The 59,636-nt window shown below is 42.8% G+C and overlaps 4 protein-coding genes across 6 annotated transcripts; 2 read left to right on the top strand and 2 right to left on the bottom strand.

The window, feature by feature from the left end:
* The first annotated feature begins 3,211 nt into the window (after positions 1–3,211).
* On the top strand, positions 3,212–15,872 carry LOC137788644 (phosphatidate phosphatase LPIN2-like). The gene is made up of 20 exons (XM_068581602.1): positions 3,212–3,344; positions 6,454–6,654; positions 8,179–8,274; positions 8,462–8,757; positions 8,842–8,958; positions 9,109–9,235; positions 9,367–9,814; positions 10,388–10,487; positions 10,657–10,844; positions 11,158–11,251; positions 11,333–11,402; positions 11,493–11,576; positions 11,834–11,913; positions 12,420–12,573; positions 12,718–12,866; positions 13,046–13,132; positions 13,592–13,744; positions 13,881–13,995; positions 14,104–14,207; positions 14,766–15,872. Exons 2-20 carry the CDS (start codon positions 6,463–6,465, stop codon positions 14,908–14,910), a joined length of 2,799 nt encoding a protein of 932 aa, XP_068437703.1. The 5' UTR covers positions 3,212–3,344; positions 6,454–6,462; the 3' UTR covers positions 14,911–15,872.
* Positions 15,873–16,220: 348 nt separating this feature from the next.
* Positions 16,221–25,362, bottom strand: emilin2b (elastin microfibril interfacer 2b). The gene is made up of 9 exons (XM_068581603.1): positions 25,244–25,362; positions 24,953–25,078; positions 23,463–23,644; positions 21,738–23,339; positions 17,426–17,635; positions 17,284–17,337; positions 17,156–17,197; positions 16,952–17,068; positions 16,221–16,686 (listed from the first exon to the last, which is right to left on the bottom strand). The coding sequence occupies exons 1-9, from the start codon at positions 25,360–25,362 to the stop codon at positions 16,397–16,399; spliced, it is 2,742 nt and encodes a 913-aa protein (XP_068437704.1). The 3' UTR covers positions 16,221–16,396.
* A 493-nt stretch (positions 25,363–25,855) lies between these two features.
* On the bottom strand, positions 25,856–44,991 carry smchd1 (structural maintenance of chromosomes flexible hinge domain containing 1). Of its 3 annotated transcripts, none has more exons than XM_068581924.1 (49): positions 44,966–44,991; positions 44,623–44,762; positions 43,993–44,068; positions 43,438–43,596; positions 43,252–43,334; positions 42,889–43,001; positions 42,613–42,727; positions 42,120–42,239; positions 41,764–41,927; positions 41,568–41,658; positions 41,237–41,450; positions 41,013–41,136; positions 40,529–40,709; positions 40,172–40,246; positions 39,773–39,970; positions 39,571–39,684; positions 39,159–39,265; positions 38,726–38,808; positions 38,509–38,610; positions 37,997–38,074; positions 36,012–36,125; positions 35,780–35,924; positions 35,567–35,669; positions 35,218–35,290; positions 34,611–34,750; positions 34,374–34,502; positions 34,042–34,260; positions 33,792–33,934; positions 33,317–33,402; positions 33,117–33,232; positions 32,413–32,574; positions 32,177–32,305; positions 31,957–32,036; positions 31,622–31,779; positions 31,384–31,499; positions 31,241–31,302; positions 30,713–30,800; positions 30,466–30,597; positions 30,220–30,375; positions 30,006–30,132; positions 29,583–29,702; positions 29,206–29,285; positions 28,947–29,069; positions 28,571–28,752; positions 27,239–27,348; positions 26,727–26,797; positions 26,464–26,632; positions 26,214–26,372; positions 25,856–26,101 (listed from the first exon to the last, which is right to left on the bottom strand). In XM_068581924.1, the coding sequence occupies exons 2-49, from the start codon at positions 44,755–44,757 to the stop codon at positions 26,019–26,021; spliced, it is 5,907 nt and encodes a 1,968-aa protein (XP_068438025.1). In that variant the 5' UTR covers positions 44,758–44,762; positions 44,966–44,991; the 3' UTR covers positions 25,856–26,018. The 3 variants fall into 3 exon arrangements, with proteins under 3 accessions (XP_068438025.1, XP_068438024.1, XP_068438023.1); XM_068581923.1 differs by having other exon boundaries at positions 44,915–44,972; XM_068581922.1 differs by lacking the exon at positions 44,966–44,991 and adding an exon at positions 44,852–44,873.
* Positions 44,992–45,096: 105 nt separating this feature from the next.
* On the top strand, positions 45,097–52,854 carry mettl4 (methyltransferase 4, N6-adenosine). The gene is made up of 8 exons (XM_068582044.1): positions 45,097–45,498; positions 46,352–46,417; positions 46,658–47,018; positions 47,297–47,366; positions 48,020–48,194; positions 48,292–48,398; positions 48,489–48,580; positions 52,161–52,854. The coding sequence occupies exons 1-8, from the start codon at positions 45,271–45,273 to the stop codon at positions 52,412–52,414; spliced, it is 1,353 nt and encodes a 450-aa protein (XP_068438145.1). The 5' UTR covers positions 45,097–45,270; the 3' UTR covers positions 52,415–52,854.
* The last annotated feature ends 6,782 nt before the right edge of the window (positions 52,855–59,636 follow it).

Genomic DNA, 59,636 nt, shown 5'->3' with positions numbered 1-59,636 from the left:
CCACTTGTTGTCTGGTCACCAATACACAATCGAACATATCAGATTGTACGGTAAGAGAAAGGTCATAAAAAAGTCAGTTTTAAGGGGACAGTTCAGCCAGGATTGGTCTAGATTGTTTTGGTGTGAGTAGCCTCGTTTGGAGATATCAAATGGTACCAGAACTTTTTTTAAAAGGTGCAGAAAACATACATTTGAATGACCAGGTTGCTCAAGATAATCCACAGACTGTGTGTAGTTTGATGACCAGCACTACAGGTCAAGAGTATTTTGGGGTGAACTGTCCCTTTAACACGAGTACTACTGCTGAAAGTCACCGAGCAAGGCCAAGAAATAGTCCAGCGCATAACCCTCCAGTAAAACTAAGCTTTTGTACGGATTAACGGACAAGATATAACGAGTTAATTGGTGAGCTTTGGGCAGAGCAGGCGGGCTGTTTGTGCAGTCTTAGAGTCTCTAAGCTACTCGTCTCCTCGTTGTAGCCTCTTATTGAATCAACAGGAGAGCGGTATCGATCTATTCATCCAATTCTCAGCAACAAAACGTAAATGTCAAACTTACTTAAACAGTTGTATGTCTGAAAAGTGCTATTTGGGCTGTCTCTATGGTTTGGTTGGACACCAATTTAATCCGAATAGAAACCACATTTGACATCAAATCTTGTTAGAAACTGGAATTAAATTATTATTATCGTTAATATAATGCATTACATAGGATGTCCTGGTTTTAAAGTGGTTGAAGAATCTGATTTAAATAAGATAATCATACCTAAAATGAAACAATATCCATCCTTGAGATTCAGAGTCATTTAAAATATTGGATATGATTCACTGGAGGTATCGTTCTGAAATTAAATGGGTTATAAAACCTATAATATCAGGTGAATAAGGATGTGGATAGATGATAAAACAGAGTGTGTAGTGCATCTGGATACAGTCAGTGATCATTCTGGGTAAGTGGAGAACTTCAATCTGCTGGTGTGATGGTTCTTTCTGGTTCTCGTGAGGCTTTTCATACACAGGGACTCTCTCTCCTCTCAGCTGGAGATCACAGATGAAACGCCGGACTTTGGGGTGACTTCATACTCGACTGATGCCGAAGGAAACGTGGTGTTCGGCCCAAACACCCCGAAGGAAAAGATGAAAACCACAGTCACTGGAACCAAAAAGCAGAAGGGGAAGGGTGAGAGGGCTGAAATTAAATACGTGATGTCTGAAACATTGAAACATGACAATATGGCGTCTCATTTGGTCATTAATGATGAGAGGAAATGTTTAACAATGGCTGTTCTCTTGCAGAGTCTGTAACTAAGACGCTTCTGGTGGAAAAGGTTGAACTCAAAGCTTCAGATTCAGAGCAAACAGAAGATGCTAAAGAAGAAACTGCTGACCAGCCTTTGACTGCCGACCAATCAGAAGCCTCCGTTCAGCCTGGACCAGGAGCTGAAACACAGCCAGAAACAGAGTGAATAGTGGACACAAGTATTGATTATACTCACATATACTCACATATGTTACAAGTTTGATGTGGGCTTTTAAGCCTAATATGATTGATGTGTTTCCAGTTATTGATCATAGACATTTGCTCTTATCAAATATGAATGATGACAATATTCCACAATTGTGTTGTACAAAAAGTGTCTTCTTGAACAGTAATAATAACACTTTAAAGACCTCTGTTTTTTACGGTTTCCCTGGATTTGACTTAGATATTTTAGTTTTCATTATATTTTCTTTCATAAAGAATCAGTTGGCATATATTTTGGTTTAAAGGATAACGCTTTGGAGTTCATAATGCCAATTTTGGATGTACAGTGTAGGGGCTCACAGAGGTGAGGCCCTAGTTGGAGGGAAGAACAAAGCAAACATGAGAAATTCTTGGGGTGAAACAGAGCAGAATTAATTCAAATCAAGAGTAAAAGTTGTAGAAGTCCAGGAGAACAGGACAGAGCTCCACGTACAACTTTTTGATTTTCATCAGAGCATAGAAAACAGCAAACAACAGTAACAGTAATACTTGAAGCATATACTGCCAACGGACACATTTCAAGGGCAGAGCAAACAAAAGCATAAACAAAAACAATAAATAAGACCTGACGTATACGGATGCGTCATAAAGATTTGTTTTTGTGCCATAAAATCTTACGAAATTCAGCCAGATTGCTTTTACGTAACAAGGTCCCCAATCTAGGAAATCCCTGTAAACATCCAGTCATAGTCTGACTCAGCAGGTGTTTACTGGGGAACTGAAACTTTGAACTTCCCTGCAGAGCGAGTGGAATGGTACGCTTTGTTTGTTCCTTTCTTACTTGTGATTTGTCAGACAGCTGGGGGCACACTGCCCTTCTTTGGCTGAGGATTCAGATTAAACTGCCCTACTGAACTGTTCAGGAGAAAATCCATGACAGTCTCACACCCCCTGGACTGCTGCTCTGAAGCGGATTGAGACCTCTGACTTGCGAATGAAGAGCGTGAAAACTGTACTTTCTTACTGTGATCACCAAATGAAATCACAGTATTTTGCTGCACTTCATTTTCAGTTTATATCAAAATGGATGCATTGTACTGCATCCACATTTGGTCAAATAATATCACTTAAAACAGGTTATTTTATTGTGTGCACAACAATTACATTTAGTGACAATCTTAGATCTTAGGGACAACACGGTTGCAAAATGAATAAACTGTAATGTAAACAGGTTAGTGAGAAATAATAGATATTCTCATCGTAATAACATTTAATGTTTTATCACCATTGGACCTGGTGAACCAAGTCACTTCATTGATTCGTCATTTACAGGAAGAAAAGTATAGTTTGAAGAGGTTTCTATACACAACACAACCAAGATCAAAGGCCATGCAAGAACGAAACAGAAACAAAGAAACTGATTTCACACAAGTACACCAATTTAAAAAAAATGATTGACTAAATTGCAGTATTTTCCAAAAGGTTTCAGACACACAGTTTATTTTTAGATAATTAGACTTAATTTTCATTTTTATTTAACCTTTATTTAACCAGGTCGGTCCCATTGATAAGCTATTGATAATACTTATATTACTATTTCATTACATTTTTTTAAATTTTTTTTCTAGGGGGAATATATTGAAACACGTAAAAGGTTGAAAGTGCACACATCCTCGCAACCAATTATCTAATAATTCACCAACCCTCTGCGTGCGTCCTCCTGCGTTGTGAGCACGTGCGGGCTGAACGCTGCCGGGTCACGTGCTCCGCCGGCTCAGCCGCCGCCGCCGCCGCAGCAGCAGCAGCAGCAGCAGCATTAGAGACTCAGGAACCGACTGAAGGTGTGACTGCTGCCTGCGGGCGAGCCTCTTCTCCAGCAGGTAGGAGCCTCCAACCATCCGTTCTCCTCCCGATAACCTCCCGTGACACTAAGAGAGCAACAAGACGAGACAGAAAGTGTGTTAACGCGAGGACATGGCGCGTGTAACCGTCTTTAGGAGCCGTTTAACAGGCGCGCGCGTAACTCGCGTTGAGATACTTGGCACCGCGTTTGAAGTGTTTATGGATATTTGCGATAAACGCCGACTAGCAGCCCACTTTGCGCCTTCTCTCGAGGATGAAGCGGACATTTACTCCTGCGCGACAGCCGGTTGCTGTTTATACAATTCCAGTCTTTCTTATAACTGTCTTGTTTGTCAGATTAAACCCTCGAGTTGTGTCCCTAAACGCCGCATAGCTGTTACATACATTGTTATACGTGAATAATTAAAACGCGCAGGTGCTTTTGGACAGATTGACCCTCATTTTTGTATGTCAATATCGTGATTAACATGAGCTATGTAGATACTTCTTTAGAATGGGATAGTTCTCACTCCTGCACAGTTAGGTGTTATCATTTGATTGTGTTAAACAGCTGACTCTCAAATGGCAGATAAGGATTGTTTCTCCATTGTGACAAAACAGTATGAACTGAGGTTAAAGCTGTGTGACACACAACTGACTGACTAGTGATTGTGGAAGTATCCAAATAATGAAAAATAAACAGCATTGGTGCTGAAATGATCACATGAATGACAGAAAAATAACTGCAACAGCCATAAATTCCTTCTCAGCATACAGCTAGTTACGTCAAAAACCCTTTGATGTTCGGTTGAAACTAGCTGGTTGCAATATAAAAACCTGTGGTGACACAGTGTTGGTCATAACAACACCGGCTGACTCAGAATCACGTTGTGCTCCTGGACGTATCAGGACGAACGTGCCGAAGCGGGGAAAGATAGAGTTGTCCTAATCTGGTAAACAGGATTAACACCTCTTAAAGTCCCCTCGCAGTGTCATGGAGGAGATCTAGTCTTGCTGGATTTGCGTCATCAAGAACAGGACATTTTGTAATGTGGCAGAAAAATAAAGCTTCTGGAGTTTAGTCAAATTGTGCTGTACACATGAAGGTGTTTTAGTGTCTTCATGCGGCTTTAAACTATTCAGGCTTTGCAATTGGCTTCCTGTGAATGCACAGCCACCGAAAGGAAGTAAAACACCACCTCTGCTTCGAAAGGTTTCTTTCTTTTTTTGTGTTTTGACCTTTTAAAACTCAAGATACACTTCCACACTCTTTTCTGGAGTCTTCATCATTAGACTTGGCTTTGTTGAAAATGTTTACTGGTTCCAACGTCGCAGTTTTCTTCTGCGGTAGTCATTTTATAGTGAATAACTCAGCATGGGCTATAGAAAAAACACAATGGGTGTTTAAAAAATATATATTTTGTCATTTTTGAAAGATTAATCAAAAAGATAATCGTGCGATTTACCGATCATTAAAATAATTGTGTGTTGCTGCCCAACTGGGAACTAGATGTTAAAACTTTCCAGCACTCTCATCATTTTTAGGACTTCTCCATTAAAGCGCTGCTTAAATTAACTTGACAGTTCCTCTGATGACAAAGAGCCTGTTGTATGTTAAAAAGCTCCAGAACAATAAGTGGACTTAAAGTTGAGTTTATGCTTTATCCAAACAGACCTTAATGTGAACACTATTAATGATCAGATAGCAAACTTTCAGCACATTTCACTACAGACTATCGTCATATACATGCACCAAACACATTCGTTCAGGCTTGAAGTGCCGCAGCAGAGGGGCCTGCACGAGGAGCCGTGGGAGTTGAGGCGCTCACTAACTGTGTGTGTGTGTGTGCGTGTGTTGTTGTGTAAATCGCGCAGACAGTGTGTAGTCAGCTCACCAGAGAGTTCAGGTTGTGCGGCGCTGCTATCACGGCTGATGACTCTCATCGAGACTCTTCTGCTTTGTCCGCTCAATGAGCGATGCGCTTTCACTCTGCAACGCGCCGCGGGTCACTGAGGGGAAGCCACGGCAGGAACACAGAGAACAAGGTCACCAATGAGGATAATTTGTTCTTTAACATTCTCATTAATTGTTTGTACAAGCGTCAATATTTTATAACCTTTTCAGGACTACAGATGAAAAATAGCCTCTTAGCTAAGTGGCCCCTTTACAGAAATGTTCTTATTAATGTGCCCTGTCCTCTTATTAAATAAACCATTTAACAAAATCATGTCAGTCAAATATCTTGGCAACTATTGGATGGATTTTCTTTGGTTTTGCTCCACACATACATGTTCCTCTCAGGATGGCTTGGAGCCGAACACAAGCAGACTCTGAAGAAGGTCAGCAGAGTTTTAGTGACGCGCTGTCGTCACCTGATAGCGAGTTGATTATCATGAAGAGTGAAGGTACAGTACGTCCAGCATGTGGGGCAGGATGTCACGTCTCCCTTTGTTTTGTGCTTGGTCCGCTTCATTTCGTTCTAGCTGTTTTATTTCACTTATTCTCAGCAGGCAGATATTTGCAGAGTATATTTCCATCTCCCACTAAGTGCTCTGGTTTATCTGGTGCAGTGGCTGCCAGTCTGAGAGACTGAATGGATTCAAAGTTCATCCAGCTGGAATGCAGCTTTAATTTAGTCAAACCATTGTCCTAAATACTGAAACACACTGTTGCCGTCTAGTTGTTCAACTCACAAACACACACAAACTGAAAGTCCCTGTCAGGATAATCTCCAAGCTGCGAACGCGTGTCCATAAAACAGTGTTATGTCCTCGACAGTAATTACAGGTGGAGCCACTGTTCGAGCACATAATGACACTCACGTGACTGACGTTGACCTGCAGAGATGATAGTGACATGCAACTCTAAAATGACCGAGAGTGGCTGGTTATATTGACCCAAATTGGTATTTTTAGTGTCTCTTACGCAGACAGAAACACACACACACTGTCGCTGCCATCGAGGGCCGACTAAGTCTCGATCAGCTCAGGACTCTTTTGAGGAAAATGGGACAGAGCCGCTGTGTTTAGGGACCAGAAAGTAGTGTGTGTGGCGTCGCTCTGCTAGCAGTTCAGCAGCGTTAAAGGTGTTTCAGAAGGTAATACGTGCAGAGTACAGTAACCAATGGAGGGTCTTCTCACGGACAGGTGGGCACCATGAACTACGTGGGGCAGCTGGCGGGCCAGGTGCTGGTGACGGTGAAGGAGCTGTACAAGGGGATCAATCAGGCCACCCTGTCGGGCTGCATCGACGTGGTCGTGGTCCGACAGCCCGATGGGACATTCCAGTGCTCCCCCTTCCACGTCCGCTTCGGGAAACTGGGAGTGCTGCGCTCCAGGGAGAAAGTTGTGAGTGCTCCAGATATTGATTTCACTGAGTGTTTGCGTTTTGTTTTGAGGCAAACTTTTCCGTACAAATACAGCTTTCTGTTGATTGAGGAAGATTAACTGGTGGGGGAAAAGAATCAGTAAACTATGGATAAAGGATGAAGTACTTTTTCTCAGTACAATATTTAAGTACTTTTAAAGTAAGAGTATTTAAATTAAATGCTTCTTTATACATCTACTCTTCTACATCTCAGGGGTACACATTGTACTTTTTACTCCACTACTTTTCTCTGCCTACTAGTAACTTTTGGCAACTTTTTAATGTTGAGATTATAAAATACTAAATATAAACTAATACTATCTATTAAGTTTTGATAGATTACTCTGGATTAAGTCACCCGGCAGTATATAAAGTAACACTTTAACTCCAGCTTTATCTGCTGCAGAATAGTGATGCTTACATTAACACATACATAATTATTATTTAATTACATATAGGATATTTGAAATGTGCCAATCTGTACTACCTTTGGTACTTTACGTATATGTTTATTCTGACACTTGTGTAAAAGTAATAGCATTTATAAATGCTTTTACTTTTAACAGTATTTCTAGATGGTGATATTGCTGCTCTCAAGTAAAATATCTGAGGAAAAAATATATTTTCCATCACAATCTAAAAAGAAACTGCCTGACTTTACTGCAGCGCAACATATTGTTGAATATCGCTCCTTCTGCAATCAAAACTCTGGTCTCAACGCTTAAAAACTAACATGGCGATAGCTGCACAGCACATTTTATCACATTCCCGAGGCCCTCTGCTCCTCTTCATCATTTCCGTCCAATCCTCTCTCTGCTTCTCACAAGAGCACGTTGCCCTCTCGCTCTATTTATAGACACGGTTATCAGCTGATGACTAAGGTGGGACAGACAGACTGAAGCTTGATGCAGCTTCTTATTCACGACATGTAAAGAGATGCATCAAGAACAGTATCTCACAGAAGAGAGGAAGGACAGGAAGCCTGTTGTTCACAGATAAGACCTAGGAGGATGTTTGTTGTTGTTAAGAAACACTTAATCTTGACCCAAAATTAAATGTCGGCATCTTGCAGACAGAGATTTTGGTTAATCTGTGTCCTTTTTGATTAATAATTAATACATTGTGTAACCTTATTGGTAATTCAAACATTTCCGCATGTAAAAAACAGTCTGTCTACGTATCTTATTGACTATTTTTAACAACGTATTTCCACCCAGGTTTAATACATGGGTAGAAACTTGTAGTATTTACTGTAAGTAGAAAGCCATCGTACAAGCTGTTCCCTGATTAGTTTTTTTCTTCTCTGGCTTAGCTCGAATTCTTCAGGTAAATCTGTGGCACATTTTCTTTTTAATCCATAAACTGTGTTGTGCATGAATACGGTGCTTTTTCTGCTGTGAACCCAACGTCATGGAGGTCTGCAGAGGCCATCTGAGGACAATGTGATGAATTACACGACAAAGTTCAGAGTGTTTCCCCCACAATTGTGTTGTTTGACTCTTCAGATTGACATAGAGATCAACGGGGAACCTGTAGTGCTGCACATGAAGCTGGGAGACAATGGAGAGGCCTTCTTCGTCCAGGAGACTGAGAAGAACAACGTAAGTTTTGAATAGGTTTATGAAAAAAAATTAACATTCTGATAGAAACAAATGACCGTAATGACAACATAGACCACTTCCTGCTTCATAGTAACCGTCATACCTGCATCAGCAGGAACAGCTTTGCGCTAGCATGGCTGTAGACTCACAGTCCTGTTTATTGGTTGTTGTCTTTTCCTCAATACAGGAGGTTGTTCCAGCCCACCTGATGACTTCCCCCATCCCCACAGAGGAGGCTCTGTTCAGGAGCAGAGAGCCCCGTTGCGGCGACTCTGCGTCGGAGAGCGGTCAGCCTCTGAGTCCAGAAGACTCGTCCTCTGGAAACCTCCAACCCTGCTCCAACACGGCCGGCAAGAAGAAGAGGAGACGCAGAAAAAAGCACAAGTCCGAGCCGCGCAAGGAGGAGCAAACCACACCTGCGGGCGGGGAGCCGGAGCTGTGCGAGCACAGCTCGGATGAGGAGCACAGTGGGCACAACGGACGGTAACTAGACAGTTTAAAAGCTGGATTTTTGTTACGTTATCCGTCATGAATCTGTTCGTTTATTGAATTGCTTCCTGTCGTCAGGGCACCTGCGCTCCCCATGATGAAGGACAATATGGACCACAGGCAACATTCCCCCCTGACGGCCCTGGAATGGGACTGCTACCCGTTCTCTGATGGAGACTGGTCCCCTTGCACAGCGTACGCTCTCAATATTTACATTGTCCATACAAGCACAGAGGAACAATGAGACGGTCCACTGTATCAAAACAGGAAGGGCCGAGTAAAGCAAATCACCCTCACCAGGTCGTAACAGCTGACTCAGTGGAAACGTGGTGTGTTTGTTTTCAGCAGGGAGATGTCGGCGCCCGTGTCGCCCAAGAGCGACTCGGAGCTGATGGTGAAGCCGGCGGAGAGCATGCTCAGGGCCGAGTCCCACATGCAGTGGACCTGGGGGGAGTTTCCAGAATCCACCAGGGTAAGATGCAGATCTAGACGTGCAGGATCTGGGCTAAACTTTGAGACCCAGGAGATTTGTTCATGACCTCGTTTAGATATATTTAGAGGGATATTTTGCATGTGTACTTAATCTTTCTTTCTCGCGTCCAGATTAACAAAAAGGACAAATCAGAGCCAACGATGTTGACCATCACTCCCTCCGAGAACACACACTTCAGGGTCATCTTGAGCACAGAAGCCATGGAGGAAAGGGGAGGAGAGAGAACCACAGATCCGGTTTGCAGTATTATAAAGCCAGAGCCGCGGATCCTTCACGATCAGGTCGCCTGCAGCCCGCAGCCCCCCGAAGCTCCGTCGACCAATACAGACATTACCGAGCACGAGCCGGACCTTTCAGATTTAAGGCCCGGCGGCTTCAGCGCCGAGCCTCGTCCCGCTAACTTTGACCTCGGCCCAAATATCGCACACCCGACCAGGTGGAAGTCTTCGCCCCCGAGCAGGAGGGACAGCGGCAGAGCCGGAAACTCTGCTGGAGACTCGGCAGCAGTTTGTCCCGACGCCTCCCCGAAACCCAGCGACTCCCCCGTCAAGAAGAGAGGTAACGCAAAGTCCTGTGTAACGACAGGATTTTATGGATATATGAATGAAAAAGATGCTTCATGGTAATATTAAGAAAGACTGGAATTAACTGGAAGCTATGAAGCTTCACAGTATTATCTGATGGTTTGGTTTAGTTTATCTACAAAAATAATCTTCTTAGAGACTATAAATTATTAGACATAGTGAGGAGGGCTGAATCTTTCATTTTATTAAAAAGCCTTACCTGAAATTCACTCTCTCTAAGTTAAGACTCAAAACAAAAACATGTACAACCAACCTCCCTTCAACAAAAAACTAGATAACTCTCATTTCTGGGAATTCCTTATTACTTCACTCTGCGTATGCATCATGAACGTTTATTATAATTATCAGTTATTGACTTGTCCCTAAACATGGGAAAGTCTCGAGTGACGGTACATACAGTTCAGATGTAAGTGAATGTGAACAGGAAGGATGTGGTGTCTGTTCGGGCCGCTCTGAATTCACATGCAGAAGTTCAAAGAAAAGGAAGTGACAAGAAGAAGAAAAAAAAAGAAGTCAGCAATTTCTGTTGTCCTGCTTTTATGAAAAGGTGTGAGGAAGAGGAGCCAGCATCAGGGGCCTGAAGATATTTACCTGGATGACCTGCATGCACTCGAACCTGATGTTGTTGCCCGGTACTTCCCAAAAAGGTACAAATTCGGAAGTCTTATTACCTCTTTCAGGAGTGTTTGGGTGTATCTACAGTATGTGATGCAACTTTTAAGACTTCTGCTTTGTTGCCACAATTGTGTCTCAAATATTGAGGTTAAAATCCAGAACCACAGAAGTAGTGACACAACTGTCTGCGTGTGTTTCCAGTGAGTCGGACCAGGCTCCTAAACACTGGGTCGAGATGGGGGGCGTCTCTGGATCCCAGTCCCCCCAGTCCGTCGGCAGCGCGGCAGCAGACAGCGGCACCGAGTGTCTGTCCGACTCAGCCGGCGACCTCCCCGACGTCACGCTGTCTCTGTGTGGAGGCGTCGGTGAGAACTCGGAGATCCCTAAAGGTACCCAGTTATCCATTAGCAGCAATTATTTATTACACTAATAACACATGCTTTCTCTTAAAAAGAAATGTATTAAAACTTCAGTAGGCACAGTAGTTTTTAGTTAAAATCTTTTTTTTTTTCAGCGCATGACTCATCACATGACTTTTTCATGTGACAAATACACCTTTGAATCCTTCTTAATCATTCAAGGATTACATTTGATATTATTTATTACATATTGTCCTGCGTCTTAACTCCTGTATTCTGACCCTAAGTCATAAATATTACGGGCATAATTATTAATCAGGCTTTTACGTTCCATTTATTTCAGAAAAATTCATGGAGCACATCATCACCTACAATGAATTTGCAGAGAATCCAGCAATCATCGACAATCCCAATTTGGTGGTTAGAATTGCAAACAGGTGAGTTTTCTTGCGTTGTTATTCAGTGAGTAAACCCTCATCACAGATTATCAGTAATTAATTAAACCTTTTTCCCCCCAGATATTACAACTGGACTCTGGCCGCACCGTTGATACTGAGCATGCAGGCTTTTCAGAAGAACCTGCCAAAGGTATCATCCTCTGGTCCCACGTGTTCATAGTGCACTCTGTAGCTGCACATTTAATCTACTGACACGTGAATATATTTGTCTGAATGTCAGGCGACAGAGGAGTCCTGGGTGAAGGAGAAAATGCCCAAAAAGTCTGGACGCTGGTGGTTCTGGAGGAAGAGCAGCATCAAGCAGGTACTGAATGTCTTTCAGATAAAGTCTCACCTCCACCTGTGCGTCTACAGCAAGCCACAACCTCCGGTTCTGAAAGGTTAAGCCAACGTTGAAGTGCTCTATGAGAAATGGCTCTACTTCTCACTTGATGTATTACCTCAATAAACATTGTAAACGCAAGTTTGTGGTCTCAATCGCCCAAATGCGTCAGTCACCACAACATCACTGCCGGCATTGTCGTGTAAAGAATGGATCATGATGTCTCTGTCTTTCTTCAGTCATCGTCAGAGACCAAGTTGGAGAGACAGGAGTCTCTGACCAGTGACAGTCCTGTCCTTCCGCAAACCCCAGAAAAACCGTGAGTCAGCAGCAAAGCGTCCTCACAACACGACAGACACACACACACACAGCAACACAAGTAGTGTTGGCTAAACATGCCCCACACAGGCTGACGTAGCCGGTTGGTCATTTTGTGACTAATACGCTCGGTGTTATGAACTCAGGAGCAATACTTTAAATATAGTTTGAACTAGCCAGCTGGGAGATTGTAGCTTGTGTTAAAGATTGTTCGGGAATCAGGATGCATCCAGTGTTTGTGGGAAATAAGAAGTAAACAATACAAAATGTCATATTTACTATTGAACAAAGCAGTTGCAGGCAGAGGAGGAGGTCTACTGCCCTCTAGTGACATTTCTTTTGTTGATCCTGGATTACACACATCTATAAATATGTCTTTGTAGTCAGAGAATAGTTGTTTTATTGTGCTTATTTTTACATGTTTGCCTGAAACTATGCATGCCAGTTTTTTTTCAGTTCTTGTCTCAATATTGTCTGCTGGTCCCACTTCTGTTTTCTGTCCTGCAGGCAGAAAGCAGCAGAGTTGTCCAGCGACGATGAGACTAAAGAGCTGAACTCTGTGGCACCAGCTCCGACACCTACTGAGCACGTGCAGCCAGAAAGCCCGGCGCCGGCTTTTCACTCCTACAAGAAGTCCCTCCGCCTGTCGTCTGACCAGATAGTAAGAAGAGTGATCACTGATAGCGTGGCTAAAATTAGTCAATCGCCGAAACCGTCTCATCAGTCTGCTGTTTTTTCACTGTACAGAAAGCATTGCTGTTTAAGAGGAACACATTTAAAGTCATTACTTTTCTGTCTCTCGCAGGCCAGCCTGAAGCTAAGAGAGGGGCCCAATGACGTCACCTTCAGCATAACCACTCAGTACCAGGGGACTTGTCGCTGCGAGGGCACCATCTACCTGTGGAACTGGGACGACAAGGTCATCATCTCCGACATCGACGGCACCATCACCAAGTACGAGGGGCTCAATGTTCATTCTCAGGCAGCAATAAATAACGCCGTCCTGCTCTCAGGCTGCTCACCGAGACTTTAAATCCTCCATCCCATTCACAACATGTGGAGTAGAGGTTTTACTTAGTGTTTATATTTAGTATATTTAGTATTTACTACCCTGAATCATTCTCTTTCCACAGATCAGATGTGTTCGGTCAGATTCTCCCTCAGCTCGGGAAAGACTGGACTCATCGAGGCATCGCGAAGCTTTACCACTCTGTGCACGAGTAAGATACAGATTTATTACTATTGTCAGCATTAATACATGTAATACCACTTAAGGTAACTAAACAACATGTAATGTACTCCTACACAATTTTGTTATTAACAGTTTAATTGTCAATTGTGTAATAAATGGACATATTGCAGCGGTCATTTCAAAAGACTTTTTCCATGAAAACATAATATGCCGATATTTATTCTGTAATAATTAACCAAAATGACTGTCTTCATCCATTTTGGTTGGTTTTACCATAATGCATGTGTTAAATTCAGATTCAACTTTATTGTCATTGCACATATTACAAGTACTGTGACAACGAAATGTAGTAGTGTTGAGTATTATAACATTTTCATCAAAAGATTTCAACTCCCACCATTGCAATTGGACATAATGTGTTGTTATTAAATGGCTCCAGTTAAGTAAAAGATTCAACCCATCAATACATATATTCTGACTGCGACAGGAATGGCTACAAGTTCCTGTACTGTTCGGCGCGAGCGATCGGCATGGCCGACATGACCCGAGGATATCTGCACTGGGTGAACGACAGAGGGACTCTCCTGCCTCGCGGGCCCCTCATGCTCTCTCCCAGCAGCCTCTTCTCTGCCTTCCACAGGTACAAATGCAGATACGTGCAAGCTTCGGCTTATTTTGATGAGACACAATAAGGTTGAAATGTTTGAACTTAATTTAAAGTAGCAGGTCAAAAGGTTAAAAAGTCCGTCATCCTCTCTTTGTCATTCTCCTGTCAGAGAGGTCATAGAGAAAAAGCCGGAGAAGTTCAAGATCGAATGCCTCACAGACATCAAGAACCTGTTTTCCCCCAACGCACATCCCTTCTACGCAGCCTTTGGGAACAGAGAAAACGTATGTGAAACATCTTCGTTGGGGTTTAGATGTTAAGTCCTTCCTCTTCATCAAAACAACAGTTAGAGGCCTTTACTCTGACACTGATCCTTTTTGGCGGTGTTTCAGGACGTGTTTGCATACAAGCAAGTGGGCGTTCCAGTGTGCCGGATATTCACGGTGAACCCCAAAGGGGAGTTGATCCTCGAGCAAGCCAAAGGCAATAAAACATCGTGAGTGTTGAAGCATCACTGGAGTCTTAGATTTAGGGTTTCTGGCTATGAGGGTAGATTTGTGTCTTTTTTACCCGAGCAAAATTCTTGTCTGTAAGTAAATTATCTCCAAATCTTTGTTCTCAATTCCAAAAATTGCTCTAGAAAGAATTATAATAATTTGCTCTAAAATTTAAAAAAAAAACTCTCCAAAAAAAAAATTTGCTCTCAAAAAAAACTTCTCTCCAAAAACAAATTGCTTAAAAAAAAAAAAAAAAAGAAATTTGCTCTCCAAAAAAAATATATGCTTTAAAAAAAAAAAATCAAAAAAAAAAAAACTTTGACAAAAAAAATTCCTCTGAAAAAAACAAAAGCAACCTGCGCTCTCAAAAAACGTAATTTTTTTGAGCCTTTTTTTTTTTAAAATTTTTTTTTAAGAGTGATTTTTTGAATTGAGAGCAAACATTTGGAGATAATTTACTTCCAAACAAGAAATTTGCTCGGGTAAAAAATACACAAATCTACCTTCACATATATCCGTCAGCTGTTTCTCTGAGACAAGCGTTTGGTCCTCCACAGCTACAGCCGGCTGAGCGAGCTGGTGGAGCACGTGTTTCCGCTGCGAGGCTCGCAGCACAACGCCACCTTCAGCTGCCCAGAGTTCAGCTCCTTCTGTTACTGGAGGCAGACGATCGGAGAGGCGTGTTTGGAGGAGCTGCTTTAAATTTCAATTGAATAACAGTGATTTACTTCAAATCAACGTAACTCTGGAAACATTCCACTTCAGAGAAACTTTAGGACATGAATGTATTCCATCTTTTGTTCCATGATCTTTTTATTTTGGGACTATTCCCACCACGCGATTGTATCCTTTGTGTACGAGCTACACGGTTGAGGTGTTTTTGAAGGCGCCGTCAGCTTTTGGCTCACGCGAAAGCCAAAGAATGACGTATCAGTTTGGTTTCCTCACTTTTGCATCGTTTTTTTTGTTACAGTGCTTTTGAAAATACATTCCCTAAAAGCACACTTTTAGGCAGCGGTGCTAAAACCAGCCACTGGCTCAATATGAAACAAAAATACTGACGAAAACTATACTGAGCTGTCAGAAAAGGAACAAAGTGATATGTATTACAGCTATGTTTTCATCCATTTAAGGCCTTATTCACTCTTTAATAGTCTTATTTGATGTCTTACATCTTTGCTCCAAAGCTTAATGATTTTGCACTTTTAAATAAAAAACATGTGAAATCATCTGGCTCATAGATAATAATTGCAGTTTAAAGAAAAAAGCACTTTGTGTACGGTAAATACTGCTGCTACTTGGTATTAAGTATTTTTCCAAAATCAGGATTTAGCTAGACTGACTGTAAATAAATATATTTTATTAATTCATCTTTGCTGATGTTTGATGAAGACTTTTCTTGATTTTGCCATTGTGAAAACTACAGTATATTTATGTTTTATCTCTTTTTGTTTTGATCCTTTTCGCGCTCAATAACAGCTGTAAGTCAAGTCGAACGCCTTCTTTCTGTGAAAGTGATGAACTTTGAGGAGAACTCAGTATTTCCACGCTTTCTATTTGCTAGACAGTGAGAGTGAGCTCAGGAAAAGTCATTTAGATTTGAAAGTATGAACTCTGTACACATCATATTTACTATGTATTGTATTAATAAACTGTTGAATCAACTGTTGGATGACGTTTTCATAAAAGCAGAAGCTCCATTGAAAGAACATTTAAAGAGTGTTTTACACATCGACTAATATAGTTCCAATAAGATATCTGCAATAACGAAAACTGGTGTAAACTGTAGAATAAAAACATAAACAATGTAACTGATTTTATAAGCAAGTTTACAAATTGGATTAACCGGAATTAAAATTGTAGCATTAAACAATGAATTAACATCAGCAACTACCAGGCGGTGTTTTTAATTATCGAGGAAGAAACTGATGAACAGTGGACGACAATTAAATGTACAAGCAAATGTGTATTTGTAAAATCTAGGTCATAAACAAAAATATATATATAAAACAGTTGCAACAAAAGCACACTATATATATTAGCACTAATGATAGAAATAATCTCATAACTTGGAGTTTTGTTTCCAGCTGGTTGTCTTTCCCTCCCGATAATGACATAAATCACCATGTGTCCTTAGTGGCGAGCGCCGTCCCCCTCTTGCGTAAGGTGTCTGTACCGATGGCGGCCGTTAGGACGGGTAAAGAAGCACGGCGCTGAAAGAGGACAGGATCTCAGAGGAGGCCGAGACGGCCAGCTTCCCCCCGGTCATGACCAGGCCCGCTCGGTCTCCTCTCCTCAGCGACAGGACCAGGCTCAGGGAGGCGGAGCTGCTGCAGTTACACTGATCATGTGACGGGAAGCCCCTCGAGTCCAACCTCTGGATGCTGCGGTTGGACACGGACAGCACCGCCTCCACCCGCGAGCCCGCGAGCACGGCGCTCACCAGGTAGCGGCCGTCTGTCGGAGTCGTGAAGATTCCTGAGAGCAGACGGGTGTTAATGGCCGCTGCGTTGGCGAATTTGAAGATTGCCATGAAATTTAATCCCACTGATCCTTTTCCTCCAGCTCCACCATAAGAAAAACATCTAAATCCACCTGCATAGGAACACATTCATGTCCTCAAGGTAGATAAAAATCATCATTTACATCTGTGAAATTTTCCATTTACATGCGCATGAATAGTAAAGAAGTCTAATCCAAAGTAATCCCAGTCCCATCGCCCTCACTTCTACTTGGCGGTTACCTGTATGAGCGTCGTAGTGTCCGCCATCGTTGACCAACATCTTGTTGAATCGAATGATTCCGATCTCTCCTTGGAACGGAGGACGAGTCAAACCAGCGGAGAACGACACACTCTCGCCTGAACACAAGACGCAGAAACGTGAGCTGACAAACATTGTATTAATCTGAAGAGAAGCGGGAACCTCGTGTGGTTATAAATCCTCACCTGACGCCGTCTGCGATGATATTCTGTGGGACGTGTTCACACCTGTTAATCCAAAGTAATATATGTTCATCCGCTCAGGAGAGGCTCAATTGTGATGCAGCACAAAAAGGAGTTAAAGGAGCTTTTACCTGAGATGACCAGCGTGCTGTGTTTTAGCGAATCAGCAGATTTAACTGGGGAGGCTATGAAAAACAAACAAAAAAAAATATACATGAAATAATCCTCGAAAAACCTGCAGAGGAGTGTGCAACATGTGTGTGTGTGTCTCACCTGGAGCGCCAGCAAAACCCAGAACGGGCATCATGCTGCCGTCCGTGCCTTTGGGCAGCTTGGACGAGGTCATCTTGCCGGGCGGCCCCGCCTCTCCGGTCTCCATCACGGGCGGCTGAGGGAGCGAGGCCTCCGGGGGGGCGACCGGCCCCGTGAGGCTGCTACTTGAACCCTGGCGGGGTCCCGCGTCCTCCACGGCGACCTGAACACCTGAAAAAGACAGATATGGAGTGAGGGATGAGGACGCGGCCGCAGGTCAGAGAGAGACAGATGTAGGGCCAGATGTTTGGAGGGCATAAATCAAGTCATAGTTATGAGCAGAAGAGACAATGGCCAGTCATTTATATTATAATAGTTGACCTTTGGGGCAATTACAGTTGTCGTACAAGAATATCTACTGTAATTATGTTTTTTTCTACGTAATAAATCTTGTCCATGCGTTGGACATTATTAGTTTCAGTACATGTGAGCTTTTTCCGCTACATGGAGGAAATATTACGTACACAATGGTCGAGTAGCCGCTTGTCAAACTGAGGCAGAGCCATCGCAGAAGGTCACACATAAGGAAAGGGGGAATTTGATTTCGTGAAGGGATGATAAGATAAATCAAGATTCAGGTTTGCAAAAGTTATTCAGAAATATGACATCTTCACATCTCGCTCTCAACGTCCCTGTCAATCTAACGGCAGAGATTTGTCTGTTTTGTGTCCAAAAACTGTGTCATTATCACTGTATGGAACTGTGTTAAAGTCTCTTCACCGTGCATTGTCACCAACACAACTCCTTTACACACTTTGGTTGAACATTTATAATTCGGGCTTTTGCTTTTGAGTGACTCTATCAGGCACTTTCTCCTCCTGGTTACATAAAGCAGGTCCACACCGGCTCACCTTTTAATTATCACACCAACAGACATTGACACACCTCACCGGGATGGCATCTAATCTCGCTCCACGTCGTTCCTCCACTTCACTTTTCCTTGCGTTCAGGCTTGTGGCTACCGTCGCCCCCCATCGACCAGCTGAACAGTGAGTGATTATCCGAGCCTGTTATTATGGACATAAACAGAGAAAATGACAGAGCGCTGCCACTTCTCCCATCACGCGGTGATCAGCTCTGAACTACACGCACCGCTGCATTCCTGAGAACCGCAGCTGAGACCGACCCTGGCTTTTATCAACAGATCAGCCCTCCTGGCTCCGGGAGGGGGGGGCCACAGCGGGCCCCCCTGCAGGCTCCAAAAGGTAAAAGGAAGCACATAAAAGGCATACCAGCAGCATACCGAGACGCGGCCACATGTTCAATCACCGGACGGCTCGTCCACCCCCCTCACACCCCCGAGGAGGAGAAGGATCATTTAGGAAAAGCTCTGCCTGTTAAACGCAACATGTGGAAGAAAGGGGGGGGCCGGTGTGTAACCATAAAACATGGGGGGTACGTCTGCGTGGACGCGCGTTTAGGCGGAGCTGCGTTTGTTAGTGGTGTCGCTCCTCGTATAAAGCGAGGCGCGCGAGCGGCCTTTTCAGACTTAACGAGGACACAAGAGGCAAACACAGGATGTGTGTGTGTACGCTAGCGGGAGCGCTCGTCGTGATGAAAGAGGTGCGCTGTAAACACAGGCAGCTGGGTCGGCCGTCCACCGCAGCTTTGCATCCTTCCAGCAAAGCAACATGGGAAACCCTGGGTTTGTTGTTGGGCCAGGGCCTCGTGCTACTTCTTACATTACAGACCACATGACACTGCACATCCGACTTTATGACTCAGTTATGGGGCAAAAAACACACACAAAGCTCCGAATATTTTGATTTAAGAATCACAAATCCAGCCTCGGCAGATAGAATAAAGATCGCTCCATTTCTCCTACTGTCGCAGCCACTAACACGGTCTGAAATGATCAGCAGCAAACACTCGAGGCTTCATTGTTCCTGAGGGAATCCTGTCAGGTCTCGTCTTGTTTTTGGTTCACGGGGTTATCGTGTTTGACTGCTGTACAGAATGAGTCGCCCTTAAAGTTGCCGTATCTCCTTCAGGTCATTGACCTTACCAATCTCAGCCACTGAGCACGGTCAGAGGCACGCTTTCTTATCTGAGAAGCTCCCACGACAGAGCGCCGGGATGCTTTAAGTGGGTTGAGGCCGCCGTGTCAAACACAACGAGAAGGATTAGAAGAAGTCTTACGCGTGCAGGAAGTGGCACTTACTCGTGTTTGGCTCCTTGTATGCAAACACTGGTTTTTTAGATTGATTACTCAAACAATACGTGGTAATAACGATAAGGAGATAGAAGAGTAGTTTGAACCCTTTTCATGGATTGAAAATAAATGAATAGCGAAAGAAAACACTATTATATGCATTCCTTTAAAATATATATAGGTTTTTATTCTTTTTTTCCCAACGGTTGTTCTTTAGAAAAAGGGTTTTACTTCATAACGAATGACTTTATTCAACAAATATTGACCAAAAAGTATTAGTGTATCGTCCTTAAGCAGTTTCTTTTTAGATTACTGTTCGTTTCAGGTCGACTCCTATAAAACTTGACAAAAGTTGCTATTGGACTAAAGCCGATGCATGAATGAGTGATCATTCATGCAAACTAACTTTTAAACCTTTTATAAACAATGCCTTGCTAGAAAATGGCGCCAATTTTTTGGGTCAAGGTCACAAATTGATTTTCATGCAGATTTCAGTTGAATTATTAAGTTGTTCCCAACCTCGAGCAGCTGTTGTTTATATTCACCGAAGGCCCAATGTTGAATGAAGAATGCATTTTTTTAAGCAAAACCTCACCGGCTTACGTATTTCTGTCATAATAAATCAAAACGAGAACGTCATGAATAGCGCTGAAAGCCACAAAATCATTTCAAGAAAGACATATGGCCATCTGCCTTCATGCCTTTGCTGACCCTCTCTCATTTAAAGGTTAACGACCGGTATGACATCATGGTAAACATATTGACGAATGGCCCCTGGTGCAGCTTTAAGAGTTCCCACTGTTTATTTCAACAGAAAGGGAACTCAGCCATGCGAGTAGAAGAAAAGACAAAACAAAGTGAGAGAAAACGGCAGATGGCCTTGAGGAGTCGGAAGTGAAACAAAGCACTGAAGATGCATCCAAAATGTCCGTCCAGTGGCGTCTCGTCCAAACACACCGGCGCTCTTGGCCCCAATAGAAAGACGGCCGTTAGTGCTTCCTCTGATAAGCTGCAATGGATTCGTTCAAGCAGTATCTTCCACTCAGATATGCAGGGAGGGGGACAATAGGATGAGGACGCTGGCGGGGCAAAGACGAACAAGGAGCCGAAGCCTAAACGTGAAAAAGGCTCCTGGTAGCATCACTGAGCCGGAGTGGAAACCATGAATAACTGCAAAGCTTTCCGATGACAGAATGATGAATTAGACGCCATATTATGACAACAACCACGGGGGTGGAGTGGTGACATGTTCCAGTCATCACTGACCCAAAAATGAGAAAACTGTCATCTCCGAGCTAAAGAGATGAATCAGACACAATTCGACTTGGACTGGAACCAGGACCAGAAGCAGAACCAGGACAAGGACCAGAACCAGGACCTCCCTTGAGATCCTGCATCACCCGCAACATGAACCAGCAACCGAAGACTAGCTGGTCCCAGAGGAAGAGCGTTGGCTCGTAAACGTCTCGTCACAAATGTGAGAGTGAGAGACTCGGTCTCTTGAGCATCATTAACGAGCAGACTCACACGAAAAATATGCAACATATGCGGCGGTATGAAAACCGGTTTGGTCAAATATGCCGACAGCAACAAATCTGACATTAAAATCACATGGAAAAGATCACCGTGATGTTCTCATATTCACACCCAAAACTGGACATACACGTGCACAGTTTATGGACACATAAATGCACCCTTGGATGCACAAAAAAAAGTATTTCTTTATGCCAAGGCATTGCTCAACACAAGTGGGGATTATTAAATAAAGCATGTGTCTTTAATCAACCCGCCCCCTTTAGCTGAGAACATGGTTACATGAAAATCCAACTTCCTCTCACAGGCTGTAAACATGTTGATTTCCGTTGTCAAGTTGGGCATTTCAACATGGAGGTTCTGTGGGGATTGACTCGATTTTGGAGCCGGCCTCTAGTGGCCATTTAAGGAACTGCAGTTTTGGGCGTTTCTGCATTTGGCTTCATTTCTCAGCACCGGAGGTTTTGGAGGGCTTACATTTTTTACTTTTTAAGAAGAAGAAAGTAAGTGTTGCTTTAACATCGCTTAAATCTGAAACAATCATTCACACCTCAAAGCGATAAAATGGGTCAGTTTATTGCAGCTTACCAGTGTTCCCAGGACTGCGGCTGGTTTGCGCCTGAAGGTCTCTGTCTACATTCGAGATGTGGTTCTGGAGGTTCACACAAGTTCCCCTCAGTGCTCCAAGATCACGGGCTTGAGCTATAACCGTACCATTCAGCTGGTTGACACAAGTCCACAACTCGGTGACATGCTTATTCAGACCCTCTTTGATCCTCTCCAGACTTCCGGAGATCGGTTCCAGCCGGCCGCACAAACTCTCCACACTGACAATGCGGCGGTCCATGAGCGCAATCCCCTTCCCGACGTCTTCGGTCCGCTCCCTGCAGGAGGCGGCCTCGGCTTTCACCTCCCGGCCCAGCTCGTCCAGGCGGTTTCTCAGCTCCTCCTGCTGACTCCTGTGGTTCTCCAGAAGGTCCTTGGCCTTCTGCTCAGCCCCCGTTTTAACTTGACCCCACGTGGAATTGAGAATCGGAGACACCCGAGACTGCCGGTGGACCACATCCGATAGCGAGTGCTCCAACTTGCTCGCACGCCCTTTCAGGGAGCTCACCTCGCTATGTAGGTTCTCAATGCCGGTGCTGAAGATGAGGTGTTGCCCCTTCATGACTCCAAGGCCATTTAGTTGGGCTTGTAGACGAGTCTCCATGGCATCTACAGCGGTTCTGCAGCTCTGGAAGTCTTGCTGGTGGATGTTTTCCACAGCACTCAGAAGAGTGCTCGATGGGGAGTTGGTGCTTGTATCTTCCAACAGGGTGGTAAGCCTGTCTTCCATGGAGGCCAGCTTGTCCTCCAGAGTCTCCCTCAGGTCTTGGATGGCCTCTGCCTGTTCCTTCTTCAGCTTCTCCTCGACAGAGAGACGCTGGGCAGCGTCTTGCTTTCCCTGATCAACCAGCTTGGTCTTTAGGTCCTGGATCTCGTTGCGGAGGTCAGTTTCTTTTGATTCCATGAGCTCCGCCAGGCTGAGGTAGTTGGTTTCTTGTCCCTCACACTGCTCCTGAACAGACAAGATTTTATATTCGCACGAGGTCTTCATGTCTGCCAGTTTGATGTCCATGCCCTCCAATAACTCCTCTCTCAGGGCGCTCATCTTCTCGTCCAGGTAGGCGCGCAGGTCTGCATCCCTGGCCGGGGGAACGGGACTGGGAGTGGGCAACTGGTTGTGGGCGGCTTCCATCAACAGGTGAATTTGTCCGTCGTGGCGGTCGACGCGACCCCTCAGGTCCTCCAGGGTATTGCCCTTGGACTCCAGGTCGTCCGTGACCTGGCCGATCTTGTTCATGACCTCGTCCATCTGCGTGGGCTCGCTCCCAAAAGAGAAGTCCTGCACCTGAACGCCGTGCGCCTCTGCGCTTCTCGCGCTGGCAGGCTGTCTGTGGTCATTCAGCAGCGTGACCAGCATTTTACTGGCGTCCTCTTGGAAATCCAGTCTCAGATTGGAGGACATGTCTGTCATTCTCGCCTGCATGTCGAGGACCATCTCGGATAGCTGCTGCACCTCCTCCTCCAGGTGTTGCGCACTTTGAGGTCCTCCATGACCCCCGGCTGGCTGGTGACCTATGTGACCTCCAAAATGCCCTTCCCCTCGCCACGGATGGTTCCTCTGAGTTTCTGTGCGTTGTTCTGGAGCTGTAGCGAGAAATAACAGATAGAAGGACATGAACGCTTTTATTTCTCTCTAGCAGTTAGCAGCGTAATTTAGTTTGACCCATTTCCACGTTGGATTTCCTGAGTTACAACCATGTCTTTCACCTTGTGGGACTGGAATGTGTCCAGAGGTTGAGGGAGCATGAGGCGAGCGCTCCACCTGGAGCTGTTTTATGTCTTTCACCTCCCAGCAGTCGCGGCCCTGATACCCCGGGCAGCACCTCCACTGCAGCTCCGTGACAGACTTGTATGCAATCTTATACGTGGGCCGAAAGTGTGTCCGATATCTGGAAGCATTTAACACATGAAATCATCGTAATGCTGCACAATAGCACTTTTTCATGGCTTAGTAGAGGAATACTACTAATCATGCTCATTAGATGCTTAATGTAAGACTTTGTGCATCTTTTTCTCTGGGGATGCAAAGCAATATAGCACAATTCAAACTGTTTTTGACAACTAAGACAAGATAAACACCACAATCATTTGCATTTAATTAATCAGTGAGACTTGGCAGGAGGCAGTTGAGATTTCTCACCACTTCCACTCATGAGGACACTGTTGGCCCACGCGGTCCTGCCGCTCCATGATTAACTACGTCTCAGTGTGTTTGTTGCACAACGACGATGAAGCAAAACAAAGTCAGAGAAACGTCTTCCTACGTTTGCCATTTATGAAGATTCAACACAGATGCTGAATAATCGTTTCGCTTTCCAAGTCCAGTTTTTAAGATTCTAAGAATTCATGTATTTCTATGAGATAAACACCAAAAGCAAAGCAAATAAATAACCCTGTAATCCAGTAGGGGGATGTCACAAAGTACATTTACTCAAGTACTGCACTTTAGTACAATTTTGAGGTACTTGTATTTTACGTGAGTTTAATTAATTATACTTCTACTCCAGTACATTTTGGGGGAAATTACAGTATTTTACTCCACTACATTTATTTGACAGCTTCAGCGAATTTGCAGGTTCAAATCTTAAAACTAAATATAAATCAACAAATAAATTACATCTTTGGAAATTAGGATACCCAGAAATACAGAAGCTGAAATTAACATATATTCACGATCTGCAACGTGAGCACTCCTGACTCATTAATGCATTAAAGTCTAACTCAGACTTTTGGTATTTTAAGTATATTTTGTGACTAATAATGTTGTACTTTTCCATAAGTAATTTGAATGCAAGTATTTTACTTGAAACAGAATATTTTCATACTGTGGTATTACTACTTTCGCTTTAGTAAAATATTGCAATACTTCTTCCACCAGTGCTGTAATTATGAAATAATGCCAAAACAATGTGTTCGAAGTTGTATTCCCCAAAACGTTGTCAGTTTTTACCTTAAATAAGACAAATAATCTAAACTACAATCCAACTTGAACTAAATGATGACAAATCAGCTGTAAGAACATAAACCAGAGCACAGGAGGATGTTCTGTCCGTCACATCTCAACCAGCTGAGAGACCAAGAGATGCTTTTTAACATCGCGGTGCATCACAATAGAAGCATCCGAGTGTTAAAAAATGATAACGAAACAAAAGAATAGCAGCCCTCCATGCAAGAATCCCGGACCTGTGGGCACTTACATCACTTGTTGCGCGCAGTTGGGCATCTCCGGCGGACAGGGCACAACCTCCGGCTGCACGAAGCTCTCCGGTCCTCCCGCGACGGCGCAGCTCACGTTCTTGTGCACAACGTAGGCGCACCAGTTTCTGCACAACAACCATCATTTAATCACCTCTAATGCACAGAGCTGCAGTGCCTTTTCATTGGATGAATTACGTTTCCTCAAGTGACCGGATTCATTTACGCACAGAGGAGGACAAACGAGACGCGTAAATGAGCCAAATGAAGTCGTTCAAGCTTTCATTACTCACTTGTTTCTTTGTCGGGTTTCGGTGCCGGAATACGAGTTTCCCTGAAACACACCATGCTGGAAAGGTGTTCCGCTGATGAGAGGAAACGCGATCAAAAAGTGAACAAGTCCGCACTTCATGGTTAAAACAGATTGTTTAAATCCCCCAGGAGGCTGTCTGGTTGTAGTGAAGGTCTGTGTTGTGTTGTTCTGCGGAGCGCAGACACACACGCTTCTTCTACCGTCCTTGGATGTGACGTTTTGGGACCCCCTCCAACACTGACAGATGCCTTTTTCCGTTTCTCAGATCACACACACACACCAACACACATGCATGTGCGGGTGCGCGCGCGCACACACACACACACACACACACACACACACACACACACACACACACACACACACCAAAGACCACACTCAACTCTCCTTCAGCATCCAAAAACACAATGTCAGAGGATTACATGATTTCCGGAGGCCTAAACTCGGGTAATAATTGTCTTGGTTTTGGAGAAGCACCGTAATCATCCAGAGCGAAACATGCGCGCGCATGTCAATGCCTTCCTGCCCAGATGCCTCAAACTAAGATATAGATGTACAGAAATAGAAATAATGACACAGGCAAAACAGATCATAGGAAATTTGTATTCTTTTTTATAGAAATAATAACGCCACTTGTTGAAGTGAATCATATGTACATGACTTCGTACAAGTATTAAAACATATAAAAAATAAAAATCTACAACTCAAAAGGTGAGCTTTGGTTTGGACGGGTCCTCCTCCTCTTGTGCCGACCTCTACTTTGCTCTCTTTGCTACGAAGCTGGACGGCTCTCCAGCACCTTCAAGACCCCGTTTCACTGGTCTGACTGGTGTTGACACTGGAAGTAAAATACACAGCATTAGAAATCAACAATACTAACAGTATAAAAAAAAGGAAAATATTTTTTGAATTGGACTTCTCTGCCCTTTCAACCAGGTCAACAAACATACCAAGTTGTCTCTCAATCTCCTCCAGTTGTTTCATGTTCTCCTCCATTTCTTCTTGCCTTTTCCTGTTTTCAGAAGACATTATTTTGCTTAAGTGTTCCTCCCGGTCTTTAGCTGCCTGATCCCTCTTCTCCAGAGCTGCCCGGTGCTTCTCCAGCAGATCTGTTCAATAAATTAAAAAAAAGGAGGAATGAATACACAATCTGACCGAACAGGACTACAAACACAAACTTAGAAATGTGAGTGACGTCACCGATGTGTTGCTTTAAAGTGTAGTATTGCTGCGGGATCGGGGCTCCGAACACTTGTAACGCCCCGATGGGCGGGGCTTTGTTCTGTGCGCCTCCGAACTTTCCCTTGGCACTGACCCGGTCGCCCTTCCGGGTCAGGATGGTGGGACACGACTGCTTACTCTGCACCACCTTTAGGACACAGCACATTAAGGAGGGAAAATGACCACGGGAGGGAGGGGGTCGGTACATTCACGGCACGCCTCCGCCGGCGAGCGTCACTCACCGCCTTTCGGTAGTTGTTTGCCGAGTCCAGGTCATCAATCAGAATAGTGTCTCCGAGGATGTTTTTGAAAGCTGCAAAGAAAGCAGGAAACATTCGGAGCCGTTTGGACAAATGTAAACGTTCATAACTTATTTTTCGACTGATGCTACAGAAGGAAGAGGAGATGGAGACTGAAGCGCTTTACTGAGATGGCTTCTGATACATGTCCAAAAACGACAGAAAATCCCTGTATTAAAAAGCAAGTTTAATGTGGAAAAAGAGACTCAATTTCTGCTCCAGTGACGAGGCCCCACGATGAGAAAACTCCCTCCACCCCTGTGAGGTTGGGTCCCAGATGGAACCATTTATCCAGGACTCAACAGGAGTAGACGGGGCATGTAGGAAATACCAGAACATCAGCTAACACAAAGAGACCTGGGAACCCTCTAAACGCCCCTCAGGACCTCTGGACTGAGGTCAAAGCAATGGAAGAACAGCAGCCATGTTACACTGATCCATCTGAGGGAGCTCACCAGTGACACAGCTCTTTTGGTTGAGGGGGAAATGCAGGAGGTCCTTGGCGAAGAGCGGGTTTCCAGGGGGGTCGAAGAGCATGCGGCCATTTCTTATGTGTGGCATCGGTCTGTGAGCAATTCAAGCGTTAGTACATGCCGAGTTGATATGGACATTGTTTTACAATTGTTTTAAGTTAGAAAAGCACAAAACATGCCCGACAGCTTCCCCGGAGCCGACAAATGTCTTGTATTATCAGAACAAGAGTCTGAAACTCAAAGACTTTACAGTTTATTGTGATATAAAAGCAGAAAGTCCTCACGTTGGAGAAGCTCCAATAAGCACGGTTGTGTTTTTCAAAATGACTCAAACAATTGTTCCATTCTTAGAATAGATCCCAATTAATTTCCAAACAATCAGGTCATCGTTTCAGCTTCTATGTTACATTATTGGTACATCATTAATTGGAAACAATAACAATAATCCATAGTTTAAATCATTTGAACTTCCAGCTTCTCATTAGTGAGGATTTGTTGCTTTTTTTTCTCTCTCCTGTGAAAGTTAATTGAATCATTTTGGGGTTTGGGACTCTTCGTGTAGTGAAAGAAGACAGACGGAGAGAGGCCACATTGAGCTTTCGGAAATTGTTACTCAAACGTTTGACATTTTATATGTTTTTATAAAAACATCTGCACATCAATAAATAACACACAAACATTTGTTTCAGCCCAAATATTAATGTGACGCAGACTCAAACACAACACTACTGTAACATAGACAACAGTCTCGTACGATCTAAAACTGTGCAGCACGGGCTGCTAAATAGTGAGCAAGTCATTTGTCAACATGTGTTATTTACTCGCCATCAAGAGGAAGCTGCTCTCTCTATATAGTAATCATTTTAGTCACCTCTATCTGTACTTCATGAATAACAAACCCTGAAGTCTTTTGCATTTAACGAGTTGTTGTCCACATTTCAAAGCATGCATTCATTTGCATGATCATTTGCTTTAAATTTGAATGGATCTGAGCATCATCCTGATGGTGCATGCAGTCATTCTACTCGTTCTATTCTGTGCACACGACATTAGTTGCAGGTCTGCCAGAGGAGGGATCACTCTGTTGATCTTCCTCCGGTATCTTTCTAAACAGTCTGTTCAGCGAGGAGGTGCCACACAATCTTTAAATTACTATTGTTGGAAGGCTCTGCTTCATAATTAAAAACTAGAACCGAGACCGCACAGGAATGTCATAGGAAAGCAACTCGGGCACCGACACCGACACCAATATCGTGTGTGAACACAAACGCGGTTCTTTAAAAAGACACCCGTCGGTGGCGCAGAAGGATTTACCTGTTGCCCGGGGGCAGAAAAATATTTTCCAGGGGCATGACCTGCTGCCGGCCGCCGGTGTATTCGTAGATCCTCGTCGCTGCTGCGACTGTTTGGGTGATGATGCAATCCATGTCGCCCCTGATATGCCAGGAGATGACCCTCGCGTCATCGTCGTTCTCAACAAAGGCCAGGTGGCCGACCTGGACCCAGAAGGTAAAAGGGGAGAAATAAACCGAGGGGGGAAAACACACTTTCGTCGGTCCGGCAAAGCTTCTTTAAAACTCACACATCAGCACAAACAATGATTGGACACATCTGGATGGAGTTCCCCCTTCCTTGAAATCACTTTGGGTTTGTTAGGGTGTGAAGCAAACAGTCTTTTCTCTGATATTACCATTCCCAAAACATCCTGCTGCCCCTTGAAGGCATCACGGATGGAGCAGACTCTTCTGGGTGTGTTCAGGATCCTGTAGGCTTCAGTTTCCTTTTCTTTTAGGAGCCTGTCAACATCTGGGGTCTACACAGAATAACACATCTGCAAATGTCACCTCCCAATAAACATGTATGTATACATACACACAGTATAAACATAAATAAATAAAGGAGGTTTCTACATATGCAGAAGTTAAGTGTGAATAGATTTAACATCTTACCCCTTGGTAAACGTACACGTTCCAACTGATCAGATCATTTCGAAGGGCTTGCTCTTTTTGACTTGCAATCAGGTGCTGATCTGTGATGGAAGAAGTACATAATAATAATAATAATAATAATAATAATAATAATAATAATAATAATAATAATAATAATAATAATAAAGCACAGACACAAGTTATGTTACGTAAATACTTTCTTAAACTATCAGAAAGTTCCACATTTAAGATACAAATAAATACGGGTTCTTGTGTTTAAACAAGATTGAAGAACTTTGGCTTTGTTTGCAAAAAAAACAAACACACAATTGTCTGTTTGTACACCGGTTTCTGGCGTATTGAAAAGAAATTTGAAAAAAGAGGAAAGAAAATCTTACTGGTCAGCAACTGAAGGATTTCTTGTAATGTAGAAAAGATGACTTTGCTTTTAGAAATTGTGGTAATGAGCTCATTTTTCTTCACGGACAGCTCAGACATTTTTCGTTGATTCTCCGCATCTGAAAATCATTAAAAAAAAAATCAACAGACAAACTTTACCGTTATGACTAAAACCATGGAGAAATGTTTTCTTAGTTAAGTATTTGACTCTAATGTGTCAGTAAGATCCTGCAAGGATTAACATTTTAGATGATAAATCAGCTGGTGATGCAACATGATAATATCTACTACTATAACTAAGAGACTACATCTGCAAACCTGAGCAAATAAAACCCAAACTCTGGATAGACAATCTAATCATGTGTGAACATATGATACACGTCTCATATCAAGCACAGATCTCAAGTCTTTTCATGCCATACCATTGGAATAATGGAAGGGGAGCTCAAAAGGCGCCAGGGGCGTGGGAACTATTCCCACTTCAGGTTTGAAGAGGAGGATGTATGTACTTCCATTCTCGCCGGGGCTGTTCTCCATCATAACGAGCCTCTGTGGAGGAGTAATTGAAACAATTATCACGTGTGCAATATGCATCATGGCGCCGTCACAAAGTAAAAGCTGTGTCGGGTTACTCACATTAATGTGGGCCTTTCCTTTTATCAATCTTACGGTCACGCTGTTGGTTTTGCCTTCAAACAGAGGGAGCTTTTTGTTGCCGTCGCCACTGGAGTTCTTCATAGAAACGACCAGCTTCCCGTTCAGGTCCTGTCCCGCTGGGTTTCCAAATAAATCCTGGAACCAGTTAAAGCTGTTAATCAGCTGATCAACTACAGAGCTTTAGCCGGTTCTGCTCTGTTGCCATACATGAATATTCGTGCTCACCATTATACTCAGAGTCATATTCTCCACCAGGGTTCGGTTGGCGATGGCTTTGCTGTCAGAGACAACTGGGGTCTGTGGCTGTGAGTCGGGTCCCAGTTTGATTGGTTGATTGGCCTCCACATTTATAGGAATCTAGGAGGCAGGAATCAGTGCTGAGGTTAGGACCTTCCCGCTTTCCTTTTTTCAACGGGTATGAGAGAGCATCTCAATACGCTGGACGTGTGGAAACGACTTACTATCAACCCACCTGCTTGCTGGACAGGACTTTTCCATTGCCTATTCGTAGAAAAAACTGGATGGTGTACTTTCCAACTTGTTCTGGGATTTCTTTATCTCTGACGTGAGAGAAAGCACAAACAATATTTACATTTCTTAAAGAAACAGTTACCGTTTAAACAAAGGAAAACAGTCCCCTTGTTTTTATACTTTATAATTCATATTTACTGTACTGACATCAGAGTGGTATCAATCTTATCACGCAACTCAACTGTTTTCTAATTAACAATGAACAATACAATAAATGACAAAGGAACTTTGTTTGTGTGCTGTCAAACTGTGAGACTTGAGTGTAAACAAGCTACTTGTGATAGGAAGCAATCTGCAGACTTCATCAATTCCCTCTCCAACTCAATTCTCATGTCTACAGTTACCTCAGAGGTCTGAGCTACAGCCCTCAGAAGCTAAATTGCCAGTCGGCTTCTGATATTGTGCGTTTTAAACATCCTGCAACACCTCAGGCAGAGCAGAACCCGACAGGGTGCAAAAAGCATTTTACCTGAAGTGAAAACGGTCATTCTTTTCATTCCTCCTTGGTTTACTACACTTCAGCTCGGTGGCCTAGACAAGAGAAGTAGTAGTTTAAAAGAAAAGCAAATAAAACAAATCCGTGACAGTCCTTCTGCTTGTGAAGTCCTTCACCGTTGGTGGAGGCGCGTTTCCTGATGGCGCTCCCTTCCACAGGCTCATGGACACGGCAGCGGGGTTAAAAGTCGTCATCGGGCTTCCTTCATCCGACACCACGGTCACAGAGAAGACTGAACACACACACAGAGCTGCTCTCAGTTTGCTAATAGACGCCAAACCGGTCGCATGTCGTGAAATAAGAGCTCCACGAACCAGAGGAAAAGAAACAAAGAGATTTGATTAAGATGTAAACCTGGGAAAACGCTCCCAGCTTGAAACACGTCGCTGGTTGTATACTCCACCGACAGGCTGACGGGCTTGTTGGGGTCAGGTATGACAGTGAGATTCACTGTGGAACCAGAGATGGGTTTCATGTTGAGGGAACCTTTAAACTCAAGCCGATAGGACCCCCTAGTGGAACAACAGAGTAACAACACTCCCATTAGTCACTGGTGGGACTTTAGCTGGGTCCCAATTCAGGATATGTATACAGTATTGGAAATATGGCTGACTGATGATACAATCCCTGATTTGACTCACTACCATTATTGCATTATAATGATAAAAACGCAAGTAAGCGACACTTACTTTGGTCCGCTCACACTACTAACAGTGAAAGAAGCTTCCCCCTCTGCGTTCACGGGTTGTGACGTTACAGATGTCGTCAGCTAGAACAACAAGAGGATCTCTTTACATTTCTTCCACTTTGAAAATGCCGTCACAACTCACAAAGAAGTTCCTTGCCATTACTGACTTTCTGAAAAAGTATATTAAAGTACGCGTCGTTTTTTGCTCGTGGAGCTCTAACCTTCAGTGCCGGAGATGAAGAGCTCAGTATTACCACGACCCGCTGGTCCGTGGTTCGGTTCCCCCACTCATCAAGCAGCTGGACGACGAACGGTGTGTCGATGCCTTGGTCATTCAGCACCTGCAGAGGCTTGGATGAAGAGAGAAAGATGCGCTGTGACAGTTTAACCTGCTGAATAATGAAAATATACGCGAACAAAGATCAAGTGAGCTCTAATCCCAGAGCCCATCCCTTACCTTCTCTGGCTCAGGGACGAGTTTAAGCTTGGCAGGGACTCCAGCCGTCACTTTGACTATGACGCGCTCCACGAAGCTTTTGTAGTTGAAGAACAACTCTCTGGGCCCGAGAGGCCCGGACTGGAACCGCACCCCCGATACCAGAAAAGAGCAGCTGCTCTCCTGATTTAAACGGAGATCAGTAATTAGTAGTGAAAGTATTCAGATCCTCAATGAAAAGTATTTGTAACACAATCTAAAGAATGCTTTATGATAAGTAAAAGTCCTGCATTCAAAATGTTAATACCCAAGTGGAAGTAAGTATGAGCAACAAAATGTCACAATTATGTTAGAAGAGAGCATTTTTAATTCATTTATCAAATACTTTAGGACTAGCATCGAGGAACTTAATTGCCAGCGATTGTGATAATCGTTTGAGTCATTTTTCAAGCAAAAATTGCAAAACATTTTACGGTTCAATTTTAAATGGGAAAATAGTTGTATAATAATATTTTACATCGGTCAAGCAGAGACGGAACAATGACTTTCTATTTAGAGAAACATCTTTTTAATCTTAGGAGGCTCCTTATACGTTTTATGGCATTGCTTGCTTGACTCTTTCATGCATATATTAGGCTGTACTTGGCATTTTTTTGATGTGGAGGTCAGAGAAGAAGACTAAACAATTCATGCGTGTGTGTGTGTGTGTGTGTGTCTTTTCCCACCTGCCAGTCAAAGCTCAGCTTTGACAGACCCGGCTCAGCTTCCACAGCTATGTGCCTCTCACAGCTGGAGGTAAGCGTCTTGGTTACATTATCATACTGGTCCACAAGCTCCAACTCTGCAGAGGGGAAGAGATGCGTGTTATCCATACGTGTGCAACCATATCCTCAAAAGTACAATTTGGGTGAGTTTAGGTACTAACTAATGTTTCCAGAAAGGATTTGACCCAGCTTCACTGTGTTTTGGTCGAGAGTTGCTTTGAGCCGTTTTGGTTCATCCGGACGAGGCCTACGAAGAAAACAAGAGAGGATGAAGACTTTGAAAGATACAAGACAGATATTTTGGAAAATACACTCATTTGCTTTCTTGCAAAGAGTTGGGTCATAAAAGCAATACTACTCTCACGTCCATCACATGTTAAATATGCTTAGCTCAGCATAACACTGGCAACAAGGAACGTCCTGGCGTGGCTCTCTCATCAGACTACATGAGTGTCTTCTCATCCAACTCTTGAAAAAGGCAAATAAGCTTAATTCTCCGATAAGAACGCTACTACTATGATAGATCTTACCATAGAAAATAGTCGTTTGCCGCGATATTAATGCTCTGAATTTCAAATGTACACCTTTCAGCTTGCAAACACTGAATCACAGCTTTGAGTCGAGCATGTGTCTTACACGATGTAGAAGGAGCTGGACACGTTCTGGTCTTGGTAGGACACCTGGAAGAAGAGCGCTGGCTGCACCTGCGTGGGCACCAGTAAGGCCGGCAGCTTCCCCTGGACCAAATCCTCTTTGTTTACATCTCCTGACCAGTTAATCTGAAACAAAGTCGGTGAACAATGAAAAGTCAGCATTCAGATGGGAAGTGGTCCAATACGATGACGGATTAATTGCAGTTATGTATATGTTTATATGTCAGACACACCTTGATCATGGAGGCGATTTTAGCAGTGGGAGGAACCTCTCGACCGGCCTCGTCATACAGCTTGTAGAACAGGTTCTCCAGCGAGCCTCCAGCCAGCCAATCTATCTTCTCGTTGTTCGTCACCACCAAATTGTCATTGGTGCAGAGCTCCATGCGGGACACCCTGGTGCTGGGCAACACCTTCAGCTGCTTCTCCACCAACGGGATCTTCTTTTGACTCTTGTGGGAAAACGAAGAACAGGCGGAGAGACATCACAATCAATTTTTTTTTTTTTTTTTTAAAATCAAGGATTGTTCAATGAAACAGAAAGATTCGTTCTATTTTGACTTACAGGAATCTCAAATTTAACTTTGAGGTTTTGTGGTTCCCCGTTGATTATTTTCAGGTTTATTTGCTTCGTCACCAGCTGTCTCGCTCCTGTGGCGCTGCAGTCGGTCGCCACTGACGGAAACTTCTCAACCTGATGAGGAGAAGTCAACCAACCACATCATTTATTAAAAGGGAAAGGGAGCGTTACAGCCTGTTGTAGGAGTTTTCACACAGACACCTGAAGGACAGTGAACTGTACCTTGCAGCAAACGATCTGTTTGGGATGAGCGGTGATGTTTCCAGCCTCGTCGTGAATTTCAACATTAAACGTGACAGCGTTTCCGTTTGCTACTGGGATCAGGTCGTCGTCTGGCGTCACATGGAGGGAATGTGGATTACCTGAAAAACATCGTCACGCAGCTGAGAAACTATTGAACGTTTCCTCAACTGTGAGGGTGATTATTTACACAAAGAGATACACATCTTATCTTAATGTTCGTAGCAAACAGATGACAGATGGACGATGTCTTATAGCTTAACTAAGCCCCATGTAGCATTCAGTGGGGAATAACATTTTTCTTTTAACTAAATTGACACCAACAACCAATAAACAACAGCCCTTTTTCTGTAAAACGAGCATAACTGTTTTTGAATTACTCAAGATGTTGGAAAATAGAGAAAATGTCCATTACAAGTGTCAATTCAAAATGTTTGTTTCGTCAAACTAAAGAGTCCAAAACTGAAATATCTTTAAAATGTAAAGTTCTAAAACAGTGAGAGACAGTAAATCCTTTATTTGAGAACCTGACGATGATTATTTCAAGGTTAATGATCGTTCTAAAAGGAATACATAATTGCATTTCTACCAGGAAGAAGACAGATCTTAATAGTCTGTGTGTCGATCTTCAGGCCAGGCAGGGTCACCTTCAGGTCATACGTCTGCAAAACAAGAGTACTTTGTCTCTTCTCTTGGGTATCAAGCAATTTCATTGTGTCAAATGTTGTACTCTTATCTAGAAGGCCGAGAAGAAACATTTCTTTTTCGTAAGGTTTGCATCCTGTATGATGTCATGACGTTAGTGAAATGTGGGTCATTGTGAGAAAAACTGCAAAAAGATCATTTGCATTTACGACTTTTTTCTTTCACATATTTGAACCTTTCTAGTAAATCAGGACACTTATATCTTATAATAAGAGGCATTTTGTTTTTCTAACCTGTGATTGTTGGTAATTCAGGACTCTTCCTCTTGCTTTGACCCCGTTGATGGTGAACGTGGTCCCGTGGTTGTCCACCGTCTCGTAACTCACATCCAGGCCACTAATTAAATATTAATTATATAGACAGGATAAGCAAGAACTGCTGTCACAAAACTGCGGTTTAACTTTTTCAAACGACAGTTGATGTTAGAATAAAGGAGAGTGACGCACCTGCACTTCAGTACAGGTTTGAGATCAAGAGGAAGCGTCGCTAAGTGGTCATAACCATCTTTTACCAGGAGAGGAATGTTGAACGGCACCCCGACATGAAGAGTGGTGCTCACTTCACCAACAACGAAGGTCTCAGCACAACCAGCTGTGGAGGATAAAAACAGTGTCCGTCTGGGATTAGGGTATTCAGGGAATTATAATAGATATGACAGTTAAAGTGGTTTTTACTTACCGTTGATGGTGAACTTCAGTTTGAAGCTCGGAAGCTCTCGGCCTCCAAAGGCATTCGCTTCGTTTATCTTCGTGGTTAGGGACAGTGTATATTTCCCCTTGTTGGTCAGAGTTTCTGCAAAAGATGAGATGTTTAAAAACTTGATATATGATCTTTCAGCAGACATAAATACGAGCATCCAAAAGTTAACCAATGTGGTGGGAAAATGAATTAAGAAACGATGGAAATCATTTGTATCCCGTTTAGATCATGTAAATCGTCATTTATTTGTACTAAGTAAATAAATGACACAAAGCACACGACTTCCATGTGTGAGGATAATTGTGTATTGAATTTAACTTCATGTATTCATCATAATAATCTGCTAAATGTCCTCACCGTTTGAATGTGTTATCCAAGCAACGTTACTAAGTACACGAACAACGTAATATCATTACATCCTTTAAATCTCTCTCTTTGTAAAGGTAACAGCTTGATGTAGTGCACAGAAAAACAGGACGGTGACCAGGGGGAAAAGAAAAAGGAGGAGACAACAACAAGTGCAGTCTCCGCTGATGACATTTTTAAAGGGGATGAGGAAATATAGCTCAAAAGGGAGGTGGGAGGGGTCTGATTGATGGCGCAATGGATACTTATGAAAGAATGTCCTTCCTCGCTCCGAGTGATTACACCCACGTTATGGGTAACTTTAACTCTGGTATTTATTTTTTACTTCCTAAGGTGCACGGTGGTCTGACGAGTAAAAAAGATAAGTAGGCCCCTCATGGCCTGGGCGGTAAAACAGAGGAGGCTGGTGATTAATCAGACACCCGGATGTGCGAGCCTAATTTAGGAGCCTCGAGGCGGTAATGCAGGAACCCCCGCCCCAAAGTGATGTGTGCTTCTACACATCACTTCACCATGTCAGCTAATCCAGGGATGAGCTCATTTTGTTTGTACTTTGCGTGATGCAAATGAACCTACTTGGAGAGAAAAGACCCAATCTCCATCGCGTGAGTGTTTGTTACAGAGAGCATGTGGTGTCCAGCCATTGGTCAGATGGCTGAAGTTATCATTTAGCATTAAAACCCATATGTGTATGCAGATCAAAAATCCAACTCACTCCAGTCGCAAAGTCATGATCACTGGTGTCTATAACTACGTGCAAAGTTGTCAGCAGCATCTGTGCGTGCATGTTGTGAACAGGAACGAGGATGTAATAAATGTCCAGAGTCTGTCCTCATGTAACCTCAGTGCCAGGACGAGCAGCACGACAAACATGCAAACTAACGTGATGGAATAGAACCTGTTCAACGGCCTCACGAGCTCCACCTCAATATAAGTTTGATTTGCATCGACACAGAGACGTTAGTCAACCGACGGGGAGTGAAGACTATTCAATCTCATTTGCGAGTCCTTTTGACTCCGGTTCTGTTCTTGTGAAGTGGTGCCTCACTTTCTGTCAGATAGCAACAGTGATTTATTTAATGGGAAGGTATCGTGGGAGGAAAATGTTTGATATCTTAAGCTTAATGTTATGTCTTGTGCTGAAGTCACGTACAGCACATATATCCATCTGCCCCGGACATGAACCAGGTTATAAAAGAGCACAATGTTGTGATGAGTTACATTCATGTGAATGGAAAGCGGCCCACATAGACACAGTACATGAGCTCAATGAGGCATTTCACCACTTAAAAAAAGACAGTACGCTGATAAGTTTCTGGAGCAGACAAAAGTTGACATACTGCTATTCCAGTTTGAGCCAGTAAAGACCAAAGCAGCCAAACACCAAAGGGAAAGTTAGGAAGAGATGAGATATTATGACAAGTAGCGGGTAGATATGGGACCGGAAAAGAACCAGGTGGGAGAAGCAGCTAAATACTTTAAGGAAACCGGCCTGAACTGGTGTACGTGATTGTGGAAAGAGTCATGAACAAAAGAAGACAGTTATCCCGATTCAACCACTACGATGACAAAGGAGAATAAACAAAAGTAAAACGTACCAATTTTTTTGAACCAGAAACCACACTTCGCTAAATGATGGGAAACATAACAGAGAAGCTCTTGATCTCCTTTAGGACCTACACGAGTGAGACAAACATTCACAGGGGAAAAAAAACACTGTTACAAACCAAGAAGCTGGACAACAAAGAATTAGAAAGAAGGCAAAGATCAAGAAGTTAAAAGAAAATTAAATTGTAACAACTGTTTTTTAAGACATTTAATAAGCCTAAATTCTGTTGGTCCTACTTTTAAATTGTGAGCATTTGCCACAGTTTTATAGTCTGTAACTGTAAACTGAACATTTTAAGCTTTTAGACTGCTGGACAAACAAAACAAGCATTTGACCACATGAACTTGAGCTCTTGAAATCATTAAAGCTGAAACTAAGGATTGTTTTTGTTATAAATATATATGTCAATTATTTTCCAGATTAATTAATTGTTTCATCTATAACACTATAACATGACAGAAAATAGAGATAAAAGTTACAAGCAGTGGAATCAAATCTTACTGTGCTGGACGACTTTGAGCTCAACAAGCAGTTTTTTCCCTACTGATGGCATCGTGGATAACGACTCTCCCTTCTTGTTTTGAATTTCGACTTTGAGCGGCCCTGAAATGATACATGAGGAGGAGGGGGGGGGGGGGGGGGGACATTTGGAAACATTAGCATGTCGTGATCATCAGCGTGTGAACCGGTGTGGTGTGAAAACAATGATGCAGTTTACCAAACTGAGTCCCAGCTGGTCGAACAGCATTCTGTGGCCAGGGATTCCCTTCTGGCCAGTCCACTATCAGAAGCTCTGGAAGCCTTAAGCAGACAAAGTATTAAAGTTAGAATTAAATAACTTGACAAAGTCTCATTGGACTTTTACTACGAGGTCGAGTCAGGACAAGGAGATGAGGTGGAGTGGAAATAAAAACAAACAAACTACACGTCTAAAGATGGAATATAGAGTGCTGCAGGGAAGCCATATATTTGTTAACTTCAACAAAAAGCCAATGAGTTTTTTCCATTTGGTTTTGGATTATTGCAGAAAATACGCTCTATGGCAAACAAACGTGTATGATATTAAACATTTTGTTAAGCACAATAATCTTCACTAACAAACACGACCTTTTGATATGTTTTATATTTAGAGCATTTTCCCGACCGCTTACTTGGCGGCGTCGTTGTCAACGTAGTTCTTGATGGCTTCATCGGTGGCGTTCTTGTCAATCTTAGAGATGGCTATGATCTTTATCTTGTCGTAAAGGGCTTTGGGTTCCTGGAAAGATATTTAATTATCACTAACAGGCTTCACAAAAGTCAACAAAAAAAAAAAATTAAACATCATTCAAAACGTATGGATTTAGAGGAGAAACGATTCAACGTTGAGTTGTGACTTGAAATCTTGCACACAGAGATTTCTCCACTCCACGCTACTTTGACCTTGTGGAGGTCTTTGTAGGGAGTAGTTTCCTGTTGCCATGCTTAAGTACAGGATTTCCATGTGTCAGTTGTTTTTCTTGCTCAAGAAACACTTTCGATGCCAGTCAAACGTGTATCGCAACTCCATCATTTCCTCCTTACCAGAACCAGTTCAACCTCTCCTCCTGTGGCAAAGACATCGTCGTCGTATTTCCCGTGCAGCAGAAAGCGAACCACACGACCGTACAGAATGGGCACCGTTTTCTGAGACTTCACCTGTACGAAGAAGGTTGCCGGCTTCAACACAGAGCACGGAACAATGAGAAATATATACACTCAGGAAAAAAAAGGAAAAGATGCTCACGAGTTGGCCTTTTTTGTACACTTTGCCGTCCCATTCGATGGAAGAGAACGTCGCCCAGGGATGCTGCATTTTCTTAGTGGGAACATCTGTCCGTGTTATGGTCTCCACATAGCCCAGGAACTTGACTTGCTTGTCCCATTTCTCATGGCAGTTTCTCAGCCACTGCGTAAGTTCCTTCTGAATGTTACATCTTTGTTTCTGTGCACGCACAATAGAACAGTTCAGCAACACCCGGTACTTCTTTTCGCTTTTAGATTAAAACAAAAAAACGGAATAAAGCTCCATTACAATTAAGATTTCTGACCACTAGAAAAATGAAAGACTGATGTTCTGCTGCTGATCTATAAAACATGCCTCATACTTACAGACCCACATGAGGAACTGTGCTGCTGAACTTACTCTCAACACGTTTAAGCAACTCGATTCAGAGGGGTGTCTAGCAGGACTGTCTTTGACTGATCTTTCTTGCTCACTCTGGGAATACAGTGTACAAAGAACATCACTGGTGGGCATAGTTATGGACCTAATAGTGAACCACAAACAGTTACTGAACATGTCCTGTCTTCTGGTTAGTGCTACACGATCGGGGAGGTAAATAACTGCAGAACTGTTAAAAAAAATAGCATGTCACTTTTTAATGCAATTTTAAATATATACTCTACAGCCACATCTGATTCAGGGGCTACAAAAGCTGTAATGTATTTAACACATGCAATAAAAATGATATTATAATAATATGCAGTTGTATATGCTCACCTGTGAATTAACAACGCGCGTGAAGATGGTGTCCTTCTTCTTCAGCGTCATCTCCAGGTCGAGGAAGGTGAGCTTGTTCGTGGTGACTTTGAATGTGTCGTCACTGAAAAGCGCTCCTGAAATCCGACTGTAACACTCAGTAAGATCCTTTGTTGTTTTAGTCGGAGCGCACCAGTCAAACCTGTCACGAATGATCAGCAAAAAAAATTAAATGGGTCATTCCTGAATAAAATTATGAATTCAGTCAACGTTTTCATCTGCCTCGAGTCTTTTTGCTAAGCTGGCTAACCTTCTGCCGACAAGCTCATATTTAGCGCTGTGACACGAGTTGGATACATTTTCTCCTCTGAAAGGCATATAAGTGTTTGAGCTGTTCATCTTAATTATATAACTCTCACATAAAGAGTGGTCAAAATATATAAACCTTTACAAATAAGTTACATCTGATTTTTTTTAAAAACTTGAATTGGAAAGAGGTGTTTACTCTTGCACTTTGGTGTATGGTATAAGTCGTCCATTCCAGAAACAGTCAAATATTGGGCTCTTCCCTCTTGCCTGACGCCAGGCTCCAGACTCATTATCGTAACCATCTTCGTCATCGTCATCATCTGATGAGCAAAAACAGATACAAATTAGACATGCAGTTTAAACAAAACAAAAATTGGTCACATTTCATGAAGTATATTCAATATTTCTGAGTTAGAATACCGAGCAGAGCATCCGGGTCTTTTGGGTATGTCTCCTTGTCGTAGAGGAAGGGATGATACCGAATGAGTCCCTCCACTGTGCCCCCGTCTTTAGGGGAGGCTGTGAACTCAAACGTGTCGACGGCAGCGTTTATGTACAGAGTCTGCATGTCGTCGTCAACTTCCCTCAGATTCATCGCACGGGGTAACTTGGGAGGCTTCTCGCACAAAGTGATCTGTTTAAAAGAGTCAGGCGATAACATGAGCTGCAACTGCATTAAATTATTAACATGAAAGAGAATTCAAAGTCACTCTTGGCAAGAAAAAAATCTTTTTAAGACCAGCAGTCTCACCTGAATGTCTATTTTAGAGAGATGATTGGAGTTTGTAACGCTATTAATGTCCTTTCCATTGACTCCATGAATGTAATAGTGATAATGGTTACTGAAATATGGATGAAACAGAACTTGAAAATGAATCAAAGTAGACAATTTGGTGTCTGTTCAGACTTTGAAGTGAATATCAGATGATGTGGGTGAATGAACTCACGCTAGTTGCCTGGTCCACACTGTAAAATCTTTTTTCAAAAAGGCGATATGCTCAGGTGAGACTCCCGTGATGACTACGGCTGTGAAGCTTTCCTTCCCACATTCCTCAGCGATAAGGTCATTGAGGCAGCGCTGGTCTTTTTTCACATGTGAAGAGTCACCGGGCTGCAGGACGAGGGTGAGACACGATAACAGAGAATAAAATTCAAATTCCAGAATGTAGGAAATTAAGAGTTCAAACAGTGTGTTAAAAAGAAGCCAGACCAGAGCTTAAAATGGTGGAGATCACTTTGTTTTTTAAGTTACAAGCAAGAATTTACTTTTTTGGAACGGAGGCTTTTAAAATAGAACACTTACCTTCCTGTTTTTAATGACACTGCTGTAAACATCTTCTTTCTCACGCTCTTTTCTCTCAAACTCCTCTTTTGACAGAACCAGCTCGTGAACATCTTGGGAGCCAACTGATTTAGTGATGATCTAAGAAAACAAAGTTAAACCAATCCATGGTTATTTTTTGCTGACTCATTTGAATGGTGATGCAGCACGGGTGCCAACGGACACAGCTCTGGCTAAAAAAGTTAAACCTCAACTTTTGCTGCAACACAATATGACATCATCCGACAAGGTGTTGTGTAGGCCAATCAAATACATGCAAGAGCACGCCCCTCTGGGATGAGTTTGTAACGTGAATGCCAAATTTCTACTGTTAACTCTAAATTGTACCAAAAAAAGATAAAACAAATGCCCCCTTGATAACTTATCTTTGTTGAAAGTTGTATGAACCAAAACATGAAGATTAAAGAAAAATAAATTTAAAAAAAATACATGAACTACATTAGTATTAGTATACCCTGGTCGAGTTTCCGATGTAGAAAACAGCCTGTTTTCCTCCCACTCCAAAGAAGGATATATCACTGTTGAGACTACGACGGACCGGACCAGGCCGAACGTACTCTTCATCCTTCCTGTAGCGAAGAAAAAGAAAAACCAGATGTACAATCAAATTGTACGCATTTAAAATTAAAAGATACAACTATAGAAGTAAACCTTAGACAATCATGGCTGAACTGAAGCGAGAAAGTACAGAAGGTAAAACACACCAAACCTCAAACTATGACCTTTTTACCTGGAAAATTTAGAGAGTCTGTACACTGCCCAGTTTTTGAGCTGTTTGGAGGTCATCCCGCACCCGTTATCTAAGATAATCACTGTAGGTTTTGCAAGAGTTTCATCAAAGACCTGGAGAGCAGAGAGAAGGTCTGTCAACATGGCAGATTGACACAGGCACAGACTTTCTAATTATGTATGTATGTGTATATATATATATATAGTCTAAATATTAATATATATATATATATATATATATATATATATATATATATATATATATATATATATATATATATATATATATATATATATATATATATATATATATACGCACGCACGCAAATGCAAATGCAAATGCAAATGCAAATGCAAAACCAACCATCCGAATCTCTATTGTCCTCATTCCAGTGTTTTTAGCTGTGGCCGAAAGAGAGTTGTCAATCAGCTCAGCCAGTGCGTATGCTGGGAAAAACAATTGAAACAAGTAGAAAGTTATGAGTTATAATATGCAGCTAAATGTCTCTGTCCATTTCAAGAATACTATTTACATTATACAAGGACTTACGCAGTGATGTCTGGCCCTCACTGGTGTAGTACTCGTACATGCCACTCTGGATCAACGTATCATAATGAGGCACAAAATTGATTTGCTCCTCCGTTGCCATTGCCAGAGCTTGGTCCTCCCATAGCAACAAGTGGATGGTGCTGCCATCCTGAAGCTTCTCTAAAATCAAAGCATGAAGCATTTTATCCGTCTTGTGTAAACTTGTAGAAATACCGACTTATAAAACAAACTGATATCATTTAAAACAGACACATTTGCAACAAACTGATGATGACCTTTGCAGATCAAATCAACTAGCACGCTATACAACGGCTTGTTGCTGCAACTTTTGGGCCAGATATTAAACAGGCACCGTTGCTAAATTATTAAAGAGCGTGGTATTGATGAGCTCCAATGTTATAAGCTAAGTAATTTATTTTCACGCTGCAGCATCTCCTCTGCGGACTGTGTCAGTGCTGAAAAGAACAATTTAAAATATGTTTGTTTCATTTTCTCAGCAATAATTTATGGCAGGATGTAGTTTACTTTTGGACCAACAAGGACTGACTTACTTACCAAATTTATCAAAATCCAGGCGAATTCGGTCCGTTGTGACTAGCACAAATGTTTCACGTGGACCGATTGAGAATTTCTGTAATAAAATGTGAAAAAATAACGTTAAGTGTCAGTTCTACGACATCAAACAGCGACTACTGCTGTGGCAACTTAGTTGCAATTGCCACAAACAGGGGAATGTCGGTGGCAACTCTCCAAACCAGCAGCAACTACCATGGCATGTCAATAGGGCCTGCCACCGAAAGTGCCACTGCAACTAAAATACATTATAATATAGATAAATATAAAGTAAGCCCATCATCCAGTATAATATTATGGGTTTAGAAATAAAACACTCAACATATATGACCGATATAACGGTTACACATTACATTTATGAAATAGACAGGGGTTCAGAGACAGGCAGGAAGTTGTAGTTACTTGCAATAATAAACGTAGTTATTTATATTGAACACATGAATAAATTACAGGAGTCAGAGTTCAAATTAAGAGCATAACATCAAATTTTAGTCTAAATATTAATAAAAATGAAGATGGGCTCAAACGTTCTGAAAACCTTCGAAGACAACTCGGTTATCTCACACGTAAGTGAAGCAAAGTTAGCTAGCGTTAGTTAGAGGATATCTTTACCCGTCGCAGAAGTCGAAGAAAGTCATTGTAGTCCAAAGCACTTGTTTCCAGCGTTTGTTTCTTCGTACTTTGCTCCTTATTTTCGGAGCGGCAGTCGTAAACACTGATCATCCTGCGGTCTCTTCCTTGCTCCATGGAGACTGTTGAGAGAAGCTTTCAACTTCAGAGTATAGCTAATGGCGTTAACACGCTGCAGGAGCTGCATGTACATTAAAGTGTGTTTACTAACACAACATGGAACATATCCCGCCTTTGATAAAAACTATATTGAATGTGTCGCCTTTAAACCAACCGCGCCCAGTCGGAGCTCCACCGCCGCGCGCACTGCATAAGAAAACAGTACCTGTCCCTTTAACTGTTGGGTTCAAGCGCTTATGTTTGGTTCTGGCCCTTTAACTGCTCGGTTCACGCGCCTTCTTTTCTACGGTAGCTCGCCGGGGACACGCCCCTATCTACTTCCGTGAAAACGAAACAGCAACAACGCGCTTAACCTGTGGCATCGTTTACCGGAAAATCGATGAAGTTTGCTCACCTTATTACGTTGGGTGTGGCACGGCTGCTGAATCGAAACTGAAGCAAGCTAACGAGCTACCTAGCTACATGGAATTGCTGTGACGTTAGCTAGTTTGAACCGATTGGATCCTCACAATGTCCGCGGTGGTTCGGGACACGTGGGGCTGGGTTTTGGATGCACGCGCACTCATTGATCAGGGGTATTCGCGTTGCATCCAGCTGAGAGATAACAAGTCACACTTGAAGTGTCGCTTCAAAAGGCGATGCTTTCAGGTGTTAAAAAGCCATTACACTGTGAGCGCCAGTGCTGCTGTGGATGAAGGACACACGGATATGTTGCATAAAACAGACAAACCATCAAAGGTAAACCAGGGGTTCACAGACATTACTTCACAGCGACAAATGCGGGCCCTGTTAATGTATTCAGGTGTGCACACACTGTGTGATGTTGGAAGACATGTGATTTGTCTAGACTAACAAAAAATACATTTGCAAAGGGACTCTTGGGTCCCTTTGATATGTTAAGCAAGTACCTGAAACTATGCAGTCTCATAGATGAATGAATTGACAACTTACATAAAGCCACAGGGCTATGCATATATTAGTTTAACCCCCCTGACTTCCTGAATTACAGCCAGCAGGAAGTCTATGCTATTAGAGCACCAGCAGTGACTCCATAAATGGAGGCCCTCTTAGTAATAAGGGTTTATTATTCGAGATAACCAAATGAAGTGGTTTATTCTGGTGTTCTGCTATTTTAACGTTTTTTCATTTGCTATGTGTGTTTTATTTCCTTAATAAGACATCGGGATGTTTAGATTTTGGAATAAACCCGTCTACTAGAGACTGTTATCCTCGCATAAGAGTATAATATGTTACACTTGTGTCATGCAATATAAATTGTCTTTAGATTTGCTGAGGAAAAAAAGGATTACCAAAAGCTAAAACCAGTGGAGTTTTGATTCCTGCAGATATATATTTTTTGACTATTATTTTTCAACAACAAAAACTTGTATTTTAAGGAGTTATTTATTGATTATTTTCATAAATCAGACACATTTTGTACAATTTTCTTGATTTGTAATTATATTTTTTGTTTACTAAATGTTTTCTCTATGCAAAAATGTTACGCAGGAGAAGAAACACATCCATGAATGAACATCTACTACCCGTGAAACAAAAATATGTAATTATTTCATATCAATTTGACTTCCAGAAAAGGAAACGAAAACATTGTGAACTCAACCAGGGGGAACTTGATTCACAGGCTTTCCATGAGAAGGTAGGTTTAATCTCGTTCTCTTCTTGCTGCATGTCGTCTTTGGAAAGACTTTTGGGCCAGAGTAAGAAATATAGAGTATCTTAAAACTCTGCTTTGTCAAGTACAGTTCAGTTAAATGCAGTTAATTTCTTACCACCGCTGGTGATCACGTCACATTTTATTTCATGCTTTTCAAATACAGTCAGGCAGCACAGATCTCCTGAACGAGTATGTATGACAACGCAATGTGTGCTGATGCAGATCAGGGCTGTTGTCCTTGAGGGAACCAAGTCTCTGGTGGATTCTGCCCGATCCCTCGGATATCTCAACGGCGTGACGGACACAGAGGACGAGCCTCTTCCCTCTCAGGAGTGCAGCCTCGCTGCTCTTTGTGAAATGGCTAAAGAGCTTCCTCTAGTGGACGACGAGGAGCAGGAGCAGTGTGTGCAACCACTTGTTGCTGCAGATGGCTGTACGTCACACGTTGACTTGTTCTCTCGGGTGACAGAGAGCGAAGCGGACTGGGCTACGGTGGTCACACTGATGGGACAGGAATATGTAATTCCACCACACACGGCCTTCCTGCTGTCTGATTTCACAAGAATACAACCGCTAGTCCACTGTGAGTACAATGGTGGGAACTGAGGAATGTGTAAATATTGTTCAGGCCATCTGGAGCAGATTTGACAAAATGTCTTGCAGTTGTTGTGGTGACTTCTTTTTTGTGAGCATACAAAAAGAAATGAAAGTCATGGAATAGAAATTGGTCTTTGTGGCATAAATATGACCACCTCTTACTGAATTCACTACTGTAAATACTTATAGCATGACTCAGTGTTTTTCTCAGGAGAGAGCGTATAGTCGGACATTCTTTACTAAATCTGCTTATTTCTCACACAGTTGGAAGGAGATTTGACCTAATAGTTCTGGATCCACCGTGGGAAAACAAGTCTGTGAAAAGGAGTCGCAGGTAACTTGTGTGTGTGTGCATATAATAAAAGTACAGGAATAGGAAAAGAGGAATATTCTCTTGTTTCAGAAAACTGTGCCGAAATCGCCGGCGACGCACAGATGGCTCACAATTTCACAATCAATGTCTTTATTGAAAAAAATCACACGGTATGACAGAGTATAGATGAATGCTAGTCATCATGATAATACAAGAGCACTAGAGAAAGACAGGAGTTTACAAATCTTTTCTGTTTTACATTATAGTTTGCCAAGCATTGATTATATGGTAAGAGTATTTTCTAAATATCCACCTTGCATACTCTTATGCAAAATGGACAACAGTCTCCAGTAGACGAGTTCCTTTAAAACACCCTGATGTGGTAAATGCGGTTACAGCTGGTGCAGAAGTAAAACAACAGCATACAATTTGCTATGACAATATTTAGACTTGCGTCTTCCGTTGTAGCTTTGTCATACATGAAACAGAAATAAATAATGAAACAGCGCAATAATGCAACAAGATATTAATTAAATGCTTGAACTTTATAACCTGATCCTCAACACAATAATGCCTTTTGTCAGTACTTTTATGTGTTGTTTCAGAATCAGAGAGAAGGATATAGTTGTTAAATGTACAACTCGTAACATTTTGAATCTATTTCCTCAATGAAGGTACAGTGCTCTGCCCTCGTCCCAGCTGAAACGCCTCCCGATACCAACACTGGCGTCCCCGAACTGTTTAGTGGTCACCTGGGTCACCAACCGGCCCAGCCACCTGCGTTTTGTCCGGGATGAGCTGTATCCACACTGGGGGGTAGAAGTGTTGGCCGAATGGTTCTGGGTCAAGGTACACACACTTTGAATATATATACAGCTCTCAATCGTGAAGACTTACTGGTGGAATTCCAGATGTTTTAACTCTTTTTTATACCCTCCCCACGCAGGTGACCACATCTGGACAGTTTGTGTTTCCACTAGATTCACATCATAAGAAGCCATATGAGGTGCTGGTGCTGGGCCGATATCGTTCCACTGCGGATAACGCCACGAGGTGCAACGCGGCGGACTCATCGTGTCCCTCTTCATACTGTTATTTGTGCGACGACAATTTAATGGAAGGTATTTGTTTCGCCACTTTCAGCTCTTCAGTGACATCAGAGGTTCCTGTGGAGGACCAACGTTTGATTGTCAGCGTCCCGTCAGCTCTCCACTCCCAGAAGCCCTCACTCTCGGGTAAACAGAAGAGCAATGGTTAGCAGTACAGTTTCATACCACCAGAGGGCAATGCTGCAACATCTAAGACTGTTATCTTGCTTTACAGCCTCGGTGATAAGCCCAACATCGTGCTGATATTTAAAATGCATCATTCAGATTTTATTATATGTCAGAGGACAACAACAGTTATTACACGCACAATTATGACTGCAGTGTGTTTTTAATGAGAAATACACACATTATGGTAATAACGTATGGATTTGTTTTTACGTTCCACTTTTTTTTCGGGTTTAACTTGAGGAGAAAAAACTTCTCAAACACAACATAATTCATGATGACAGGAGGAACAGAATCCTCAACCCGTGACAGGTTTGATTTGTCAGGGTGGAGACTTCTGCTGCTCCGATTTAATCAAATGTGTCCCATCTGCACTGATTGTGGTGTTGCAAGACTTGACTTTCAACATGGCCCCGGCTACTTAGAATCGATATAAAACCTCAACAATGAATATGCAGGGCCGGTGAATAAGAGCGGCTTGACGTCATGTCCCTCCCTCTCAGGGGAACGCGATTTATTGTGCAGTATGGAGAGCAAGAAACACACAGCCAGTGTTTGCCGAAGCTCTTTTCAGAAGCACAGAAAAGCCTCCTCTTTTAAGTGGCTGGACGTTATTACAATACGCTGATCTAAATCCTAATGACGGCGATGTGGAGCTGTGACACCAGAGAGATTATGTAGATTAAGGATACAGATTGTGTTCATGGCCGAGACTCTTTGCAGATTCAATCAAAACCGGTTTGTTTATTCTGGCTGCTTCATTTGTGGAGGTATCGTCATATTCAGAAAAAAAAAGACAAGATAGACAAATATGCTCCTGTTAAAGGGCCAGAATGAGCAGCATCTGTAACTGTGGTGTGCCTCAGTTGCATCTGTTTTAACTCCAGTTCGAGGTGAGAGACAGTGGGCGGGGCTCAAATTTGTGAGTGCAATAATTGTAAATTGCAGTGTGTCATGAAATATCCGGAGGGCTTGACCCAACTGTTGCACAGCTGCCAATGAAGGCAGAACAGCTTATTTATTTAACTATTTGACAAGATAATTCAACACCTCTGAGAATGAAAGGTGGATTTTCTTTCTTCTTTTGTTCTCTCCTGCAATAGATTACGCAACTGCTAGAAATGCCAAAGGTCTCAAGACATTTGGCATTAATTAACCTGAGTTCTCTGACTTTCATCTCGAGCCACCGTCCCTGTGATTCTGCTGCACTTCTTTGTTGAGTGTGTCAGATCTGTAAGAGCCAGTGGCAGCGTCCATGGTGTGAAGCGACAGCCCTCAAGTCTGCAGTGTTGAGAAACCCTGACCCACTTCTCCTCCCCGATGGGGCTCCTATTGCTGACATTTGTGGTTGCTATGGAAAGATATGGGGCACCATTACACGACATCATGTCTTTGCCAGATGGTCAAGCTGCAGGAAAAAAAAAAGTGTTTGCACGAGACAAGACGTGTGTTTTTCAAAATTAATTATGGCTCCCTGCAAGTTTAGAAATTGTGAAAAAGGAAGTCCCTTCCCAACTGGACATTATAATCACGGGTTATATATCTGTACATTTTCCCCATGCACACTACCACTTATGTATTGGACAGCCCTGCTCTAGTAGAAGAGTTTATTCCAAAACCTGAGCATCAATTTGTCATATCACAAAGAAATAAAACACACAAAATTAAACTTTAAAATAGCAGAACCACCTGCTTCTTCTGGTTATCTTAGATTTACGACTTTCTTCCTTGAGAAATTTCTCTAGTTCCGGAGTCAAGAGTTGTCTGAGCCAAGAGGAGATCTAATCTCACTGGTAGAGTTTTGCATCCTGCTAGCATTCACAGGAGGTTTGAACTTAACTATTGCATACCGTCTATGGCTCTTTCCCCTGAGGTTGTTCTGCTTTAGGTAAGTCCCAGGCCCTCAAAGGTCCGTTACTTTGTCTTTATAAGGCATTTAGTTTCCTTACTCTGAGACTAATTGAAACTCAGTTAAAGGCGAGGACATTTACATCGAGAGATTCACATGAAATGGCATGTTTTCTAACAATGCAAACACACGTAAAGGATCGGGACTCGAACCCCGGACCCCCTGACTTGGGCCGTAAAGCGACAGTGCAGCCACTTCATCAATCTCCATCATGTCATCATTTTGCTGCTAACGATCATGGGATGCTAAGTTTAAAGACACTCCAGTGCTCACTAGAGCTGAAGAAGAGGTGGTAATCCTCAACTATAGTGACTTCTTTCACTAGAGAGTCATTTCATCATTTATTAACATAAATTATATCAATTAGAGTAGCTTTAAAGGCTTAGCTATAAGGCGGATAACCCTTGTGGCACACAACAAGACCCTGTGGGACTCCACATTTGTGCTGAAGACGTTGAATATAAAAACCTACTCAAAAACAGGAGAAGACTGAGATTTTAAGGAACAACATAAAATCTATGGCATCGTCTATCACATCCAACCATAAGGGAAGGCAAAAATATCTAGGAGTGAATATGTTTCTTGTCCAGGAGTTTAGCTGTGAAATGTCCTTCTTTGCTTTAAACCTCTCTCCGCAGAAGTTTCCTACGTTGTCCCATTTCAGAGTTAAGTTGATAATTGGACCTTTTATTCTCAGTTCAACTTGGAGAGCTGAGTCACCGGTTGAGGTTGAATTAGTCGGAGAGCTGCATGTTTGGCCTTTTCTCTCTGTGGCTCTGTCTCTCTGACGTGCAAAGGAAGAGACTCCACATTGTGCAGGTCGGATCGGTTTGGGGATCAGGCTTTTGGGCTCATTAACTCCCTGAGTGTTGGCTGAGGCGAGTGTCAGGGTGGTTTGAGCATGCACAAGAGCAGACAGAGTAGCACGGCGGAGGTGAAAACGTATCTGTCAGGTGTACCGCTCCTGAAATATCATCTCTTATAGACTCAAGGTCACTGCCACATAGAAAGATGTATGCTGTGCTGTGAAGGAGCTGGGCGGTTGCCAGTGCGGTCCTCTGCCTATTACAGAGTAACAAGCAAAGGGGCCACCAGAAGAAATGGGAGCAGTGGAGTAATCTTACAGGCTGAATTCAAGTCTTTCAGGGCAACTCCACCAGGAAACCAGAAAAAGAATCTGCACTGACATTCATTCATTCATTGGAAGTGATTCAATGAATTGATGGCGTGTGTTCGGGCCAGGGATTATTCAGCCCTTTTTAGATCCTCCAAATACACACAAGTATGCAGTTTGTGGAAACAAAGGGCCACCCAAGTCAAAAGCTAGTTTTGAAAAGAACAGCATCAATTAAGAAGGCTTTAACCAGAGAGGGCAGTAAAACACAGCTTAAAACAGCAAACTCAAGGCATGCAGAACTTGTTTGTTGAGTCTCTGTGAAATTCACTGTTGCCATGTGTAGTCTGCAGTTTGCACTTCATAAAAACATTCTAACATGACAGGGCACACACACACAGACACATACACACACACACACGAGGAGGAACAGAAGGTCAATAAGGACCTTGTTTTTGCCCCGGAGAGAGATGAACCAGTCACAAAGATTCCTCTTCCCCGTGTCTGTCTTTCTGTAGAGGTGTTGAAGCCCCACGTCGGAGCTGAAGCCAAGTGCTTGGAGCTGTTCGCCCGAAGTCTTCAACCTGGATGGACCAGCTGGGGCAACGAAGTGCTCAAATTTCAGCACACGAGCTATTTCACTCTGACGCCGACGGACGACGGAGCGGACGTCCCTGAAGGCGACGCCACAGACAAATCCGCAGTCACAGCGGGGTCGAGCTCACCTGGAGAACCCTCTCCTCCCCGCCGCTGTGCCACCACGGTGGACTAATGGCCGGCCATCAACAGCTGTCCACATGTGAATTTCAGTGTGTTCTCAATTAAGATTCAATGCCAGAATAGTTCTATACCAGTTCCTTTTGATCTGACTTCTCGTGCTTGTGGGACCTTTGATTTGTTTTAGGGAGGGAGGCAGGGCGGGGGGTCTGGGTACATTTTTAAGGTAGCGAATCACAGGGTTGGTGATGCATTTGGAGAGATGAAAGTGCATTTCTGTGCAGCTATGTTTTTAACTTCCCACACTGCATTCAGATAAACAACACTCAGGGTATATTTTTTTGAGTAATCTTTGGCGCAATATGTGTCTTAAGGATGATCAAAGTATTTCTATTTTTACTCATTTCATGCTCTTTTGAACTGAATTTTAAAAATGTTTCCCATTCCTAATGAAAGAAACTGTTTCATATTGAATACATTCGCTTGTAGCGGTCCTTCTCCAGAACTTTTGTATTAAAGTTTTCACACTAAGCGCATGCAGCTGCATCACCTTAATGACGCCCAGTTACATAATGTGTCCGTGAGTTTTCCTGGTTTCCGCTGAAAGACGCACTCCCTCTGTGTCACACATCTAACCGTCAGCGTAGCCATTAACCTACCCTTTCCTCTTGGACGGGGCCTCTAATGAGTCTGTAGTCTCCAGAGAGAGGAGAGGTGGCTGTCTTAAAAGCAGATGAGAATGAGTTACGACCGCAGCAGCACAGTACACATCACAGCTAATGAAGCCAGAGTGTGACTCCAACAGGGTCGTTTACACATTAGCTTGTCAGGATCTTTCAGTCTCTCCAAGACACACACACACACACACACACACACACACACACTAGGCAATACATATATTTCTCCGTATCAGAAATCAAAGTTATTTACAGATTTCCTACCATTAAACTCAAAGCAACAGTGATAATGAAGTTTTCAAAGCTTTATAATTGAGACCAGCATTGACTAAATGAACATGAAGCTGTATAGAAGACTTGAAACTAGAGATTAAGACACATGAATCACATGAGAAGTAGGATCATTTTCTCATAGACTTCTATACAACCAGAGGAGCTGTCCTCTCATGGCCAGTAGAGAGAATGCAAGTTCAAGGTACTTCAAGATTAACCGTTGTTAAGTTTCCATTGTAAGTAAATAAACCTCAAATATATAACACGGTCCACTTTTGTGTTTTTTTCAGAGTACACAGGGGGTTTTGATCAGCAAAAATACCGTAAAAGTCGGGTTGCAAGCACCTACTACCTTCGGTGGGTGTACCCGCCGCTAGCTACCCGCCGCTAGCTACCCGCTGTAGCCAGCTAGAGCTGCTGCTAGCTCTCCACTAGCTCGCTGCTAGCTCCCCTACAACCACCACCAGGTTTTTTTAAACCACCGAAGGTAGCAGGGCTGTCCCAGCTCGACGCCCGAGTTGGGCAGCGGGGATGCGGGCAGTAGCAGCAGCGGCAGCAGCGGACAGCTAGCAACAGTGAGCAGCTAGCTAGCAGCAGCGGGGAGCTAGCAACAGTGCTAGCTTGCTACAGAGGGGACACCCACCTAAGGTAGGAGCGGCTTGTAACCCGACTTTTACGGTAATTAATGTAATTGTCACGGAGAAGATCAGCATAACTTCAGTTAAATGGCAACTTTAACCCAGGTCTATGTGAAAAAACAATAGCAGATTGAAACAGACCAACATATTTGCCTCACTTTAATGGTGAACTCACACAATCTCTCCTTATTATGAACATTTTATGTTGGCAGACATTTCACATCACTTTTGTGTCTCAATATATCGAATATTAAATAAATTACAGGTGCAAAGTCCTCCTCACTTAAACGAAGGTCTTAGGTTTCAAAATGTGAAGATTGAAAAAAATAAACTTTACTGACGTAAGTAGGAACTATGTTTTTATCTCAGCCATTCGTCACTACATACAGCTGCTGTGCTCGCATATAATGCAACGAAGGACATATCGCTCTTTCAGCCTTTCAGATTTCCAAGGTGCACAATATCCATGCGTATGGCTTAAGGATTACTAACAATTGAGAAACAACTTAACCATTCGTAGTCGAAATGAAATGTCTTTGGCGAGATGGAGGACAGGTGTTCAACAGAGCTAATCAGATCATCAAGGATTTATCGTGATTGTCTGTGTTTCCACATAACCTGAAGGCAAATTACAGAAATTCATTACTCGTCCTTGAATGTTTCTCAGAAAGTCCCTTTATGAAACACGCAATAAATAACGCACACAAAGCTGCCTTTGTGTCCATTGGCTTTTCAAAAATGACTTTCCTCCTACTGCTCTTTCAAAACCATGTTTATCGCTCACAAGCGTCACTCTTCACACTTAAGAGTTGCCATGAAGAAGTCTGCTTTCATTGAAATTGAAGAATTGCAAATTAATTGAAACTGAAAACTAACTTCATTGATAAAGTACAAAAATATGCAGGGCAATCATTACAGAATCCACCTGAACTCTACTGTAACACAGCGTCACTGTCGCAAATATCTGCTCTCTCCCTTCTCATTGCTTGCTTGTTTTTACTCAGTCATCATCTCTGACGACGCGGTCACGCTCTAAAAGCCTGCAATACGCTCCAGAGTGATGTCACCGCGGTCATCGTCTCTCTTCGAGGCGCCAGTGGATGCAGGGCGTCCTGTCAAAATCAAGATGAAGCACCACAGTGAAGACCCGGTCGTCCCTTCTTCCTCCAGCTCCCCCTTCTCCTCGTGTGAGCTTTGTTTTAAATCACAGCTGTCCTGTTTGACTTCCCTTTCAACCAGCAGCTAGGGCTTCACCTCAAATGGTCAATCAGCTGAGCAACAGTTGCTGTTGGCTTTGTGGCGAGGAGATGGAGGACTAAGAGCTGATTTATTTAGAAACCGACACAGTTCTACACTAATGTGCAGTAAGATGTCTCTTAACCTCAAATGGAAACACTAAGAACATCATTAGATCCCGCTTGAAGGCTGAAGACGCAGCCAATGAAATCAATCTCTATAAATAGTTGATATATCCGAGCGGTTATGAGATAATTCATTATGTAATAATATACATTTGTATTAAATTGTAGGACATTTCTCTTACCGTATCTTCTTTGTATCAATCTTAAAAAAACTTTACTGTCAAATACATGTATGGTGGAGTAAAAAGTGCAATATTTAAAGTAGCATAGTCACATAAGTGCAACTTTTAAATACATCCTCCGACTTTCCATTCCAGTCTCAAGTAGTAATTAACTTTAACGCGTAAAACTGGTGGAGTGTTCCTTTAAGAGTTATAACTTGCTCTCAATTAAGGTTTGGGTTGTAAGAAAAAGACGTTTTAAGATGGCGGAGAGAAGGAACGTGTCATACCTTCTTGTTTTGATCAAATCAGACACTTTGCTCGTCGTACTTAAGCGGCTGTCTTTGTGCCGTCCCTCCAGCGCGTGAGCATCACAAGAGAATAGCCTGCGTTGGCAATGGTAAACTGGCAGACATATTGCCCATGTAATCCCGGGGATATGAGAGTTGGAGAAAATGTTGCTGTAAATAGTCAGAGGCTTTGTCAACAACTCCGCTCACAGAGGGAAACAAAAGCCTTTGGTTTGCAGACAGCCGTGCAGCAAACTGGCAGCCATCACGGCTAGATCTCCCACAGGAGGCTGCAGGGGGGATGAAAGAGAGATAATTATTTCCTAAGAGGTGCCGCTTCCCATCGTCTGTCTCGATCCCTCGGCCCTGTCGTCCCGCGCTGCCTTTGCATAGCACAAGCGGCTTTGCAACAGCTACAATGAACGGACACTTCGTAGTCTCGTCAGTCGGCACTATCAGAGAGAATATGAAATCTTAAAATGAGTGTGCAGACGCAGAAACAATTCCCAAGAAATGCATTTATTAGGATCGACTCTGATGTTCATGACAGCAGCTCTATGTTGTTACATTTCTAAAGAAGAGGTTTGTGGTAGCAAGAAACATCAATATTTTTCCCGACAAGAAAGTACAGCAAAACCAGCAGTGATCTAACTAAATTAAAGTTCTAAATCCTTCAAACTTTCTTTTTGTTAGCCACGATATTACAGACACTTCTTGCTCACTAACTCAGACTTCGTTATTCATCAGCAGATATCCTAATAATATTTAATAATGGTGATTTTTTTTCTCATACAGTCCTTACAGAGGCAGCGTGGGCTTTGATTTCCTCTCTGATACACATTCAACTGATACATTTCTTCTCCTCAAAGGATTCATTTACCTCCAAATTTGAGATGAGGGGAATGAAAGCAAATGCTTTGCAGAATATCTTAAACATATTCATGAGGATGTAGATAGACTCTGGTAACATAATCTGATTCAACACAGTGCCATGTACTTTATGAAATGTTTCAAAGTCACCCAAGGGACAAGATATATCTGTCTGCCATTAAATATACATATGAAGCGAGGAGAAAGAGAGATGAGCATGTTTCGGCGCTAAATCGAGACGTGCTGCATGCAGAGCTCATAATTTTACCAGAACACACGCGGCAGCTCACAGATCTCACACTTTTATCTTGAATCAGTGCTGAAAAGCCACATGAGCTGGACTCACATGTATCTGTAACACAATGGGAACATCATTAGTGTATTATTACGAGTTATACCATCAAATTCAAGAGGGAAATGACTTAAATGTTTACCAGATAATACATATAAGGCATCCCATTGAAATTTCTGCTAACTAATAATATAAATATATTGATCAGGCATCATGGCGACCGCTAGTGGCTTTGACCTGCTAAAGAGTCGGTGGAGATTGAATGACAAATAGGAAGTCCTCGCTGCATGCCGCTGAAAACAAGCTAACAAATCAACAAGATGAGAAGCAGCGAAACACACAAACATCGTGTCAGATGGAACCGTAAAGACACACCCATCTTGGCCAGAAGTTTCATTTTCAGTCATTTTGTTCCACTGAATAACTGCTGCTGCTGTGTTGTAATGTTTTATTTACATCTCAGTTGTAATTTAATTTTCTTTAATTAGTCCTCCCTGTCACTGTGTGGGCTTCTGATCCCCTCCCCCACCCCCCCAAAGACATCCAGGTGATGGACATTCCTAATTGCCAACTCGTTTAAATGCGAGCGTAGTATTTTGTCTTGTAACCGTCCAGGGAATTTGCCCTCCCTCTGTCCAGTGCATGCTGGGATAGGCTTCAGCTCCAGAGGGGTATATAAATGTCCACATCCCTGCATTGAACTTGTCTTACTTCTCATCGCAACCAAACCCTTTTCTCTTCATCTGTTCATTTTGACAGTCACATATTGACAGGAAGCTCAGAGCTCATATTTTTTAAACGTCCAACCCTCCCTACGCGGTTTTACAAGGAATATAAATGCGACTGAAGCTAGTCCCCGACTGCTTTTCCCCTGGGCTTTATGAAAAATACTAGAGCCTCATTCAAATCGAGCTCATTTTCAGATTCTTTTCAGCCTTCTCGCTGTCAGCATTCAGAGTCAGCGAAGGCCTAATGGCAGATGGACAGATGGACGGCTCCATCCATATTCATTCACAGGCAACTTCATGGCTCTCCTGTAAAGATCTGTCTGTCAGCAAGCAGCATGTGTCAGTGAGTCAATGAAAAGGTGTCAAAGAGAAAGAAAAAGGACTGTTTGAACATCCAAACATGGGCAGCCAGTCCAAAATAGTCACTGAAAGAGATAAATGGAGGGATGTTAGTAGCTTAGGTGTCAAAATGGCTGACAGGTGGATGGCAGCAGGGAGGAAATCACTCCGCGCTCGATTTACAAACGTCTGTCTTTGTTAAACAGAAAGATTTGTGACAGCTCTCTTTTCCTGTCTGTCCTCACTCGGCCTGCTGTTGTTGGTTTTTTACATTACGGCGGCTCTAGCTCATGGGGATGTGTGCGACCACAAGGTAGCCTCTTCGATCCCCCCATAGCTCGCATGTCAAAGTGTCCCTGAGCAAGACACTGAACCCTAAATTGCTCCCGAGGCGCTTCACTATGCCGCCCACTGCTCCTTAAAATACTAAGCATGGGTCAAAATGCAGAGAATACATTTCCCCATTGTGGGACTAATAAGCCATTATTCCGATTTATAAACATACAAGGAGTAGATTCTGCAGTAAATACCTGCTTTTTGCTCACTTTGCATAGGAGACGCGCGCCACACTTGTTTTGCTCGGGAAGCTGTTGCTAAATATTATTTCTGTGTCAGCGACAGGTCATGTTGCATCACGACGGATGGATGGCCGCAGGGCGCTCCGCTGTGAGAGGAGTAAACCAAAAAAGACGTTTTTTAATTCTGTGGGAGGAAGATTAATCAATGCAAATTAATGAAATGCCCAAAGGCTGCAGCTTAATACAGACTGCAGAACCGTCGCATGGGCTGTGCGAAGTGTGTGACATCACAGGTTCTCCAACCCCGCCGCGTTGTGATGGCCCTGTTGCAGCCAAGAGTCCCTTTGTGAAATGGCAATCGAGCAATTAAAACTCCACGATAAGATTGTATTCATGAGCGATCGGCAAGTTCAAATTGTTCTACAGAGTCTATCAGCACTGAAGTAGTTGTGTTTTTAAACAATGAAGACGTACTTTAAAACAAGGAGGTGATTGAAGGATACACAGTATGTTTTTAGAAATGTTTTAAAATGTCAAGAAGAAAAAGGTGTAATAAACCAGAATATTTTAACCATCAGCAAACTAACTATCTCTGCCAAACAAGATTTATATAACAAACTTAAACCTCTTCAATTATATTGTTTGGCTCTTTTTATACATGTTCTTTGCTTGGCCAGTCTTATTTCAATGGTGGTGAGCTGAAGAGGAGCAGAACCTCTCCTTCTTTGACTCTCATGGGTGCACAGGAGTGTCCATGCAGGCCACCATACCACTGTTTCATGAAATCACACAGTTAGCTTACTGTTAGAAAAATGTCCCCCGACACCGTGTGGTAAAATCATTGATCAGGACATTTATTCTTTGCAAGAAAGGAGCAGATAAGATTTGGTTTTCAAGGTCTGAGCTGTCTTGAATGCATCATGTGAACTAGATTTGGTTTGCCCTCGTGTAAAACACGTTTTTTTTGCAGAACTATTGCTTGTTATTCCCTAAGTATGTGATTTTTGTCTTTGTCTGTGTCCCTTAGTGACACTGACCTCCCTTCCTTCATTGCAGGCCTTCCCAGGAAGTTTAGTCTCACTCAATCAGTCCTCCCTTTCCTGTGTGAAATCAGTTTTGCTAAATTGGCG

Source organism: Clinocottus analis, unplaced genomic scaffold, assembly GCF_023055335.1.
Source record: "Clinocottus analis isolate CAN_PGR_092001 unplaced genomic scaffold, fCliAna1.0.p SCAF_18, whole genome shotgun sequence".
NCBI classification, from domain to species: Eukaryota; Metazoa; Chordata; class Actinopteri; order Perciformes; family Cottidae; genus Clinocottus; species Clinocottus analis.
The sequence above is the reverse complement of the archived record's forward strand: the minus strand, read 5'-3'. Positions and strand labels throughout refer to the sequence as shown.

Bases quoted from the DNA above. Each gene is read 5' to 3' on its own strand.
- smchd1 (XM_068581922.1), bottom strand. The intron at 44,069-44,622 runs GTAAAGATATCC...ATTTTATTACAG, and splicing joins TTCTTCGACTTCTGCGACGG to AAATTCTCAATCGGTCCACG. The intron at 26,798-27,238 runs GTGAGCTCCCTC...CTTTCTTTGCAG, and splicing joins CCAAAAGAGCTGTGTCACTG to CTTTCAAAAACATCCTCGGA.
- emilin2b (XM_068581603.1), bottom strand. From the start codon at position 25,362: ATGAAGTGCGGACTTGTTCACTTTTTGATCGCGTTTCCTCTCATCAGC. The intron at 23,340-23,462 runs GTGAAAGACATG...TTCTCGCTACAG, and splicing joins ACACATTCCAGTCCCACAAG to CTCCAGAACAACGCACAGAA. The intron at 16,687-16,951 runs GTAACCGCCAAG...GTCTGCTCTCAG, and splicing joins ACACTACGACGCTCATACAG to GAATCTTCACGACTCCGACA.
- LOC137788644 (XM_068581602.1), top strand. From the start codon at position 6,463: ATGAACTACGTGGGGCAGCTGGCGGGCCAGGTGCTGGTGACGGTGAAG. The intron at 13,745-13,880 runs GTACAAATGCAG...TTCTCCTGTCAG, and splicing joins CTCTTCTCTGCCTTCCACAG to AGAGGTCATAGAGAAAAAGC. The intron at 13,996-14,103 runs GTATGTGAAACA...GCGGTGTTTCAG, and splicing joins CCTTTGGGAACAGAGAAAAC to GACGTGTTTGCATACAAGCA.
- mettl4 (XM_068582044.1), top strand. From the start codon at position 45,271: ATGTCCGCGGTGGTTCGGGACACGTGGGGCTGGGTTTTGGATGCACGC. The intron at 47,019-47,296 runs GTGAGTACAATG...TTTCTCACACAG, and splicing joins AATACAACCGCTAGTCCACT to TTGGAAGGAGATTTGACCTA. The intron at 48,581-52,160 runs GTAAACAGAAGA...GTCTTTCTGTAG, and splicing joins CCAGAAGCCCTCACTCTCGG to AGGTGTTGAAGCCCCACGTC.